This window comes from Phacochoerus africanus, chromosome X, assembly GCF_016906955.1.
Source record: "Phacochoerus africanus isolate WHEZ1 chromosome X, ROS_Pafr_v1, whole genome shotgun sequence".
Taxonomy (NCBI): Eukaryota; Metazoa; Chordata; class Mammalia; order Artiodactyla; family Suidae; genus Phacochoerus; species Phacochoerus africanus.
The window spans coordinates 35881378-35953466 of record NC_062560.1 but is presented as its reverse complement, the minus strand read 5'-3'; the positions used below and the strand labels follow the sequence as shown (position 1 = coordinate 35953466).

General features: G+C 45.1%; 1 protein-coding gene across 1 annotated transcript; it reads right to left on the bottom strand.

Moving 5' to 3' along the window:
• Positions 1–15219: 15219 nt before the first annotated feature.
• LOC125118364 (cytochrome b-245 heavy chain) lies at positions 15220–53595 on the bottom strand. The gene is made up of 13 exons (XM_047764747.1): positions 53452–53595; positions 50658–50753; positions 49067–49177; positions 40581–40665; positions 37607–37752; positions 34429–34619; positions 30591–30720; positions 28105–28197; positions 24340–24593; positions 22870–23032; positions 21572–21718; positions 19021–19145; positions 15220–17621 (listed from the first exon to the last, which is right to left on the bottom strand). The coding sequence occupies exons 1-13, from the start codon at positions 53494–53496 to the stop codon at positions 17495–17497; spliced, it is 1713 nt and encodes a 570-aa protein (XP_047620703.1). The 5' UTR covers positions 53497–53595; the 3' UTR covers positions 15220–17494.
• Positions 53596–72089: the final 18494 nt, after the last annotated feature.

Below are 72089 nucleotides of genomic sequence, written 5' to 3'. Positions count from 1 at the left end.
TCCAATTTCTCCCTGTCCCTATTATCACCAAATGGTTTTCACTTTAGCTGTATTGATCCACATGAGGTGGCATTGCCTTGTGGTCCTAATTTGCATTTTCCTGATGGCTGATAATATGGAGAATTTTTTCATGCTTATTGGTTATTTATGTGTATTTTGTTGAGAAGTGAGTGTCCAAGTGTTTTGTCCATTTAGGATTTTTTTTTTGTCTCTGCTGTAGGTCTGTAGGAGTTCCTTATATATTTGGAATATGAGTCCTTTATGGAGATATATATATATATATATATATATATATATATATATATATAGTAAATATCTTCACAAGTCTGTAACTTGTCTTTTCACTTCCTTAACACTTTGGATGAACAGAAGTTCCTCATTTTATAAAGGCTGATTTTTAATTTTTTTCTTTTACGGTTAGTGCTCATTGCATACTGTTTATAAAATCTGTGTCTACCCCCAAGATCATAATATAGTCTCTCTCTCTTTTTTTAGGGCCACACCTGTGGCATGTGGAAGTTCCCGGGGTTGAATCAGAGTTGCAGCTGCCGGCCTACGCCACAGCCACAGCTCTGGGAGATCTGCCTCGCATCTGCGACTCGCCTCACGCTGACAGCAACGCTGGATCCTTAACCCACTGAGGGAGGTCAGGGATTGAACTGGCATCCTCACAGACACTATGCCACAATGGGAACTCCTCTTATGTTTTATTTATTTATTTATTTTTGGCTCTTTAGGGCCGTACCCGTGGCATATGGAGGTTCCCAGGCAAGGGGCTGAATCGGAGCTACATCTACCGGCCTATGCCACAGCCACATCTGCGACCTATACCACAGCTCATGGCAACACCAGAGCCTAAACCCACGGAGCAAGGCCAGGGATCGAACCCGCAACCTCATGGTTCCTAGTTGGATTCGTTTCCACCGCTCCATGACAGGAACTCCTTACGTTTAATTCTAAAGTTTTGTTTGTTACTTTTTCCATTTAGGTTACTTAAGTCTATGCTAATCTCTAATTTGAGGTAGAGCTCAAGGTTTATACTATTCCATGTGGATATATAATTGCTCCAGTACCATTTATAGAAAAGACAATCCTTTATTAACTTAAAATGTGAAAAAAATATAGCCTAGTTTACGTTTTGAGCCATATGGGAAGTCTGAGCCTATTTTATATCCTCGCCTTTATACCACACTCTTTTTTTTTTTTTTTCAGAGCTGCACCCTCAGCATATGGAGATTCCTAGGCTAGGGGTCGAATCAGAGTTACAGATGCCAGCCACAGCCACAGCCATGCCAGATCTGAGCCATGTCTGCAACCTATACCACAGCTCATGGCAACGCCAGATCCTTAACCCATTGAGTGAGGCCAGGGATCGAACCCACAACCTCATGGTTCCTAGTTGGATTCATTTCCACTGCACCACGACGGGAACTCCCTTTTAAAAAACAAAACAAAACAAGCCCAACCAAACAACAACAACAAAAAGACTGTCTTAATTGCTATACCTTCATAGTGTGCTAGAAGGAATATCAGCTGGGACAATGACTTTGGAAAAGTCTGACAGTAGCTATCAAAGCTAAACACACACTATCTTATGATCTAGGAATCTGACTCCTTATATATATGCCCAAGAGAAATGAATGCATTTCTATCAAAAGGTGTACAAGAATGTTTAGAGCAGCTTTCTTCTGATAACCAAAAATTGAAAACAAACCAAATGTTTATTAATGGATAAATGCATTTCAGTGGCATCATATAATTGAAGATTATACCACCATAAAAGCAAACTCTTGCTGCACACAACATGAATCATGAGAAGATTTCTGAGCAAAAGACACACAAAACTGCATGTAGTACAGGATTCTATTTATATGAAATTCAAGAGCTTGCACAATAAGCATACGATATTAGCAGTCAGAATAGTGATTACTGCTAAGGGGCAGGATATTGACTGTCAAGGGGCATGAGGGAAATAGGGTCTAGAATGTTCTATATCTTGATCTGCATGGGTGTTACATGGTGCCCACATATGTTAACAACTTATTGAGTTGTATACTTAAGATTAGTGTTCATTATACTCTTTGCTTTACATAGATTACATATCAATACGTTATTCAATAAAGAAAAAAAAAGGAAACAGAAGTCAGAAAACATCCTTGTTCTGCCTCATATTGAGTGTTTAGCTGGGTTATAGGACATCAACTACATGCTTCCTCTCTGATCCCTCCGATGCCTCTTTTCATTCCCTCTTGCTCAGAGCCCCCTCTGTGTGGGATGGCTCCTTGTTTCCCGGACCTCAGTGAATGAAATGTCCCAATGCATGATGGCTAGTCCTGGACCTGTCACCGAGGCGGGAAGCAGCCCAAAAGTGTGGGGGTGGGGCGAGAAGGAAAAGCTCTGTCTCTCCTCTCAACACTATTTCACTTCGTCATCAACTGTGTGCAGTTTTCTCAACCCTGACCAATTCTTCAACCCCAGCTGGGTGTCCTCCAATTCATTTCAGTGCTGACACAATCTACTTGGAGTTAGCAACAGAATCCGCAAGTTAAAGGCTCCGTCCCCCAAGACTGCTCCCATTTCAGACGCACATCAAGTCCCACGGTGTCATCCGTACTTCTGATCCATGGGCTGCAAATCAGGGTTCCCATGACCCCTTCCTCAGATTGGCTCATTTGTTAGAGCAGCTCAAAGAATTCAGGAGAACATTGTCCTCACTAGATTACCAGTTCATGTTCAAAGGACCCATCTCGGGAACAGCCAGATGGAAGAGACGCAGAGGGTGAGGTGTGGGGGAGGAGTGGCAGAGATTTCACGCCCTCCCAGGCTGTGCCACCCTCTGGGAACCTCGATGTGTTCAGCATCGTGGAGGTTCTCCCAATGCAGCAGTTCAGAGCTTTTTATGCAAGCTCCATCTCATAGGCAGGATCCATTATTAACTCAACCTCCATCCCTCTTCCCACTCTGGGGGGTGGGGGAGCAGGGCTGACACGTCCCTGCTTCTCATTATGGCTTGCTCTTTCAGGTGGCCAGCCCCTAGCCTAAAGCGCTCCAGAAGCCCAGCAAGAGCCACTGCATTAGAACCAAAGATGCTCCCATGACTTGGGAAATTCTAAGAGATGAGTCAGAGACCAAGTCTTAGAACAAAAGACGTTCCTGGCACCTTTAGTGCTTAGGAAATTACAAAGGTTCTAGGAGATCTGGCCAAGAGCCGTGTGTGTGTGTGTGTGTGTGTGTGTGTTCAATATCTTATTATATCCAATATCACAGGAAAGTGATCAATACCACCTGCAGCAGAACTTTACCTAGTAGGTCAAAACTTCCTCATTTCTGAAAATAACTGATTCTGTTTTTAAATACCAGAGAGAAGTTAAAAAAAAAAAAGAAAATGTTAGTGTATTCGATATTTTTTACTTTCAGCAGAAGATTTAAGGAGTTATTTTTAGAAGAAGAAAACAATTTTTCTTCTTTTAATGCCTCAAATATCATGTAATTTGGTCTTCCCCTCCCCATTTTTAAAGCAACCTAATTATTTTTCTCTTGAAATTAGTTATAAACAAATTTTGCCTCTTTAAGGAAAAGCTACACGAGTTTGCCTTTCCTTTTTCCAACAAATGTGGACATTTCTATACTGGAACCGGACATGCTAATTCCACAAAACTTGCATTAGGCAAACTGACTTACTTATTGTATATTAATAATGCAAAACTTAAGCCATGTAGGAGCACCCTGGAATGAGTCATTCTCAGTGTCTGTACTTTGCAGACAACTTAAAATTTACCATTTATTTATTTATTGTCTTTTTAGGGCTGCATCTGAGGCATATGGAGGTTCCCAGGCTAGGAGCAAATCAGAGCTGTAGCCGCTGGCCTACCCCACAGCCACAGCCACGCCAGATCCGAGCCGCATCTGTGACCTACACCACAGCTCATGCCAACACTGGATCCTTAACCCACTGAGAGAGTCCAGGGATCGAACCTCATGGTTACTAATCAGATTTGTTTCTGCTTAGCTGTGACGGAACCTCCAAATTTACCCTTTAGACATAGGCAAAAGGCAAAGCTCTTCCTCTTTTTTCGGGCCACACTCATGGCATATGGAGGTTCCCAGGCTAGGGATTGAATCGGAGCTGTAGCTGCCAAGCCTACACTACAGCCACAGCGACGCCAGATCAGAGCCACGTCTGCAACCTGCACCACAGCTCACGGCAACATGGGATTTTTAATCCACTGAGCGAGGCCAGGGATTGAACCCATGTACTCATACATACTATGTCAGGTTTGTTACTGCTGAGCCTTGACGGGAACACCGACATAGGCAAAAATCTTAACCAACCTGCATGAATATTTTAGCTGACTTAACATGATTTAACTCTTTTGTGAATGGAGTATTAAAAACATCACTGTTGCTACAAATGTTACTGTGTCAAACAATTAATATTCCCAGCCCTTTAGGTTCTGGCCAGTGTACTGACAAAAAAAAAAAAAAAGCTGAGTGTATATAGCCTTTGTTGCATGTGAATGAGTGAATGAATGAATGAATGAATGAAGAAATAGAGTACAAAGATGCCTTTGTTTGTGGGATACGACCTATTTTCCCTTACACTGAATGACCCCAGGTTGCTAGGCTTCTGAGTCTTTGTATCTGCTTGTAGCATTTCTTTCATTTCCTTTTCTTTAGGTCCTCAGATGTCACTTGTTACCAATGTGTATAGACCTCTAGTAATTCTTTTCTCTTCTTCTAACTTGCCACTTCTCATCAACTACGGATTTGGGACTAAGACCACTAAGCTTGTTACGCTAAGTATCAAAAAAGCTCTGAGTAAATTTCAGATTGGCTTCAGCAGAGATGAATGTACTGCTGGTGGATTTTAGCTCTATTTTGGCGGCTCAGCCAATTTCTCCTGCCCTCATCCCCAGTTTCTACTTCGATTTCAGAGAATGAGATTGCCAGATAGCTTGTTTCTTTTCTTTTCTTCCTTTCTTTCTTGTTTTTATTTTTTGGTCTTTTTAGGGCCACATCTCCAGCATATGGAAGTTCCCAGGCTAGGGGTCCAATTGGAGCTGCAGCTGCCGGCCTCCACCACAGTCCCAACAATGCCGGATCCAAGCCACATCTGCAACCTACACCATAGTTCACAGCAATGCCAGATCCTTAACCCACTGAGCGAGGCCAGGGATTGAACCCACGTCCTCATGGATCCTAGTTGGCTTCGTTACCACTGAGCCACAAGGGGAACTCCCCAGATAGCTTTTTTTCTACATAGGTGGAACAACGTGCTAGTTATTGGGTTAGAATGGTCTAAAAGAAAGGACCTGTATTTTCTACATGGCAACCCCTGTGCTATCCATGATCCCAGGGATTTTCAAAGCAAGTATAACTCATGGTAAAACCAGCATGTTCGTTATGTTATGCTAATCGCCCGAAAACTTTCCCATACAATGTAAGCGTGAGTACCATCACCTTCAATGCTCATTCTGGGCCCCTTCAGGATTTTTTTCCTGACTTTTTCATACAGCTTATATTTGCCATGTAACAAATTACGCTAAAATTGGAGGCTTAAAACAAGAACGCTTTACGACTTGCCGTGGACCTAGAGGTTCTGTGAGTGATTCTGTTGATGGGAGCTGGGCTCACCTACACATCCTCGGGCAGCCGCGGGTTGCCCAGGAAGTTCTGTTCCTCTTGGGCTCTCTCTCCTATGTCTGGGGTCTTAGCTGGCACTGCCAGGCTGAATCTGCTCTGGCCTACATGGTTCACCTTGGAGCAAGCGAGCCTGGGCAGGTCATGGAAGAGGTAGGGGTGTGAAAGACGGAGGAGGCGCATGCCTACTTTCTTGAGGCCTAGACTCTGGAACCCACATCGATTCCACTGCTTTCTATTGGTCCAGGCAAGTCACAAGTCTCGCCCAGATTCAAGGGGTGAGCCAACAGCCTCCTCCCCTCAACCGAAGAAACTGTGAGCTCACACTGCAGATGAGATGGATAAAGAAAGAAGTGGAAAATCGGGGCCAAACTGCAATCCATTGGAACACTATTTACTTTTTTTTTTTTTAAAGCAAGGAGAAAGAATCACTCTATTTTATCTTAATATTCCCTATTTTGTTTCACTCCCTCTAATTAACACTAGTATCATTTAGTAATGGTTCATTTTTCCCCGTTTCCATCTCCACACCCTTTGACATACACTGTCTTACAGAGGAAGAAGTTTTCTCAAAATGCATTTTTTTCCTTTTTAATTTTTTTTACGGCTCTACCTGTGGCATATGGAAGTTCCCAGGCTAGGGGTCAAATCTGAGCTGCAAATGCAGGCCTACGCCACAGCCACAGCAATGCTGAATCCAAGCTGCATCTGTGACCTACGCCATAGCTTGCGGCAACGCCAGATCCTCAAGCCAATGAGTGAGGCCAGGGATCGAACCCGCCTCCTCAAGGATACTAGTCCAATTCATTTCCACTGCACCACAATGGGAGCTCCACAGGCTCATGAACTATTCCTAGGAGGTGTTTGGAGAGCCTGATTCTTTTTTCTTATCACCCAATACAAAATCTGAAATTTGCTCTGAAATCTCAGGAAAGACGAAAGTGATACCTTCCATACGTCCTGAATTTTCCTCCCCTCTGACCGCAAAGAGTGATGTTTAAACTTTTTTCTATGTGAGTGGGAGGGCTAGTGATTTTATGGTTACTTAATTGGGAATTGCGTGACTGAAAAGAGGAAGCAATGTTTAGCAATCAAGTGATGGAACATAAGGGTAAACTTGGTGATTACTTAATATTCTAATGTAATTCTAAAACTTAGGAAGATCTTTTGAGCCTATTTTTTTTTCAGCCACACCTGCAGCATATGGAAGTTCTCAGGCCAGGGATGGAATCTGAGTACAGCTGCGACCTATGCCACAGGCGTGGCAACTGCGGATTCTTAACCTACTTCGCTGCAGCAGGATCTCCAAGCCTGGTTTTTTATCTGTCAGATTTACTATATTTGGCGTAGTTATTTCTGAAGGACAAAGTTTCAGAATATAATATTTTGGGCTGTTTCCAAAAGTTAGGTATATTTCTCAGAGTAAGATCAATAAAGTAAACTCAGAGTGGCCACTTTCATGTACCACTTTTTTTTTTTTTTTTTTAGGGCCACACCTGCAGCATGTGGAGGTTCCGAGGCTGGGGTCAAATCAGAGCTGTAGCTGCCACCCACACCACAGTCACAGCAACACCAGATCTGAGCCACATCTGCAACCTACATTACAGCTCATGGCAACGCTGGATCCTTAACCCCTGAGCAAGGCCAGGGATCAAACCTGCGTCCTCATGGATACTAGTCAGATTCGTTTCCACTGAGCCACAACCGGAACGCCCATATACAATCTTTCTTAGTGCTTCCTTTTGTCCACAAAAAAGTATCTATCAGAACTGAGTTTCTTCTTACACTTTACAGTATCCAAATTCCTTGAAAATTGCTAATCTGTTAGTATTATTAACAGGAGTATCCAATGGCTGAGATGATTCCATTGCCCAACCACCACCACAAGATAATAAAGACAACAGTTTGAAAAGAATCTCAGGCCACCTGGTTGATCTTCTGTTGAATTTTTAGAAATCGCTAGGGGTCAGATTTTTAGCCTCCATCAGCAATTTGCTTTTTACCCAACAACACTGAGAGTTGAGAAATTCTGTCCTTTTATAACTTAGCTTCTTCCTCATGCAATTTTATTTCATAACACACACACATGATATGGACAAGAACTGGCCTTTTCTGTCTGGTAGAAAACCTTTATGAGTCAAATAAACAGAAAAATGTAGCTTTCAAAAATATTATTGAGTCACTCTGAAGCCTTCTCTCTAAGCAAAATAATGCCATTTCTTAATAGGGTCATTCTTTTTTTTTTTTTTTTCTTTGTCTTTCTTTTTCTAGGGCCACACCTGCAGCATATGGAGGTTCCGAGGCTCGGGTCAAATCAGAGCTGTAGCTGCCACCCACACCACAGCCACAGCAACGCCAGATCCAAGCCACGTCTACAACCTACACCACAGCTCACCACACTGGATCCTGAACCCACAGAGCGAGGCCAGGGACCAAACCTGCAACCTCATGATTCCTAGTCAGATTTGTTAACCACTGCGCCGCGACGGGAACTCCCAATAGGGTCATTCTTTTTTTTTTTTTTTTTTTTGTCTTTTTGCTATTTCTTGGGCCGTTCCTGTGGCATATGGAGGTTCCCAGGCTAGGGGTCTAATCGGAGCTGTAGCCACTGGCCTACACCAGAGCCACAGCAACACGGGATCCGAGCCGCGTCTGCAACCTACACCATAGCTCACGGCAACGCCGGATCGTTAACCCACTGAGCAAGGCCAGGGATCGAACCCGCACCCTCGTGGTGCCTAGTCGGATTCATTAACCACTGCGCCAGGACGGGAACTCCCGCAATAGGGTCATTCTTAAGTGAGAATTAGGTTATAGTCTAAATCGTGACATAGAAGCCAGTTTCCCGGTCTCCTGCAAAGATCAATGATTGGACACTATCCCTGAACAAACAGCTCTGGGAGACCTCTAGAGTCCACTCAGGGACTTTTAGCAACACCATGGAACAAAAAAACCTGAGAATAATTGCACAAAAGGAGAAGAAAAACCAATTCCTTTTGCCCACGGCATCCCATCCCGCAGCAGCAATGTTCAGGGCCGGCAAGGAACTTTCCAGCTCACAAGAGTTCTCCTCCCCGGGCACTTACCTCTTCCTTAAGAGGGGGGTGAGGGACAGCTTCCTCCGTTTCTGGGACACTGCACGCAAGTTCCCCTTCCTGCTCATCCCACCCCACCACCAGAGCTGAGATGTTAAATACAGCTGGGGAGGAACGTGGAAGAAAGGCAGGGGCTGTTAATAGCAGACACGCGGTGGGAGAGATGGTAGTTCCCAGAGACCCGCCCTGCAGAAAAACGCAACAGATTTCCCCACTGATGAAGCCCATGGCCAGCCCAGGTGCTGCCATCGCCCTGATGGTCTTGCCAGCTTTTGCCCCTGTAGGTACTCTGTTGGCCACCAGAATCCCCACCTGCCCTGCTCCCTCTCCTACCCACTTCAAACCCCACTGGAAGTGGGATCGCACCTGCAGCCATTGAGGTCTCTGTGGCTGGGCAAGTGTAAGATGCCAGCTGTCTGAGTCCCTCCCCACCTCCGCTAGTGCCCTGGACCCATGCTTGCAGACAGCTGGAGCTTCTGCGGCTGCCTGAGTGCAAAACCACAGCCTAGCCGCTCCCCACGCCCAGCCCCAGCTGACCCCAGTGCCCTGCACATTCTGGAGCCAAACCCCTGCAGCTGTGCACCTGCATGCCACTGGCCCAATGCCAGTCACTGGCTTTCACCGAAGCCTGCAAGCATGGGGGAGAGCGTGCAGCCATAGGTGAGTTCACGGACAACCAGGGCCTCCACAGTTGCTTGTGGGCCCAGATCGGGGCATGTTCTGTCGCTGGTCAGCACCATCCCGCCCACCTGTACCTACCCCTCCAGCTTTGCACCTGCACACCCCCAGCCTGAGCCCATCACCAGACTTCACTGCAGTGGCACACCCAGCAGGAGGGAGTATGCAGCTGCAGGAGAGCATGTCAACAGCCAGGTCCCCTGCAATCACTAGAGAGCACAGAGTTATCCTGGCCCTGGCTACCTATCCTGGTTCCCATCACTACGAGTGTGTCTGCAACTAGCCTCAGCCATGGCATGGACAGCTACAGCTGGCCCCCACAACCAAGTGTGTATACACCACCAGCTCTGGCCACCCCCACTGCCTACACTGGCTACTGGAACTGGAGGTACCATTTAGGACCCTAATAGCCCTTGTAGCCACTGCAGACTTCCCTCCAGCCCACAGTACCCACCAAGGACCATATAGTCTGCTGACCCCAGTGGCCTGAGCTGAAGAGACATCACACTTCCCCAGACCAGGTGCTGCCACATGCCCCCACAGTTAGCACCCTGCACCAGTAGACCTAGGGTCACGACATGATCCAGTAAGCCCCCTCCTGCAGTCAAAAGTCTTGCTTACTGAATGCAGTCCGTAAGGTCTGGAAGAGTGACTGCTTCTTTGAATATGCTCAGACCAATTCAAGGCTATAGGGATCAGGAAGAATCAGGACAACATGAATTTACCAAATGAATATAGTAAAATTCCAGTAACTGGCCCCAGAGAAATGGAGATACAGGAGCTTCCCAACAAAGAATTCAAAATAACTGTTCTACAAGTGGATAAGCAATGACATCCTGCTGTGTAGCACTGGGAACTATATCTAGTCACTTATGATGGAGCATAATCATGTGAGAAAAAAGAATCTATACATGTATGTGTAACTGGGTCACCATGCCGTACAGTAGAAAATTGACAGAGCACTCAAAACCGGCTATAATGAAAAACATAAAAATCATAAAAAACCAAAATAACTGTTCTACAGATGCTCAGAGAGCTACAAGAGAACACAGATAAACGATTTAATAACATTAGGAAATAGTAAAAGAACAGAATGAAAAATTCAACAAAAAGATGAAATGGAAACAAACAGAAATTTTGGAGATGAAGAAAACAATAACTGAACGAGGAATTCAATAGAGAGCTTCAACAGCAGACTTCAGCAAACAGAAGAATCATTGAGTGAAAAGAGAGATCAATTGAAATCAAGGAGCAAAAAGATAAAATAATGGAAAAGGAAGAAAGCCTAGGGGAATTATGGGACACCATAAAATAAATAATATATACATCATTGGAGTTCCAGAAGGAGAAGAGAGGGGGAAAGGAGAAGAAAACTTATTTAAAGAAATAATGGCTGAGAACTTCCCAAATCTGGGAACAGATTTAACATTCACGTTCATGAATCTAATAGGCCAGCTAAAAATTTCAGTCCAAAACAATCCTCTCCAAGACATGTCATAATGAAATGACCTAAAACCAAAGACAAAGTGAATTTTAAAAGCAGGAAAAGAAAAAAAAAATCTTCCATAGAAGGCAACTCCCATAAGTCTGTCAGTGGATTTCTCAGCAGAGACCTTGCAGGCCAGGACAGAATGGGATGATATATTCAAGATCCTGAAAGAAAGAAACTGCCAGTCAAGAATACTTTACCCAGCAAAGCTGCCTTTCAGAATTGAAGACAAAACAAAAAACTTTTCCTACTACACAAAAGCTAAGGGAGCTCCTCACCCCTAAATCTGTCTCGTGATACATGCTGAAAAGTGTTCTTTAAGCTAAAACAAAAGGATGCTAATTAGTAACATGAAAACACACAATGCTCCGATAAAAGTAAGCATAGAGTTAGATTCAGAATACCCTAACACGCATATGGTGATATGTGACTACTTAACTCTAGTATAAATGTTAAAGAACAAAAGTATTAAAATAGCTATAGCTTCAGTTATTTGTTAATGGTTACACACTGTAAAAGGATGTGAGTGGTGACATAAAAATTTAAGGGAGGTAGCAAAATGATAGAGTTGTATGCGATCAAAATGAAATTATCAGTGTAAGAGTGTTATATATATGAGATGCTTTATGTAAGCCTTATGGGAACCGTAAAGCAAAACTGTACAATACATACACAAAAGATAAAGAGAAGGGAATCAAAGTATACCACGGAGGAAAATCATCACTTTACAGAGGAAGGCAGCCAGGAAGGAAGATAAAAAATGGAACTACAAAATGGCCGGAAAATCATTTGAAAGATGTCATTAGTAGGTCCTTACCAATGGATAATTACTCTAAATGTTAATGGATTGAATTCTCCAATCAAAAGGCATAGAGTAGCTGGATGGGTAAATACCAGATACAATTATATGCTACCTACATGAAATTCACTTCAGCTTTAAGGACACACATAGGCTCAAAATGAAGGGATGGTAAAAGATATTCCATGCAAGTCGAAGCAAAAGAGAGCAGGAGTAGCTACACTTATATCAGACAAAGATGGTCATTACATAATGATAAGGGGGTCGATTAGTCAAGAAGATATAATAATCATAAATATGTATGCACCCAACATTGGAGCAAATACTAACAGACCTGAAGGGGAAAATAGATAAAAATCCAATAATAGTAGGAGAATTCTATACCCCACTCTCAACAATGGATAGATTATGCAGACAAAAAGTCATCAGGGAAATGCTGGACTTTAAACATACTTTAAACCAGTGGAACTAACATACACATACAGAATATTCCATCTAACAGCAACAGAATACACACACAGAACATTCTTTAGGATAGATTAAATAATAGGTCATAAACAAGTCTTAGTAAATTTAAGATTGAGATCATAAGTGTCTTTGCCAGCCACATTGGTACGAAAATAGAAATCAATAACGGGAGGAAACTGGAAAATTGACAAATAAACGGAGACTAAACAACATGCTCTTGAACAACCAATAGGTCAAAGAAGAAATCAAAGGTAAATCTAGATACACCTCAAAGCAAAACAAAATGGAAACACAACATGTCAAAACTTATGGGATACTGCAAAAAGTAAATCTTTTTAAAAATTCTATATTGATTTTTATTTTTTCCATCATAGCTGGTTTACAGTGTTCTGTCAATTTTCTACTGTACAGCAAGGTACTCCATCACACGTACATATACACATTCTTTTTTCTCACATTATCATGCCTCATCATAAGTGACTAGACATAGTTCCCAGTGCTATACAACAGGAATCTCATTGCTTACCCACTCCAAAGGCAATAGTTTGCATCTATTAACCCCAAATTCCCCAACCATCCCACTCCCTCCCCCTCCCCCTTGACAACCACAATTCTATTCTCCAAGTCCATGATTTTCTTCTCTGGGGAAAGGTTCATTTGTGCCATGTGTTAGATTCCAGATATAAGTAATATCATACGGTATTTGTCTTTCTCTTTCTGACTTACTTCACTTAGTATGAGAGTTTCTAGTTCCATCAGGTGGCATTATTTTGTTCTTTGTTATGGCTGAGTAGTATTCCACTGTGTATATATACCACATCTTAATCCACTCATCTGTCCATGGACATTTAGGTTGTTTCCATGTCTTGGCAAAAAGTAAATCTTAAATGTTCTCACAACAAAAAAGTAATGGTAATTATGCTACAGGATGGAGGTGTTAGCTAATGCTATGGCGGTAATCATTTTGCAACATAGTAACATACAAATGTAAAGAATCAAACTTTGTTCATCTTAAACTTACACAATGTTACATGTCAAGTGTATCTCAATAAATCTGGGAGGGAAAAGAAATTGGCAGATTATTGAGGTTTAAGAGTCCAGGTATTTTATGGAGTTCCCATGGTGGCTCAGTGGAAACAGTTAGTATCCATGAAGACGCAGTTTCGATCCCTGGCCTCGCTCAGTGGGTTAAGGATCTGGCGTTGCTGTGAGCTGTGGTGTAGGCCACAGATGTGACTCAGATCCTGCATTACTGTGGCTGTGGTGTAGTCCAGTGGCTATAGCTCCGATTGGACCCCTAGCCTGGGAACCTCCATATGCTATGGGTGGGGCCCTAAAAAGACCAAAAAAAAAAAAAAAGAATCCAGATATTTTGCAGCCATCATTGTAAAAATCAACTGAGTGTAATTTCATCAATGTGTGCTAAAACAACTGGATGAAAGACTAATAGAGAAAATGATCTTTATAGAATCTTAGAACATATTCCCCAAATGTTAATTAATAGTTACAAAAAGAAAATACCTTTATATTTCTAACAGAAAAATCTGGTGATCAAATCTACTACCACCAATAACACAACAGACAATACCTACTTCCTAATGCAATGCACTAAGGATACATCGACTATAAAGTAAATGATAGTTTTGCACTGGTGTTAAATTTCTTATGGTTCACTGCATTGTGGTTATATAGGTGAAAGTAGTTCTTTGGAAAGACATTATTTGGTGAATCACTGTGTTTTATGCTTTAAATATCTTATACTTTAATTTTTCAACTATACCTCAATAAAGCTGAAAAACCATCAAAATAAATAAAAGTAAATATTAGCAGGAATCCAGTTAACCAATGTTTCTAAATGAAGATACCAGGATACTTAGATGGCATAAACCAGAGGGTGACACCATTACTGTTACCCAGCTCTTCTTAGTGCATTATCTGTACCTGGCATGATAGCTTTAAAAACATCCTTGGTTACTTGTATCTTGCCTAATCTGCTAGCATGGCAAAAAGAAAATGGATTTTTTAGCTAGAAAAATGTGGATTTAATTTTGACACAGTCACCCAGTAGTTGTAGGGTAGCTTGAGCCTATCATTCACCTTCTCTCAGCTTCATTTATTTATTTGTTTGTTTGTTTGTTTATTTTTTGTCTTTTTCTAGGGCCACTCCCACGGCACATGGAGGTTCCCAGGCTAGGGGTCTAATCAGAGTTGTAGCCACTGGCCTACGCCAGAGCCATAGCAACGTGGGATCTGAGCCGCATCTGCGACCTACACCACAGCTCACGGCAACGCCGGATCCTTAACCCACTGAGCGAGGCCAGGGATCGAACCTGCAACCTCATGGTTCCTAGTCGGATTCGTTAACCACTAAGCCATGATGGGAACTCCAGCTTCATTTTTTTAATTAACGAAATTGTGATAAAATGGCTACCTTGCAGGTTCCTGAAGGGTTAGCCCAAGTGTATATAAAGTGTTTGGCATAGTAAAAGGTGTTTATTCAACACTAGTTAGATCTATTCTTGACCTTTGTTTCAGTTAATGACTTTCCCTCCATGGCAGCACTTGCTGGCCCCCACAGGAACATAACCCACACCTCCACCCTTTTCCAGATTGGGGGAGATCGTAATTGGTTGACTCATTCAGAACAATGACCAACACAGAACCAGGAGTGTGTATACATATATATATATATATTCAAAGCCTGATTTGATGGCACCTAATTGCAAAGTTAGAACCTAAAAGATGTGAGGAAATGGAAAAAAAAAAAAAAAAGAGGTCTGCTATTAGGGCTTCTTTGCCTTTGAAATTCTGTCTGCAAGGTCAGGTGACAGTCCCTTTGCCCATTCCTTTACACCGGTGCTGCGAGGGTCACCAAGACATTGGCACAGACCTCTACTCAGTTTCCCCTTCTCAATCCAGAAATCGTGCGGTATTTGGTAGGTCATCTACCAAACCACAGAGAACGTCAGTCCCACGGGGGCAGAGAGAATCTTTGCCATCTGAATCCACCCTTGAAGACGAAGATCAATAACAGACACCGAGAGAACTCATGCATTTTAATAACTGAGCGCAATTTTAATAGTTCTTCCCAGGAATTATCTCCCAGGGTCCCCCCAAACTATTCACATACAACATCTTCAAGTATTCAAATTTCATAAATGCAATCTTGCAAAAGCAAAAGAACGAAGAAAAGCCTTCCCAGCCTTGAGATTAAAAACCATGCTTCATCATTCTCTCACTACCTGTTAACTAAATACTAAATACTAAAAAAGCTGCGTGGGTGGCTGGTGGCTGGGGAGAGAGTGGAGAAGAAGCTTGCATAATGCCAAGTGCTTTTATACTCATTTTTCATCTCATAACCAGGATAACCCAGGGCAGATCTCTCTACGTTGGTAATTCTGCTGGGGTCAAAAATAGAAAACCCTCGAGAAACACTGTCAGAGCAACAGAGGGAGTTGGTTAGCAGGGGTCCAGATGTTCCGACTCCTTGTAACTCTGGTTCCCCCTCTGGCTCACACGTTGCTGTAAAGAACTGAAACTGGGAACACTGAGCCTGAGTCATAGTAACAGCACAATAAAACTTTGTTGAATGAATGAATTGATACCAGGGGTGCAGTGTGAACAGGTTGGACCTAAGTTTCTCTATGCAGAAACAGTCCTGGGACATTGTGGGGAGGCAACAGCCCCAAAGGAAGCCCGGGTCATCAGGATCCACCCTCAGTGCCCTGAGCATCCTGGGAACCCAAAGGAACAACTGAGTTCTTACTAGTTCGCCCCCGGTCTCCTTCACATGCCCACTCTGCCTTAAATTGGCGGCCAGAATTTCAGATTCAGTACCATAATAACCAAAATAAAATGAGTATGTACATAGCTCTTGGAATTACATTCCATGCATACAAGACTTGAAGAAATCTGGGGTAGAAAGTGACCAATGCGAGACCCCCCCCCCCCACCTATCGTTTCTTTTTGCCTTTTTTTTTTGCTTTCTCTCACTTTCCATCTATTCTCTTTTCCCCTTCCCTCCCCTTTCCTCCCAACACCATCTTCTGCCTCTCCCCCGCCCCCTTCTCTTTCTTCCTCGTATCAAAGCGAATGTTCTAAATATTTGTGGCCCCCAGAGGATGTAACAAATAAAGCTGATTTTAGTTCCCAGAAATAGGAGCAGTTCTGAGGGGAAAAAAAAGAACTCTGGCCACACTAACAATGATTTAGTGACTCTCAAACTCACAGATGTCCAGAACCTTCTATTAGGTACGAATTTAATATCTACACAGCCAGCTAGGGATTTTAGTTTCTGGAATGTAAATTTCATCATGATCATGATGATGCTAGAACAATAAAACTTTGGTTATACCAACAATATCTTTTGGTGGTGTTGTCCCAGTCCGGGGATTGAGCCCACACCACAGAGTGATGATGCCTGAACCTGAACCTTAATCCACCAGGGAACTCCAGTAAGATCCATTTTGCATGTGTATTGAAGTAAAACAAAGGGTGAATGCTATTTAAAGCAGATGGGCATAACAGACATATTTGTCACAGTTCTTAATTTCCATTTCCCAAGTGCTGGCTGGAGGAGATCCTTTCAGACAATAAATCAGTTTGCTAGAGGAGTCAGCCAGAGTTACAACCGGAGTTCAGTTCTCTGCCTCCATCTCCCTTTCCTGCCTGCTTCAAATAAGAATATGAGGGTCCCTCCCCAACAACCTACTGGTCACCAGCCTTAGCCTTTTCTTTACCCTCAAAAGAATCAGGGTCCTTTGGTCTAAAGAATATCAGAAGCGATTTCCTTCAGGTAATTCTGCTGAAGGCTTTCAGTGAATGCCCCACGGGCTTGGCGTGGTTCTAAATGTCTTTTCATTCATTCATTCAGCAAACTTTCATTGATCATGCACTCTGCAAAGCACCAGTGCAAAAGCTGGAACATACATTCCTGCCAGTCAGTCGAATATTCTTTCTAGGAGTCTCTGACCCAGTTAGGCTGCTGTATGGGGAATCTTAGGGAAATTACATCATCAATTTGAGCCCCCACTTTTTTTCTTATCCTAAAAACTGAGTCTGAGAATCCCTGCCCTGCCTTTCTCTGGCATTATAGTGAGGAAAAAAAAAATGTTTATAAAACTGCTCTGAAAACCATAAAGCCCCATACGAATGCAAAGGACCACTATCGAACAATCTGACATTCATTTCAGGAAAAACAGGAAAGTTTCTCTCTCTCTCTCTCTTTTTTTTTTTTTTTTTAAGGAAGGAACTTCTATTATCAACTGGCATTATCTGGGCATTTGGCAGTACGACCCACATTTATTTCCTCGTGGATGAGACCTGTTAGAAGTTTTCCTTATTGAAAATGAAATGCACTCCCCTCGGGCTGGAGTCGGAGTTGGAGATGCACTGCTTATTGAGGGTTTCAGCCAAGGCTTCCGGTCCGCAGAGGAAAACTCCTATTCTGGTACTTTGGGAAAGAAAAAGAAAAAAGACAACTTTCAGACATTGGGATGGGATCAATTACAAAGCACATAGGGAGGATTTCCTATCGATTTTAGGTCTCAGGACAGCATCTCCTCTGCTCCTTGGCCTTCCCACAAATGACAGAGTTCAGATCACCCAGCAGGAGGGTGGCTAGGTCCTGTTTATGGGGGCAGTCGGATGCTTGAAAAGGCAGCTGACCTCTCTGAGAAAATGACATTTGGGCAGGGCGTGTGGGAACTTCTACCACAGAGAAAATGGTGGTGAGTTTGTGAGCCCGGGGCTACTTCCCTTCAGGGCTCTGTGTCCCCAAACACGCCAGCATCTTAAAATCAGGCACAAGGGAGTTCCCATCGTGGCTCAGTGGTAACAAACCCGACTAGGCTCCCTGAGGACATGGGCTCGATCCTTAGCCTCGCTCAGTGGATCAAGGATCCAGCATTGCCGTGAGCTGGGGTGTAGGTCGCAGGTGTGGCTCGGATCTGGCATTGCTGTGGCTGTGATGCAGGCAGGTAGCTGCAGCTCCGATTTGACCCCTAGCCTGGGAAAAGAAAAAAAAAAGAAAAAAAAAAATCAGGCACAAGCCTGCGTTAGGTACACCAACTCAGCCAACACCCTACTGTGGCTTCATCCCTCAGTGTTTGAGACTCGAAAGCCTTGGTCCTCTAGCTGCGGTACCAGACCGTAGCCTCGGCGTGAGCTTTTAAAGAAGGCAGATGCTTGGTCCCAACCCTCATGTACTAAAACAGCATCTGCATTTATTGAGTTAGTTGTTTAAATTTAGTTTTTATTTTATTTTTTCTTGGCCGTGCCCATGGCATGCAGAAGCCCCTGGGCCAGAGATCAAACCCATGCCACAGCAGAGACCTGAGCCACAGCAGCAACAACACCAGATCCTTAACCCGCTGAGCCACCAGGGAACTCCCAGCATCTGCATTTTTAAGAGAGTCCCTGAAGTGATTCATATGTTCATTAAAGTGTAAGAAGCAATGGCCTAAAGAATATATTTACAGTGTTTTCTTGGGTTTATCATGTGTTCTAGGAAGACAGCAGATCCCCTCAAAAAGCATATTGAATTCATAGAAGCAGATACATGAGTGAAATTTAGGAGAGGAAGGAAAAGAACTGAATTACGGGTCCGCTTGAGAGAAGCAGGGTTCAGAAAGTGTGAGGCGGCGCCTGGGAGTCTTTGGAATGCTCTAGTCAATTTTAGGTAATTTAAAGACTCCCTCTTAAAGTCAGAGATATCTAGAACTTTCTACGGGCGCGAGTATAGTAGTCTAGGTATTTTAGTTTCCGGAATATACAAATCCAGCCATGTTTGGGAGGTGCTGCTTTCTGTAGACCATGAGCCTCAAGAACTCCTTGGTGGAGGAGGCCCTTACGTGGGGTGTTGACTCGCAATGGTCTTGAACTCGTTATCCCAGTTGGGCCGTCCGTACAAGGTCTTTTGCTTCAGGCCTGTGATCACATCTTTCTCCTCATCATGGTGCACGGCAAAGTGACTGGCCTGCAGGCAAAGACGTGAATTCAGAAAAAAAAAGACCTGCTATATAAACACACAGAGACATCCTTACGTATCTCACAAGCCAAGAGCCGACTACCCATTCTAACTGTATACATTTGGAAGCCAGAAGGTCCACAACGCTGAATAAACTGGTTCTCAAGCAATTTACAGTCCAGAAGGGGAGACCTCAAAGCAGAAATGTGGGCAATTCTATTTGTAGAACAGGATGCCATCGGTGCCAGGGAGGAGGTGCAAACATCTCCCTGAGAACAAAGGAGGGGGCGGGGGAGGAGGACACGGGAGGGTTTCAGGGTGGCAGCATCTGAAGTATGGGTAGGATTTAAATTCTCCACCTCACTGTTTTTGTCTCTGTGGTACATCTGACATTCTGTCCTCACACTAATACACTCCTGCTCCTCTGGGAGAATGGCTAAGAATTAAAACAATCATGGACTAAAATGCATTCATATTTTGCTAATGGAACGAACCCCTAGAATGGTAACAGAAAACAACATGTGACTCTGTATATACACGCAGACACACACACACACACGCATATATATATTCATTCTTTCTGAGATTCCTTTCCCACACAGGTTATTACAGAACATTGGGTAGAGTTCCCTGTGCTGTATAGTAGGTCCTTGCTGTTTATCTTTTTTTTTTTTTTCCGCTTTTTAGGGCCACACCCGTGGCATAAGGAGGTTCCCAGGCTAGGGATCGAATCGGAGCTGTAGCCACCTGTCTACACGACAGCTCACAGAAACGCCAGATCCTTAACTCCCTGAGTGAGGCCAGGGATTGAACCCACACCCTCATGGTCACTAGGCGGATTCGTTTCCGCTGCACCACAAAGGGAACTCCAGTTTATCTATTTTATATATAGTAGTGTGTATATGTTAATTCCAAAGTCCTTATGTATCCCTCCCTGCTAGCTTTCCGCTTTCTTAAGTTCCCCTTCCCGCAGTTTGATTTTGAAATCTGTGAGTCTGTGGGTATGATAATCTCTAGGTCCATCCATGTTGCTGCAAATGGCATAATTTAATTCCTTTCTATGGTGAGTAATATTCCAGTATATATGTATAGCATCTTCTTTATCCACTCCTCTGTCGATGGACATTTAGGTGGCTTCCATGTCTTAGCTATTGCAGTCTTTTGTTTTTAAATAGCAGAAGTGGCATTGTTTTGTTTTTAAATAGCAGAAGTGGCATCTTCAAACCACTTTTTCTAGAGCAGCAATTTTCATGGTCATGGGTTCCTGGATCTACGTTTGCAACAAGACTTTCCTAAGACTTGGAGAATCTATGATAAACAATATGCCAAAACGCAAATGAGAAGAAGTCACTTTGCATAGGTCCAAGGTACATGTGAACAATGTCTCAGGTGAGGAGCCAGTGTCTGGATGGCCAGCCGGAGACAATGGCCGTAAGAAGGCAGAGATGCCTGCCTCAGCTCCTCACTCAGGGGGGCAGCTTATGCTGTTTCCAGGCCAAGTCATTAATGTTTGCTTATTTAGAAAGATGTTACCCCCTAGGAATCGCTAGCTTGTTTCCGAGTTCCTCAGTCTCATCACTTTTGACATTTGGGGCCAGAGAAGTCTTTGTTGTGGGGGGCTGTCTTGTGAGTGGTAGGATATTTTCATTGGTAAATGTCTCAGGAGGGAGAGAGTATATGAACATATACGTGTACCCATATATACACACATACATATATATGCCATACACATAGACACGCATACATAGCTACACGCCTGTATCACTCTATTAGATATCCATTGATGTGTTTACAAATGGTAATCGCGAACTACTGGGAGTGGCTAAGAGGGCAGGTGCTGGATTATTTACAACTCGGAGGTCTTTGGACAAATGATGCAACCTGTTCTGGGCCTTGGCTTCCCCATCTGTAAAATGTGGATAATAATAATAATAATAGCTACTTGATCAGGTGGTTGTGAGGATTTAACTAGATAATAGGTATAAACACTAAGAATACAACTTGGCACAAACGTGTGCTTAATAACTATGACTCCTTAAATGTATTATGTATATTATAAACATGCATGAACATATAAAGGAATATATATATACATATATATAGAGAGAGTGAGAGAGCGAGAGAAAGCTGATGTTATATTTATTTTCTTCCCATAACCCTGCGGATCATCTTGTCCACCAGATTTGAGACCCCCGGTGGGGGCATTGCTCTAACAAGGTCAAAGTCATGACTTTTATGTCCTTGTAGGCTCCTTAGCTTTGATTGGTCCTATAGATCCCAACTCTGAATCTGGTCTCAAGAATCTGAACACATGGGGATACCGAGTGAGAGCGAATGGGCTGTATCACCCGAATCCATCAACTCCACAACCAAGGGGAAGGTGGTCCGCCCTGGGCACCATGGGAGGGACCTGGGGTTTGGGATCGTGTCCTCACCTGTGACTCATCCCAGCCAGTGAGGTAGATGTTGTAGCTGAGGAAGCCGGCGTTGTTCCTCTCCTGCATCTGGGTCTCCAGCAGCTGCAGCAGGTCGGCAAACCACTCGAAGGCATGTGTGTCCCGGCACAGCCAGTAGAAGTAGATCTGAGAGATGGATAGACCATGCAGCCCATTATGTTTATTTTTTAAATGTATATGTGTGTGTGTGTGTGTATTTATATATTTAGTCTTCTTAGGGCTGTACCTGTGGCATATGGAGGTTCCCAGGCTAGGGGTCCAATCAGAGCTGGAGCTGCCAGCCTACACCACAGCCACAGCAACTCGAGATCCAAGCCGCATCTGTGACCCACACCACAGCTCACGGCATTGCTGGATCTCTAACCCACTGAGCGAGGCCAGGGATTGAACCCGCAACCTCATGATACTAGCCGGATTCTTATCCTACTGAGCCATGAGGGGAACCCCAATTTTTATTTTTAAGTAAAGTATAGTCGGTGTATGATATGTTATAGGTGTATAATATAGGGATTCGGAATTTTAAAAGTTATATTCCATGTAACGTTATTATAAAATATTGCCTATATTCCCCATGTGATACATTATATCCCTGTAGCTGATCTATTTGATACACGGTCGTTTGTGTCTCTGAAGGCCCTACCCCTGTCCTGCCTCTCCCCCTTCCCTCTCCCCGCTGGGAGCTGCGTGTTCGTGCTCTAGATCTACACGTCAGGCAGATTATATTTAAATAAAGACCCATCAGTGCTGACATACGGATTTCTATCCCCTCTGCCGCCCACGTCTCCCTCCTTTGGAGAATGCCTAGAAACACAGGTTTCCTGAAAGCTCTGGACATGGGCCAAACGAGCTCTCAGGGACCTGCTCTGGCCTTGGCACAGCAGAGCAGTAAATGACCACCTTGCTCTCCGAAGCCAGAGCTGAAGGAGGAGACATGAGCCCGCCCCGTTCCCTCTGGGTCTGTCCTGTTCTTCCAGAATCCCTGGCTGCTGCTGGCCCTCCTTCCAGCAAGACCCAGGGGATCTAGAAGGGCCACGGCTGCCACAGGGCGACTTCTGCCCGCTGCTGCTGGACCTTCCTGAGCTCCGAGGGGGAAAACGTCCTTCTCCCCACACCTTCTCCACATCGAAAGGAGCAGAAGGGGAGAATGAGAAGTCAGGGGAAGCTCGAGGTGCCGACGCGAGGTTGCCTCTGGAGTTATTAGAATGGCTTGAGCTTTATTAAAGACGTCCTTTATAGGAAACCAAACTCACAGGTGACAAAAAAATGAAAGAACCTACCTTTTTGAGCCTCAGATTGGTGGCATTATCGCAATACTTGTACCAAACCGACTTGAGAATGGAGGCGAAGGGCGTGACCCCGATCCCTGCTCCCACTAACATGACCACCTCGTAACTGAACACGTCTTCACTGGCGGTGCCGAAGGGCCCGTCCACAGCGATCCTGGAGGGAAGCGGGGAGGAGATGGTTACAGGGGTCTCTGGCTCCTCAGGGTAGGATGGGGCACACCGGATCCCCGGGGGCGTGCCATGTGTCACTTCAAATTGGGACAATGTATGAGGTACTGTCTGCTGTGAAACAGCTTTCCAGTAACCAAGTCAGTGTGACTCTCAGGGTTGGAAGAAAGAATGGGAATTTGCAGCTAATTGAAAACACTTGGTGAAGCTCAGGGTTTTGTTTTGTTTTTTTTTCTTCACATCCCCACCCCAGTTCATGCACCACACACACACAGACACACACACACACACACACACACACACACACATACACACACCCCCCACCCCCCGTCTGTGTCTCTTGCCAGGGCAGCTCACACTTGAAATGCCTGCTTACATTGCACCTTAAAGGGAGAATTTTCTACATCCCAATATCTTATACATTGATTATCTCCACTTTGCATTTGTCTACGCAGTGAGTTTTTCCACAAGCTTTTCTTCTGCACCTACTAAAGTGCCTGATACCATGTTAGGTATGTGGGAAAAAGCCAAGTGCGTAATACATGGCAATTCACCCTCAAATAACATACACCAATTACATTTTTTTTTGTCTTTTTTGCCATTTCTTGGGCCGCTCCCGCGGCATATGGAGATTCCCAGGCTAGGGGTTGAATCGGAGCTGCAGCCACCGGCCTACGCCAGAGCCACAGCAACGCGGGATCCGAGCTGCGTCTGCGACCTACACCGCAGCTCATGGCAACGCCGGACCCTTAACCCACTGAGCAAGGGCAGGGACCGAACCTGCAACCTCATGGTTCCTAGTCGGATTCGTTAACCACTGCGCCACGACGGGAACTCCACCAATTACATTTTAAGTATACTTTTGACTGAAAGAGAATATACCCTTGGCTTGGCCCCTTACAGCTTTAAAGGAATTGGGGAACATCCATTATTAATATTTGATTCAAATATTTTATATATCACCTAAGATTTAGAAAATGGGGAACACCAAGATAGCCACCTATATTTGTCAACCGTATGTTGGCTTGATTTTGATTTTGATTTTGATTTTTGGCTGCGCCCAAGGCATACAAAAGCTCCTGGGCCAGGGATCAAACCTGTGTCCCAGCAGCGACCCAAGCAGCTGTAGTGACAAGGCCAGATCCCCAACCTGCTGAGCCACCAGGGACCTCCCAACCCTGTGGGTCTTGTCAGACTCAGGAGATGATACAGAGTGAGAGATGTGAGAAGCGAAGCTACTTAGTGACACTCTTCCTGAACGCATGCCCTTTGTAACGGGTGCTCCGTACTCACTGAGGTAGTTTCCAGGCATCTTGAAACTCCTGCTTATCACAGCCACAGGCTTTGAACAGTCCCTCTGTCCAGTCGCCAACAATGCGGATATGGATGCTAAAGAAGTCTTCCTCAGGGGCAGAGGTCAGGGTGAAAGGGTGCCACTCCAGCTTGGACACTGCGGGACACTTGACGAAAATGTATTGTCCCACCTCCATCTTGAATCCCTTCTTCTTCATCTGTAGCTCGATGGTTTTGAAAGGATGAGTGACCACCTACGGAACAAAACATGTCTCTGGAAACGACATTTCCCCCCAGTACTTGTCTTTTCAGCGTCCATATGGATAAAAGGCTGAGCTAAGATGCGCCAACCCAGGCCCCTTCTTCAGGGCCAACACTGCAGCTCCTGCGGCAAATGTCTCTCACTGGGAATTGCCCTTAGTTGTGGGTGACAATCCCATGGCTGACAATGAATGATGTGGGGATACAAAGGCCCAGCCCGTCTCCTTACCTTGGGACAACTCCCAGGGCCATCCCAGCTCCGGCACTTCCTGTAGGGTCAGCCAAGGCTGCAGGTGCAACCACGTCCCCGGTCAGCCATTCCCTTCCCCCACTCCTGCCTTTCTTTTCTTTTACATGCTCATCTCCTGAGAACACGCCCCGACAAACCCTCTGCAGGCAGGTCTCTGTCTCAGTCTTTGCCAGGGAATCCAACCTATTGTGATTGCTTTCTCTGAGAAGTGAAGGCAGTTGCTAGAAACTGGAAGAGATGGTTTCCTGCTCAGCCTGCCTGTCTCCTCAGAAGATGACCTAGATCCTTAAGAGTTGGACAGAAGCAGGAGTTCCTAGCATCCATGAAGTTGCGGGTTCGATCCCTGGCCCCGCTCAGCAGGTTAAGGATCCGGCATTGCCCTGAGCTGCAGTGTAGGTCGCAGATGCGGCTCAGATCCCGCGTGGCTGGGGCTGTGGTGTAGGCCGGCAGCTGAAGCTCTGATTCAACCCCTAGCCTGGGAACCTCCATATGCTGTGGGTGTGGCCCTGAAAAGACAAAAAAACAAAGCACCAAAAAAAAAAAGAGTTGGGCAGGAGACCCCCAATCTAAGCCTAAAATGCTGGCCTGTCCTTCCCGAGTCATATCTGGAACCTGCCTGATTTCATGCCTTGTTCCTACATTTCTCCCAACCTGGGGAAGACCCCACCCATCTCTCCCAAAGCCAGGCCCCACCCACCCCTTGTCATCCTCATTCTCCACAGACAGGAATGCTCGGAACAGCTTTGCTCACAATAGCAAAAAAAAAAAAAAAAAAAAAAAAAGGACACCGTCTCAATGTCCATTAACTGGTGGTGACCTGATACATCATGTTTTAAAAGACAGAACACAACAAAATGCTTTCATTCTAATACGGAAAGCGATACACCGTCTCTGATGATTCCTGGGATCCTAGGAGGACTTTATAAGCACAACTGAGGACCCATGAAGGGACATCAACGCAAAGAAAGAAAATCCCTAGAAATGAAAGAGCAGCTTCCTAATATTGAGCTCCTGCTGGGCTCTTCCTTTCCTGAGGAGGGGGAGTAAGAGAATGGGGTCTACTTTTAATAAAAATGACCTAACAGTTCCAAAGCTTGTGATGCATTTTTTTAAATTAATGTACTTTTATTGCTTTTAAGGATTTTTATTTTTTCCATGATAGCTGGTTTATAGTGCTGTCAATTTCTACTGCACTGCAAAGTGACCCAGTCACACACACACACACACACACACACACACACACACAGAGACATTCTTTTTCTCACCTTATCCTCCATCCTGTTGCATCACAAGTGACTAGATATAGTTCCCTGGGCTGTCCAGCAGGATCTCATTGCTTCTCCACCCCAAATGCAATAGTTTGCATCGACTCACCCCAAGCTCCCAGTCCCTCTCCCTCCCTCCCCCTTGGCCACCACTAGTCTGTTCTCCAAGTGCATGAGTTTCTTTTCAAAACTTGTGATTTCAATATAACTTATACGACAAGGCTATAAGAAACATCCGTTCATGCCTGAAATGAGGCGTTGCAAAACTTCATTTTGAAAACAGAAAATAAAAGTTTTTGGAAGTGAAAACTATGTCGATCTTGCTGCAGTTTTGTGTGGTGAAAATGGCTTTTTACCATGCCGCGATTTTGTTACCACAGGCAAAAATGGGATAGAAGGGAATAAAATGCTGTAGCGGGCAGTGTTCTGTCCCTGGAACACTCCTGGGTGGTACCTTGGTTCTTATGGGTGTGTACATGAGAAGAAAATGAATACCAATTTTCTTCATAGGAAAACAAGTTTGCCTTAGAAATATGCTTAAGAAATAGACCTGTCTGGTTAGTTAGTGCTGGAAATATACTTGTCTGGTTAGTTAGTTCTGGACTAGTAAGGGAAATTTTGTGGTGGCTCTTTTTGCTGATCTGTGGGCTTTTTCGCACACTACAGTGTAAATATCATAAAAGGAGAACTGTCGTGGTTTCCTAAATTTCAAGATTCCCAACGCCAGCTGGACTAACTTACTATGAGACCAAGAAAGAAGAGCTTGGGGGGTCCATAAGAAGAATTTGTGTGTTTTGCAAAAACAACCCGTGGAAAGTTTTGGTCAATGTTTTTTTGAACTGAATTGAATGGAATTCAATTTTATTTGATTAAAAATAGTCTTGTCAGGTATTTCCTGAAACTACAACAAGGCGATTCCATTTCGATTTATTTAGTTAGATATGTATTTATTTAGTGATAAGAAGCAGCATAGATGTGAGAGGGAAAAATCACTATATATTTTAAATTAGTAGACTCAATTCTTTTTTTTTTTTTTTGGTCTTTTTCTAGGGCCGCACCCGCAGCATATGGAGGTTCTCAGGCCAGAGGTTGAATCGGAGCTGTAGCTGCTGGCCACAGCCACAGCCACAGCGACACCAACGCCAGATCCGAGCCACATCTGTGACCTACACCCCAGCTCACGGCAACACTGGATCCTTAACCCACCAAGCAAGGCCAGGAATCGAACCCCCAACCTCATGGTTCCGTTTCCGCTGAGCCACGATAGGAACTCCAAGTAGACTCAATTCTAAATGCAGTTTAGTTATTAGCTTGCTTGAAACTTTGGGTACATTAGCTCTGACATTCTGTGATTACACACAAAGCACAGCAAAGGCAATAAAGAGAACCTAGGAAACCATCTCCATCAACCCGCCCTTGGTTTCCTGGTTTTTTTTCTTTTTCTTTTTTGCCTGCACCCATAGCATATGGAAGTTCCTGGGCCAGGGATGAAACCCAGGCCACAGCCGTGACCTGGGTCACAGCAGTGACAATGCCAGATCCTTAACCTACTAGGCCACCAGGGCACTCCTTAGTCCCCTGGTTCTTTTGGCATCTAAATATTTTAAAGCTGAATGCATGCCCTTTTGAACTCACTTCTTTTGCCTCTCCACTCTTAAGTAATCACATCATCACGCTATGCCCCTCCCCTCTGCGCGCGCGCACACAAACACACACACACACACAAGCACACACACAGATGCAATTACACAAAACACTTGGGTTCATTTTTCAACAGAAAATGTTAACTTCTAGTTTCCCCAATTAAAAGGCCCAACCATTAGAATATCAAGCTACGTACCTGGAAACAAACCATAGGTCAGCTCTCTGCCCTAAGATTAATCAAAAGAAACCGAGTAAAAGAGAACTCTGACAATGATATGGAGAACTTGCGAAGACTTGTCCATGATATGGTCAGACAGTATTAGCAATTCCTAAACCAGCCAATACCTTGGTGATGACCACCTTCTGTTGAGATCGCCAAAACCGCACCAGCCTCTCACACAGATACAGGAACATGGGACCCACGATCCATTTCCAAGTCTATAATCAGAAGCAAGGATGGGTTAAGGGGTGGTAGTGAGTCAACGATTCATGGGAACAAAACACTTTAGAAGTCAAGTTAACCGTTGTTGGTTGGTTTGAATATGTGAGAGGACATTAGCAAATTTCTTCTATAAAGGAATGCCTGAGAATATCTAAAGTGAAAACAAATTTTGGAGCCAGTAAAAATGAACATTCTCCTTGGCCACATTGGGGAACTGTATCTCCAGTATGAAACTTTCCCAAGAGGAACTGCCCACGAGAATGGGATTTCCTTCTATTGTTGCAACAGGAGTTGCAATAACCCTATAGCAGAGTAAAGTTGGTTTCGGAATTATCATTTCTCTAAAGAAGAGCATTTCAACAACATCATAGTTTTAATGCAATGGTGCCATTACTTTCGCTCAGTCACGTAGTCAAAGCTCAATTTTTTGCAAGCTGAGAAATTTCATGCAAGAATGTAGCTTTTTCTCTAATATCCTGGCAAGTTCGAGGAGCTACGCAATGCACTTGCTGCACAGGGACAGAGCCAGAGATTTTCAGATCTCTCTAGAGTCCCCTCTTGTCAAAATCTGCAGTGTTTCAAAACACTGGAATTACCCTGTGGCATTACCGGCTATGCAATAACACTTGGACCAAATAGTCAGTTGGGTTCCTATTTGAATATGTGAAGGAGCAAAGAATTGTAGAAGGCAATAGCCTCTAAAATATGACATTCCAGAATGGATTCCAAGAAGGGAAAAAAAAATATCACAGAGTACTGCACATAGTCTCACATATGATCTTTCAATTACTTTTTTGTTGGCTGCACCCAAGGCATACAAAAGTTCCATAGCCAGGGATCGAATCCACACTACAGCAGCAACTGCAGCCACAGCAGTGACAATACTGACTCCTTAACCTGCTGCACCACCAGGGAACTCCTCTATTACATTTTTAAGAAACTCGTTGGACGTTGAGAGCACCCAGTATCCCTATCTCAAGCCAAAGTTGAAGAATATCTGCCCAGGAGTACCTTGTGGCTCAGTGGGTTAAGGATCTGGTGTTGTCACTGTAGTGGCTCAGATCGTTGCTGTGGTGTGGGTTCAATCCCTGGCCTGGGAGGTTTTATAGACCCCCCCCCCCCCGCAAAAAAAAAGATATCTGCCCAGAAGTCATAGATGCTTTGCTACTGGCCTTCATTTTCACAGGCCAGGTTTTTAAAAGAGTCTAGCATATCCATCTATTTCCTGGGTGCCACCCATCGAAGGGAGCCAGGTTTCGGACACTGCCTCTGATATGTCCAGAAACCCAGGAGCTCCCCTGAGGTAGGGCCTATGAAGGCAGTAGCACTGTGACTGCAGCTGTCTGCAAGGAACTGTGCCTTCCTCGCTCATAAGAGGACCTGCAATACAGTTCCTTTGACTCCTTCTTCGGGGTGTCTGCAGGTAGCGGGGACAGTTCACGCATGTGTCTGGCTGCTTTCATTAGTGAGCAAGGATGCTTCAAGATGCTAAGTACCCAGACAGCGTGCTGTTTCTAGAGGAAAAGTACTTCTATATTGGGAGGGTAGGAAAAAAAAGGGAAGGAGAAAACGAGCTGGGACATTTGCCTTTATAGTAGACTGTGTTGAAGGGGAAAAGAAGAATCCTGTTCAGAAGCCCCGAACAAATGTTGATTTGTGCTTAGCCTTATACCACTGGCCAGCATGACCACCGACAAAGTCTATCTTTGCCAATGGAAAGGAGATGCTGAGAAGAAACGAAACGGAGCTCTTCAGAGCTCTCGACGAAAGGTAAATATTTCAGTATCGTTTCCCTCGGTCATCCTTGCCACACTCCGGCTCTGCCATGCAGAAGCCAGAGTGTTGGCATGAACTTGGCTCTCCAGCCTCCTTTATGCCTCGTCGACAGGACCGCCTGATACCTAGCGGCAACCTCACATGCCACCTCACAAATGTCCTTCCTGACTCTGAAAGCTGAATAGAAAGTCTGACTTCCTGGTATCTGAAGAGGATCGCTGGCTCCTTGTAAAGCATTACCTGAGCTTTGCAAGCTCTCCAGCTCAGCTCAGGCTGGAGTCCCTCAGAAATTCATTAACTGGCATCCCTGTGGCCCTCGCATCCAGAAGCGAAGAGATGGAACGTCTCGAACCCCAAAGCATTGGAAAAAAACCCCAAAACAATACTTTTCCAAGTTTCCATCAGGATGTTCATAACAGACTAATGTAAAGCTTACTTTTCCAGAAGCAATTCTAGGCAACGAGCAGAGCAGAAAAACACTGGATACCCAGAACATCCTGCGGTTCCGTGGCATTCATAATAGACACCTCTGCAACATCTGTATGTATTTCTTAGACGCAGTTGGAAGATGATTGGTAACGAAACTATAGCAGCAACAATGCATCGTACATACCATAGGAGGGTTCCCTGAGAACTCCGGGATCGGGCAGTCCTTTATTTCTCCCCATTGTGAGATGTTTTGAGCACATGCCTTTGGATCGTGGACCGACAAACTCTTTGGGGTCTGCCTACGTACAATTCGCCTGAGGAAGAAATAGAAGTTCAGACTATTTAGAAACAAGAGATTAAGTTCTTAGGTTTTTGAGCTTCTGGACATATTTTTAGTGTTCTAATATAGGTCCCGTACTTTTCACTTAAAACTAATGTACACCCAAAGTTGAAAGAACATTGTAAATCAGAATACATTTCTTTTTAAAAAAAGAAAAAAAGTAATATATTATTGGAGTTCCTGTTGTGGCTCAGCAGGTTAAGGACCCGACATTGTCTCTATGAGGTTGCAGGTTTGATCCCCGGCCCTGCTCAGTGGGTTGCGGATCCAGTGTTGCCGCGGGCTGCAGCGTAGGTCACAGATGCAACTTGGATCTGGCATGGCTGTGGCTGTGGTGCAGGGCGGCAGCTGCAGCTCGGATTTGACCCCTAGCCTGGGAACCTCCTTATGCCGCGGGTGTGGCTGTAAAAAGGAAAAAAAAAAAAGGACTATCTTATTGACCCCTCCGAATTGATTAGAGCAGGTAAAGAAAATGCATGATCTTCTGCAACAGAAAACAAAAATATACAGTGGCACAAAGGACATTTATGTGTCCCATTACACAGGGTAAGCGTTGGAGCATCAATACATGTCTTCTTTAAAGGGAACGTTTGTGCTTCTGTTTCAAGTATTACTTTCATTTATAAGCAAATAAACAAAAACAGAAAAACTGCAAATCTAATAGACTGCTGGGCCCATACAGTGTCTTCATGCAACTTAGAACAAAATGCCCGCTGTTTGAGGACAGTCCTACAGGCAAAGAGCTTGCCCAGCACAGTGTGGGCCAGTTTCACTCCCCTTGGCCAAGCAACCTTGACTAGTACACAACATACATGGTTGACTAGTATCCAACCATACACAGTACCCTGAGGCTTAGCCCAAATCCTTTATCTGTTCTTCGAAATTGTCTACATTAACCCAAAAGGTTGAGATCCACTTGAGATGACTTTGACTTTGTGGAGATTATGCCATTCTCATAGACACCAACACTCACGGTGTGTCCCTTGCAGTGCTCAGAGCCCCTTCGCTTCAATTCAATAAAAATTAATTGAGCTGCCACTAAAACATAAGACCGTGCAGATTGAGGGGAAAACAGTGACCCAGGAAAACGCCGTATTGCAGAGAGGTATGTACCTCTGCGGCAGCTGTGCTGCTGACCACAGACCAGGCTCTCTTTTAAAATAGAAATTCCTGCATCTAGAAAAAAAAAAAGAAAGAAAGAAAAGAAAAAAAAAAAAAAAAAGACCCATGCAGATTGAGTGGGAACAGAAGGATGGAGGCACAGAGATGAGAGAGTCATGTCCCTATTCTCAAGGAACTTAACTGGCAAAGTCTTTAGAATATATAAGAAGAGACACAGAAGGCCCTTTGTAGAAGTTTGTTTGGGGGAACCTAAAATTCATTGTGCCCATTGGTATGTTCCGAGACTGCTTAATTCAAGGCCATTAATCATCACTTTCTCCCCCTAGGTCGTGGGGAAGAGAATTTTCATGGATCGAGTTGCCTGTGGGGAAAGGCACTGTGCATGAATCAGCTCAGTGAATTCTCATAACGAGCCTGCAGTGTGAGTATTCGTGCTCTCAATTTACATATGAGGACACTGAGGCTTAGAGAGACTAGGTAACTAGAAGCAGAATGATTTGGCAAAAACGATTCTGGACACAAAAGCCAGACAGCCTTGCTTTCACATCCCAAGTCGACCTCTTGCCAGTTTGGTGGCCTTGGGCAAGTTATTTAACTTTTTTGGAGCCTTACTTTCTTCAGCTATAGACGAGGTCTAAGTACCTCCTTAAAAGTTTATTTTAGCAATCAATTGGCATGATGTATATAAACCGCCAGATTCAAAGTAATGGTTCAACAAATGATAACTATTAAAGTTCTTTCCCCCACCCCCCCACCCCCGGCTTAGGGCTGCACTTGCAGCAACTATTTAAGTTCTCACTGCTCAGGTTGAAATGGGGAATAAGTGATTTTTTTAAAAAAATCAGATTTTCTCCTTCTCTTCTCAATGCCAGGACCAGAAGTCAAAAAGACTTGGGTTTTAATCCCAGTTCAGCTGCTCCCTAGCCATCAGGCTGGGAGCGGTCAGCCAACCAATGTAAGCAGCAGGTTCTCCTCAGATGGAAAACAGGGTACATCCATCTCCACTGCCTGCTCCAGAGGAAAATACACTCATCTAGGAAACTATACAAATGTAAATAGGTGGAATTACTAAGCTAGAGAGGGGAAGAGATTCCGTTTTTTTATGAAAATTAAAGTCAAGTTGTAAAGTACAATGTTGTGCCAATCCACAATAGTTAAGACAGGGAAACAACCTAAATATCCATCAATAGATGAATGCACTAAGAAGATGTGGTACAGAGACACAGTGGAATACTACTCAGCCATAAAAAAGAATGAAATAATGTCATTTGCAGCAACATGGACGCAACTAGAGATGATCATACTAAGTGAAGTAAGAGAAAGAGAAAGACAAACACCACATATTTTTTTCCCTCTAGGATCCTCCGAAACCGTTGGATGATGACCAAGTGCCATTGAAAGACACTCAAATGCCTTCAGAGAGTTAAGACAGGCTTTGTTGACACAGACTTTTCTGCACTTAGAAAGAGAGGACTGGGGCTCTGGGTCAGCAAGTTGATCAAGAATGCCCAGGGGGACTTGCCACAGGCTGCCTCTCCCCACCCTTCCCCTTTTTGCAGTCAGGTCTTGGCCACCTGCAGGCAGACTTGACTCAGAGCAGAGTCACTGAACCCTGAACACCTACTTCCTCCACCCTTAGTTATTTGGGGCCCCATACCCACCGGGGAACTTCCCAGGCCTGCTTTAGCCTGTATGTGGGAGAATCAGCTTGTGTGAAACAGTAGAAAAAGGAAGCCTGGTATTAAAGGGGAGGCCCAATAAGGTAAACTCCCTCAACCACACATCCAGGCACCGTGCGTCTCTATGACAGCATGTATCAGAGCTTGCCTTAGCCCCTCTGGGCTCCAATCCCAGCCAAGTCACCGATACGTGGGTGGTTTGGCTACGTACTCGACCTTTTTTCAGTCTGTTTCCTTGTCAAGAATTTCCCCTAAGAGATGGGGGTCATAGGAGCATCTCTATCTTTTGGAGCTTAAAAGAAACTTTTCAGGTCTGTAACAAATGCTCAGCAGAAGCTAGCTCTTCCTTTTAGGATATTAGGATGCTGAAAGGCAATAAACCTGCATCTCTCTTTCTAGCATTCCCCACAGTGCCCGAGCTCGGCCCTCATACACAGGAGGCAATCAATGAATGGGTGGCTTGAATCAAAACTCACTGAACGACAGTTAACCCTTCCCCCCAGCTGATCATTAACTCTCTGGTTTGGGAGTTTGTCTCATTTACTAGGGATTAAGCCACAGGAAACATCGCTGCAGACAACAGAGGCCCTACCAGCACGCTCCGCATGTTTTATATATTCTTGCAAAGCTATTCAATACTTCGCTGTATTTTTTAAGCTGGCTACAAACGACGGCACTATGAATAGCAGCTATTAGTCGGGTACCAGAAAATAAAGTGGTGCTGAGTGGTTTCTAGCAAAGTACCTTCTCTTTTCCCCTCCTATGCCCTCAGCAGACAGGCCGAGCATGCCAAGACAAGGAGGTCCCTGGGCCTCGAACAGAGCATCAGCCCTGGAAACTGAGGGACACAAAGCACTTGGCCTTGGAGTTTAAATACTCACTCGGCTCCATGGATGGCGAGGCCAATGAAGAAGATCACAAAGAGATGGTGTGTGTACCAGAACACCTCGAAGTAAGACCTCCGGATGGTTTTGGTGGAGGAGGTGATAATTAATATGAGACACAGCGTGATGATGACGCCTGTGATGCCTGCCAGCCGAGTCACAGCCACGTACAGGCCTCCTTCAGGATTCTGTGAAATACACACGCACACACACACACATTATTTGTAGGCTCTTAAATGCAGGACCACCTATTTATAAAGTTGCCGGTGTACAGGGCAATAGGCATGTTCCCTCCCCCTTTAGATCATCCCAACCATCCCGCGACAGAGTGACACAGACGTGGGATAGATATTTCTAAATTTAAAAAAGTCCTACGTGACTGAGGCATCCTAGGAAATGTCAGCTGATGCACAGAGATAGCGCCAAGCGAGGATCAAATAAAGGAAATGTGTCAACTCTAGATCCTAAAAGGGCCTGAGGCTCTTTCTTCCGTGGATTTGGAAAATGCCACAGTGCTTAGTTTGTAAATGTACTCGGGGCATGCTAACATCTTTTTAAAAATTTGTTTTCATTAAAGTCGGGTTGGTTGATTTATAATGCGCCACTTTCTGCTGTATAGCAAAGGGACCCAGGTTTATACAGGTATATATATTTAATTTTTCTCATATTATCTTCCATCATGTTCCATCACAAGAGACTGAATACAGTTCCCTGTGCTATACAGCAGGGCCTTGCTGTCTACCCATCCTAAATGTAATAGTTTGCACCTACTAACCCCAAACTCCCAGTCCATCCCACTCCCTCCCCTTCCCCAAGGGCAAGCTAACATTTTAAGCTGAGTTCTTCCAGAGAAGAAGCTGCCATGAGGCGTCATGGGTAAGTGATTTAGAAAGAATGCACTCCAGAAGCAACTGGTAAGGGAGTGGTTAATAGGACAGGAAAGAGGAAGAAGTCAAGTCCCAGGATGATCTCAGGCCAAATCTTCAGCCTGATGCTTCAGGGGAACTGTGGAGAGTACATTACATCCCAAGAGTGGATCCTTGCCGTTTGCAGCAACATGGATGGAACCAGAGACTCTCACACTAAGTGAAGTAAGTCAGAGAGAGAAAGACAAACACCCTCTGATATCACTTATATGTGGAATCTAATATACGGCGCAAATGAACCTCTCTACAGAAAAGAAACAAACTCATGGACATAGAGAACAGACTTGTGCTTGCCGAGGTGGAGAGGGAGGGAGTGGGATGGTCTGGGGGTTTGGGGTTCGTAGATGCAAACGATTGCCTTTGGAGTGGATAAGCACTGAGACCCTGCTGCAGAGCACAGGGAACTATGTCTAATCACTTGTGATGGAACGTGATGGAGGATAAGGTGAGACAAAGAAGGTATGTGTATGTGTGACTGGGTCACTCTGCTGTACAAGAGAAATTGACAGAACACTGTAAATCAACTATAATAAAAAAATTAAAAAAAAAAAAAGAGCTGATCTTGACTCAAGGCGAGGAAGCTGGGCTTTTGCGGCCAGCACCCATCAGTTATTGGTTAAGAGCTGCTGGGGAGGAGTTCCCGTCGTGGTGCAGTGGTTAACGAATCCGACTAGGAACCATGAGGTTGCGGGTTCGGTCCCTGGCCTTGCTCAGTGGGTTAACGATCCGGCGTTGCCGTGAGCTGTGGTGTAGGTTGCAGACGCGGCTTGGATCCCGCGTTGCTGTGGCTGCGGCGTAGGCCGGCGGCTACAGCTCCGATTCAACCCCTAGCCTGGGAACCTCCACATGCCGCGGGAGCGGCCCTAGAAAAGGCAAAAAGACAAAAAACAAACAAACAAAAAACAGCAAAAGAATTTCTATTTTGTTTGATGCTGCCTAATTCTGTCCCTAAATAGACCAGGCAAAAAAGAAAAAATTTTTTTTTATGACCTCCCCATGGCCTATGCAGTTCCTGGGCCAGGGATCAGATTCAAGCTGCAGTTGTAACTTAGGCCATAGCTGCAGCAACACCAGATCCTTTAACCCATTGCGCCGGGTCAGGGATCGAACACTTGTCCTGACATTGCAGGGACTCCACCCATCCCATTATGCCACAGTGGGAACTCACAGGCAAATATTTTATATCTGCCTGAGAATAATTATTTCTGCAAAATTAAAAGACTTTTCTTATAATCTCTTCTAAACAGACACGGAAATGTGTTTGGAATTTGGGGTATAGTGATGTGATTCGGCGATCCTTCCAAGCCCTTGGGCACATGAAGATAATTTAGAGCTCCTCCCTCTGAGTGTGGAAAGCTTCAGCAACTGCTGGAAGGGAAGAAGCTCTTCCCTGGGGAAACGCCACATGGTTGCTCCTGGAGCAATGAGCAGACCTAGGCCACCTCTCGTGTCACAGGCAAGAAAGAGGAAAAGCAGCACTGACAGGTGTTGGCTGGAGATAGGTCTGCACTAACAACTCAGTTGCGGGGGCTGGCGGGGGGGGGGATGTCCCTATTTCACTTAAATAATTTCATGGAACACCAACCTCAGACAAGGTCATTCTGTGACTGGGATGGAGTGAAACACAATCAGGACCACTCCGAAATCTCGTCTGAGTCAAAACAAAAACATGTGTGCCCGCCGCTTCCTGACCGATGACAGATTGAGCCATTCTTCCGCCTCGTAGAAGAAACTCATTCAGATACACAAGGCTGGAACGATCTCCAATTCCGGACCATACCTGATCCAGAGCAAATGCTTGCTTCCTGAAACCCCTCCCAAATCCTCGAACACAAGTCTCACAACAAGCCTTTCTCGGCGCCCTCCTGGAATGCCCCAGATTTCCGCTGGGCGTGAGGTCTCTTTGCTGTACTAAGTAATAAACCCAACTTGGTTTGATCAGACTCTGTTCCTGGCTTTCTCTGACTGTTGGCCATCGTCAGCGTAAGGCCCGAGGTCCTCCAGGCCCAACGTATACACAGTTTACAGGAGTTTAAAAAACTAGAAAGCATTTCGTGACCCTCCACGTATGGGATTCGGAGTGTGGGAGATTTATGCTCTGTGCCCACAGAACCTACAGACCCGTCCCTCTGAGAGTCAACTTTTGTCATGGTTATTGCTCTGACCGAGGAGAATTCTTCAGTCATTGAACTCGAATCCTCAGTTTTAAGGGCCTAGAAAACATCCACATCAGGAAAGGAGAGGCTTACCTTGATTCTCTGTCGAACGAAATTGAGGTACGTTTCATTAGGCTTATCTCCTATGTCAGAGAGTGCTATTGAGTACGGGTCGGAATTGTTGACTCGGGCGTTCACACACCATTCCACATTAAACAGATGGGCAATGGTGTGAATCGCTAAAGAGGGCAGAGAAGAGAAACAAAGAGGGTGAAAGGTGCGCACAATTTAATGTTTTAATTTCCTGGCTACAGCCCCTGACTCTGTGATGAGTTACACGGAGACATAAGAATGGCCCAGGACTCGGATAAATAGGAACTGAATCTTCAGGATCCTAGAGGCAAGGCAGTTCTCCTGCGTGAGCTACTGTCTAGTGGTGTGATCCTAGGTGAATCACTTAACCTCTTTGGTCTTGATTTCCTCATTGGTAAAATGAAGTTGTGGAACTACAGGATTCCAAAGACCTGGAGGTCCTGTCGTGGTGCAGTGGTTGGCGAATCCAACCAGGAACCGTGAGGTGCAGGTTCGATCCCTGCCCTCGCTCAGTGGGTTAAGGATCCGGCCTGGCCGTGAGCCGTGGTGTAGGTTGCAGACGAGGCTCGGATCCCGCGCGGCTGTGGCTGTGGCGTAGGCCGGTGGCTACAGCTCCGATTCGACCCCTAGCCTGGGAACCTCCCTATGCTGTGGGAGCCGCCCTAGAAAAGGCAAAAAGACAAATAAATAAATAAATAAAGTGAAGACCTAACCAAGTTCTAAAGATTCTACAAAATAACCTTGGTCCCTGAGGATATTTAGATATGCTCGTTTCTCTGTCTCCCACTGATATATCTGTGCTCAAACAAGGAGATTCTCAAATAATGTATTCCTTTGGCTGGCCTACTCACCTGGCTCTGACATTATTGCAGAGAGACATGGCAAAAAAATTATTTTTTGCCTGTACCCATGGCATGTGGAAGTTCCAAGGTCAGGGATGGAACCCATACCACAGTAGCAAACTGACAACACCAGCTCCTTAACCCACTGAGCCACAAGGGAACTCCAGAGATGACAAGATTTTATTGAACAGGTGCAAATCATGGGCTTAAAAGAATGAAGCTCTTCTTAAAAATTGTGTTCTTTGTTTAACAAGAAGCCATGTAGGACTTAATAGACGCCAAGCACTGTTAAAAGTGTTTTATAATTACTTAATCCTTACATTGATCCAATGATATAAGTACTATTATTATGATCTCATCTTACAGACGAGGAACCTGGGGCATCTTTTGCTTCGAAATCTTATCTAAGGTCGCCAGGCTAGGAAGGAGCAGAGTTCAGAATCAGATCCAAGCAGTTGGGCACACAAATCTGTGCTCTATGCTTGTACACTACATTGCTTTCTAACAAGAGTTTATCATACATTTCCCTTTTTTTTTTTTTTTGGCTTTTTAGGGCCGCACCTGCAGCATATGGACGTTCCCAGGCTAGGGGTCGATTCAGAGCCACAGCTGCCGGCCTACACCACAGCCGCAGCAACGTGGGATCAGAGCCGCTTCTGCGACCTACACAGCAGCTCATGGCAATGCCGGATCCTTAACCCGCTGAGCGGGACCAGGGATTGAACCCGCAACCTCATGGATACTAGTAGTTGGGTTCGTGTCCACTGAGCCACAACAGGAACTCCCTCATGTGTTTCACTTTTGAAGCATTTCGTTTGCCACAGCTCAGAAAACCTCCATATCTACTAGTAAGAGCTGAGACACCCAGCTGCATGCCTGTCATCTAAGCTAATTTTACTCAGGTTAGGGGCAAACTCCTTTAGGTGTAGTAAAAGTCTTTTCTGTTCATCACTGGGCATGCATGCATGCCTATTGTCTTGACACAGCAATTATGTATTTATTTTTCTTTTTTTGGCCACCCTGCAGCATAGGGAGTTCCTGGGCCAGGGCTCAGATCCTAGCTGCAGTTGTGACCCAAGCTGCAGCTGTGGCAGCGCTGGATCTTCAACCCACCATGCCGGGCTGGGAATTGAACCTGCAACCCAGCGCTCCCAAGATGCCACTGATCCTGTTGTGCCACAGCGGGCACTCCACATCAATTATTTATCAAGAGAATTAGTGGAATTTGGGTAAGGGTCCCATCTTACACCAACGCCACCGCCTTAATAATTATAATAATAACACAAAATATATAATACCTATAAATACATGAACATATAATAATAACAAAATATATAACACCTATAAATACATGAATACTATTATATGCATATAATTGTGTGTGTATATATAAATACATATATATTTATGTATATATGACCTATAATAAGAAAGCAAGTGTTACGGTGATAAGGCTGTCTTAAGAGATTCTCAGCTTGTAGGCTATGTCCCTTGTAGGGCTACTGCAAGAAATCCATGAATGTACATGTTCAATCAAATATTTTTTTAAAAATGAATGAATAAAAGCTATTATATGTGGACTAACAAACAATTTTGATATTAAAAAGGGTGGAAAAGGGTGAACACACTGGAGTTTTATCAGAAGCGCCCAAGGAAGAAAGGTTTAAGACTTGAAAGAATACTTCCTGACATGGGGCTGGCATATTTTTTAACAGAAGTCATTCAAAAAATACAACGTATCCAATTACCCCCTAATAAATCTACCTGTTAAAGGCTCATCTCTTATTTAATTTAATTTATGGTTGTTAGTTTTAACGGCCACACCGGCAGCATAGGTAAGTGCCCAGGCTAGGGGTCGAGTCAAAGCGGCAGCCGCCGGCCTACACCAGAGCCACAGCAACACCAGATCCGAGCTGTGTCTGTGACCTACACCACAGCTCAGGGCAACGCCAGGTCCTTAGCCCACTGAGGGAGGCCAGGGATCGAACCCACGTTCTCATGGACATTAGTTGGTTTCTGCTGAGCCACAGCGGGAACCCCTGATCTCTTCTTTTGCAAAGTATCTAATAATGTAGAGGGAACACTCTGGTTCCAAGTTTTCTTTGCAATCTCAAATATCTTAATGAACTTACTGGTGTGAAGTGCAATCATCCACGCCACCATTTTATGAAAGGTGAGGTTCCTGTCCAGCTGTCTTCGAATTCTTGTTGAGCAGCACTTCGATTAGAGGGAAAAGAAGGAAAGCATAATTGTCAACAAAAAGGTTTTCTCTGCGCTGGGCATTAGACATATACTGTCTCATTTAATTCTTACAACCACCCTAAAAATGCGTCATTCTACCCATTCGATAGATGAGAAAACTGAGACTCAAGTAGATGTAATCATCTTCCCAAGGTGGAACAGCTAATAAGTGGCATGGCTGGCTTAACCAATGTTTGCTTGTTTGTTTGTTTACGGATGTATGTATGTATTTATTTATCATTTTAGGGCCGCAACCGCAGCATATGGCGGTTCCCAGGCTAGGGGTCGAATCGGAGCTACAGCTGCCGGCCTACACCACAGCCACAGCAACGCTAGATCCGAGCCGCATCTGCGACCTACACCATGGCTCAGGGCAACTCCGGATCCTTAACCCACTGAGTGAGGCCAGGGATTGAACCTGAGTCCTCATGGATCCTGGTCAGATTTCGTTTCCGCTGAGCCACGACGGGAACTCCTTAACCAAAGTTTTAGGTTCTCATATCAGTGACACGAAAAGCTTCTCATGGAATCCTAGTCATCTTCTTCTATACATCTTCAGTTTAAAGGTAGAGGTGTTAAATATTTGGCTTCCAAAAAATGTTCTGGTTTTACAGAAAAATAGAATCGCACGGAAAATTGTGCTTTCTCCACTACGTCTGGGTTAGTTCCACTTAGGGAGGGCAGACTGTTTGGATCAGGAAAGCAGATTCCTGGAACTGCAGAAATACTAGTAACGGAGACACTGAGGATTCCAGAAAGAGGAAAAAACAATTAGGTTTTATGGAGTGTCTTCTGGAAGCCAGGCAGTTTACGCATAATCATTACCTCGTTTAATTAACAAGGTAAGTATCACCGTCCTCGACACCAAGACTAAAGCTAACTGTCGCATTGGCTGGGATTCAAGTCTATTTGTCTTTAGTCATGCCCTTTTCCATCAAACCTAGCGGAAAGATAGGGTCACTTTGTTCAACATGTCTAAAAATCAAGACAAGAATTTTTGGGGTCTTTTTTTGCTAGGGCCACACCCATGGCATATGGAGGTTCCCTGGCTAGGGCTCGAACCAGAGCTGCAGCTGCCGGCCTACGCCACAGCCACAGTCAAAGCCATGCGGGATCCAAGCTTCGTCTGCGACCTACACCACAGCTCACGGCAACGCCAGAATCTTAACCCACTGAGCGAGGCCAGGGATCGAACCCACATCCTCATGGATCCTAGTTGGGTTCGTTAACCCCTGAGCCATGACGGGAACTCCCAAGACAAGCATTTAAGTGAGGTTAGGGCAGGTAAGGGAAAGGGAAAGGAAAGGGAAGGCAACCAGTACAGGGTGTATTCTCACATCAGCTACCGCTTGCATATCTTATCAGCGGGATCTCCCATCAGGAGACCCTGGGGGACAGCGTAGGACATGCCCCCAGAGGCTGGCTGGTCTGCTACCTGGGGGGTTAGGAAGCTGGGTAGTCATCCACCAACTCCTATCCATCACTGGCCGAGGGCTCTTCCCAGGGCATCAACTCCCTGGCAGTTCAAGCTTGTCCCAGGAAAGGGATGAATGAAAATCCTCAGGCAGAGAATGACTTGGGCTGGCAGGAGGTAGCTGCCCCATGTATTCGAACTGTCAGTGCAGAGGGAATACGGGCGCACCACCAACAGCAGCGGCTACAACTAAGTGTCCATTGATGGCTCGAAGCAGTGACTCAGGCTCTCATAGTAAGGGCTTCCTGGGTGAAATCACTTATTTTACATTTTTGTTGCTGAAAAATGGTCCTTGTTTTCTTACATAGCCTCATTGTCTTTTCTGTTGATTTCAAGTGCTGTACATTGTTCTACCACTTTGCATTTTTTTAAATTACAATTTTAAGGAAATCTTTTTGTCCTGTTTCCCAATTGCTAGGTTCCTCCACGGCTGTGCAGAGTTCTTGCAGCAGGCAGGATTCTAAGCTGATCCCCAATGACCTTACGTAATCTCCTCCCCTTGAATGTGGATGGGGCCTGACCTCTGAAGATGATGGGATGACACCCCTGTGATTTGGTTGCATTATATGGTAAAAGGGACTCTGAGAGGCAATGAAAGTCCCAAATCGACCTTAAGAGAGAGATTAACTGGGTGGACCTGACCCAGTCACGGGAGTGCTTTAAATCCGGGTCTCAAAGTCAGAGATGCGAGGCATGAGACGTATTTGATATGCTGTGGCTGGCTTGAAAATGGAAGGGGCCACCTAGCAAGGAATACAAGGAAATCACAGATCTGAGAGTGGCCTCAGAATAACTGTCAGCAAGGAGACAGAGACCTCATTCCTGCAGCTGCCAGGGACTGAATTTTACCAGCAAGAATGAGCTCGGAAGATGATTTTACCCAGAGTGTCCAGATGAGAAGTCTATCCAGTTGACACCTGGATGTCAGCATTGTGACACCCTGAGCCTAGCACTCAACCACAGGATGCTGGACTTCTGACCCCCACAGCGGCCAGCTAGGAAATGGGGGTTGTTTTAAGCCTCTGCGTTTGGGGAACTTGATTACACAGAAATGGATCATTCATAGGGTCTTCATTGGAATGACAGATGCGATTGGAGTCCCAAGAATGAGAGAATGGGAATCCACAGAGCCAGAAAGCCATGTGCCATCAGATCTATCTGTGCTGGATCCCAGCCCTCCCACCTAGCTATGCGACATTGCTCACGTCCCAGCTTTCTCACCTATATATCTATCATAGTTCGTCCCTCATAGGTCTGTTTCATAGATTCATTGAGAGCTGTTTAAGAGACCCTCGGTTGTTTAAGTCTTTGGCTGGCGTGGCATGGCTCCCCAGCTAGAGGAGCCATGTATGCTTCTTGTATGCAGAGCAATATCAACATGGACTTTTAACAATCCTTTCATAATAATCTGGGTAAGTGACATTTTCACTGATTTAGAACCTGAGATCATTATTCTAAGCCTACTGGGAGTTCCCATCATGGCTCAACGGAAATGAATCTGACTGGTATCCATGAGGACCCAGGTTCCAGCCCTGGCCTCGCTCAGTGGGTTAAGGACCCGGCGTTGCTGTGAGCTATGCTGTGGGTCGCAGACGAGGCTTGGATCCCACGTTGCTGTGGCTGTGGCTTCCAGCTGCAGCTCCGATTCGACCCCTAGCCTGGGAACCTCCAATATGCCGCAGGTGCAGCCCTAGAAAGCAAATAAATAAATAATAAAAGAATAAACCTATAGAGATGTATTTACCCACAGAGCTATACTTGCCACGCTGTTTCCTTTCCTACTTCCGGACAAATCATTCTGAAAGTTTGGGGGGAAAAATGTACTGCCTCCTGGATGCTGAATTTGAAGAAAAGGAATGCGGTTTTGTCCTGGTCTCTACACTGTCTCCATAGCTCTACCCTTATCACTATCAACACGGATCATCAAAAATATGAAATAATAGATTTCAATGCCCCTTATCAGCTTGAGGAGCAAACTGTTAGAGAAAAATTAACCGGGTGCCAGAAAAATGGACAGAGATGCTTATGAAATACAAGGTCCACCCAGCAGTACTCTACTCTTACTGGGGAGTTTTTTTTAAAAAATGCTATTTAATATGAAACACATACATTTTATTGAAGGGCAAAGCAGAGGCTCTTGGTCACTAATGAGCTAGTAGAATGAGTCCTACTAGGGCCCCAATCCCTAATTTTTCCTAGCCATTCTCCATAGGGTGGTCAGGAATGGCAAATACATCCAAAGAGAAGCCATAAACCATGCTTACATGGGGCTTCCAGCTACAAATTCTTCATCATTTCCTGACAAGGGGGGCGAGATGGTGGGTTGCTAGAGTGAAGGCAGGGCTTTGCTGCCTGTGACTGCTCAGATCTTTTTTCTTCGTCCCGACCAGGCAGATAGATACTGTTTTTACGCTTTTGAATCATTTCTGAAAATTATCACCAGCCACTTACTAATGACCCCAGCTGCCATCCTGCCCCATAGCTTCCTCAATGAACCACTCCTCTCCGTTCTGCCAATGACTCTTTCTTTCAAATGTATTTTCTTTATTGATTTTTTTGGCTGCACCCGAAACATGTGGAAGTTTCCAGGTCAGGGATGGAACCTGCACCGCAGCAGTGACCTGAGCCGCTGCAGTGGCAACACTGGACCCTTAACCCACTGAGCCACAAGGAAACTCCTGCCATTGCCCTCTAAAGGGAAGTTCCTCTGTTACTGTCACCTAGAACCTTGCCCAATCTCAAGAAGCTATCATTCGGGTGCCAGGGCGAGTCCTGAGTCATCTCAGCAGATTTCTATGCTTCATTCAAACTGCGAGAGCACAAAATTCGAAAAATTGAGCAATGGAACAAAAAAGAAGTGCATATTTAATGGAGCATAACATTAGCTTCTGTAACATGAGTGTTAGGGAAACTGCCATTTCTGTTTTATGTACACCTGGTCTCACCACAAGTGCCACAAATGAATCTGATTTAGATACTTATATGCAATTTGGGAGAAATCGTAAAGCCAGCCTTGAATCTACAGCACTCAGGCAAAGAAGGCATCAGTGATGTTGAAACCAGGTGGCAGTGTAGAATCTCAGAAAAATGCCAAGACCACCGTTTGATGTGTATAGCATTGTCTGTAATTTCGAAATTACATGCTTATTTTCGGTCTCTTCCATAAAATTCTCAGCTCCCTGAGCTCGGGGCTCCTTGATGCCTCACGCTCTACTCCCTCTGTCCGCAGTGCTGCATAGAGAGCTGGCCCTCAACAAATGTGTTAAGTGATGACTCACTAGTTGACAGGCGTAGTCAATTAATACACTTTTAGAATGTCATGCATACTCATTCTTGCATTTGCATTATCTCACCTGCTTTTTAGCTAAAAACAACACTATGAGACAGGAAGTCCAAGAGCCTTGGACCACATGCTTTGATATAGAGCATCGCTGAGGGCTTCTGACTTTCAGACTATATAAGGTTATGGAAAAGAGTGCACTCCCTCACCTTCCCCTCTCTCTCTCTCTCTCTCTCTCTCTTTCTTCCACTTTTTAGGGCTGCACCATTGGCATATAGAAAGTCCCAGGCTAGGGGTCAAATGGGGGCCACAGCTGCCAGCTACATCACAGCCACAGCAACACAGGATCCGAGCCGCATCTGCGACCCACACCACAGCTCACGGCAATGCCGGATCCTAAACCCACTGAGTGAGGCCAGGGATCAAACCCACGACCTCATGGATGCTCGTCGGGTTTGTTACCGCTGAGCCACTGCAGGAACTCCTGCCCCCTTTTCTTTCTGATCTTCAGGCCAGAACTTCCATCCAGTTAGAACTGGATTGGATTCTGCATGGCAACTTGAAATTATGAAGGCTTCTTTGGGGACTTCTGCCTGCTGAGCTCCCATTCCCCATCAAGAACAGAGCAGACTCGGAGTCTTTCCCACTATCTTTCCTGAGGTGAGCCAACCCTGGGGTTTTCTTTCTCCAGCTAACCAGAGGGATTAAGACGACTACAAACTGAAGTTCTGTGACTGTTGAATTTGCATAAAGGCCTACTAACAAAGCCTTGAATCACAACACCCTTGCCGGAGTTCCCATTGTGGCTCAGTGGTTAACGAATCCAGGTTGTGGGTTCGATCCCTGGCCTTGCTCAGTGGGTTAAGGATCCGGCGTTGCTGTGAGCTGGGGTGTAGGTTGCTGATGCAGCTCGGGTCCCACGTTTCTGTGGCTGTAGTGTAGGCCGGTGGCTCCAGCTCCGATTCGACCCCTAGCCTGGGAACCTCCAGATGCTGCGGGAGCAGCCCTAGAAATGGCAAAAGACAAAAACAAAAACAAACAGCCTTGCCACTTCTAGCCTTGGTTATTCAGTCTGCCCCAACATTCACATAGATGATGGGCTTTCTAAGACCATAACATCACAACGAGGGAGTTTTGAGTTTAGGTGGCACATAGGAAAGTGAACAGGCTCTGGGGGCACAAGGACCTGCGCTGGAATCCCTGCACTCTCATTTAAATTGCACCCCCACTTCACAGGCCTGACATGAAGATTTCACAAGGTGAGGTCTACGAAGCCTCAGTAAACGGCAGCTATTATCATTTCCAACATGAGTCGCGGCATGTGCACGCATTTTAATCCCAATCAGAAAAGAAGATTCTTTGCTAAGTTTACATTTCAGGTTGGGAAATCTGGAAGGAGGGACACATCCCATCTGTAAAAGAATGTTACTCGCTGCTTTTTTTTTTTTTTTTTTTTTTTTGGCTACACCGGAGGCATATGGAAGTTCCTGGGCCAGGGATTGAATTGGAGCTGCAGCTGTGACCTGTGCCACCAGAGAGACAATGCCAGGGCCTTAACCCACGCAGGAACTCCCAACTTGCCGCTTATTTTTAAAACTATATCCTTACAGATCTCTCTGGTGAGAGAGCCGAGCGTCTCTGCAGTTTGAAGAGCAGCCCATCTCACCCCTGTCTTTAGAGACCCTCATGAGGATCTTCCTTTGAGGCCACAGGAAGCCTCAAAGTGACCATTACAACATTAGCCATTCATGGGGATGGCAACGCAATGGCGGTGCAACGTGGGCTTGTGGGGCAACGAGGATGTCTTAACAGGTTGTGCTGGTGAAAACACGGCCTGTTCCTCAGGGTTTACTTCCTTTACATAGAAAGTCTTCGAATGGGGGGGGGGGAGCGGGGTGGATAAAAAGTCTACAGTCCACGAACTTCATTTTGCAAATGTTCATTAGGCACTTGCGTTAGAGTTTATAGGTGGCTTGTCAAGAAAACTTTTGACAAGGTCAAATGGACTTTTACCTCTCTGGTTTCTTAGGTGGAGAAGAGCATTTGGAAATCCTTGTCATCAACGTCTACCGTTGGTTGTAGCCTACGAAGCCTATATTAGCAAAGTGAATGCTGTAGAGTTCTTAAAGAAAAAAACCTCTTAGGGTCAGTATGAATTCAGTGAGACTAGGGAACACAAAGCAGAGATCAAGGCAAGGTCTAAGGGTCATTGACAGGTTAGATCACTTTCCTTCCCCCATGAAGTCTTTGCTTGCCAGTCAAAGTATTGGCAATCAAGTATTAACACCTCAGCTATTATACACTTAAGGTCTTAGTTCACCAGCCAAGCTCCAGCTCTCCTTGCCAGCCTGACCTCAGACACCTGCCCTTTACAGTCCCGACACTACCAGCAAAGTAGATGGCTCACGGCTCTCCACTGTAAATGACCTCTAATTAATAGGTCATTTTTTTTAAAAGCTAGTTACTATAAAACATACATTTTATTAAGAGGAAAAACAAAACACACACAGACGACAGGAAAAACAGGGGCTACTAGTCACTAAGGAGTAGCGGAAAGGGTCCCACCAGGTCATCCATCCCTAACTTTGGGATGGGGTCAGGAATGGCAAACACATCCAAAGAGAATCTGTAGGTCGTGCTCACATGGGGCTTTAAAGGATATGATTTCCTCGCCATTTCCTGTGCTTTTGTCCACACTGTCTTCTCCATGCAGAATGTCTTTCTCTTTCATTTATACCTCTTAGAGGCTTATTTATCGTTCTAGGCCCATATCTGATGCCACCTTCTCTAAGAAGCCTTTCTTCCTCCCCTAAGGCACCTGATATAATTTCCCCATCCTTGTTCTGATTCCCTGTGGCTCCTAATTTGTAATGTTTTGTGGGACCCATCATATTTTGGTTTGGTTTGTATCATTAACTTGAGTACCTGTATAGATTTTAAGTTCCCCATTTCGCAGCATTCTATAATAATATCAATAAAAATTCGTATACCATTTTATAGATTACAAAAGCTCTTCCTACATAATCTTTTTTTTTTTTTTTGCTTCTAGCAATGGGTTAGGGGCTCACTAAATTGTTGAAGTGAGGGTGAAAGAGCCCGGGGCATTTAGAAAGCTCTCAACTCCTCCATCCCATGGGCCTAACACCTGTCACATTCATTATACAGTAACTCAGAGCTCATTGATTCCATTTTCTTGGGATGTTATCAACAAAAGAGATTTGCTCTGCCTTAAAAATTCTGAAAAAACATGGCGCTGTAAGATGCATTCCCAAATTTCATGTCAGTTTCATAAATCCCTGTTAATATACATGTCATATTATGTACATCTGGGTGTGTGTGTGTGTGTGCACATGTGCTTTATGGCTATTGGTGAGATACAGGTTGATTGGTTGTTGTTTTTGTCTTGCTTTGTTTTTAATGCCTGTTTTCCAGGTTAGATGTTTGTCCCAGCAATAAATAATATAAAAAGAAAACCAGAGAATACAGCCTGGCTTGGGTCATGAATATTGTACCGAGGTTGGAATCCTCCCAAACCATTGGTTTGCTTTTCCTAAAAAAGGGCATTTCTCTTGATGGCCTTTGCAACTTTGAGGAACTCAAATTTTGTAAGCGTCGGCTCTTACCGCACTGGAACCCCTAAGGAAGGAGAGCAGGTTTCGACAGACTGGCAGCAGAATCAGCATGCAGTTGAAATTCAGGCAGGCGGCAGGGGCCCTGGCCAGTGCCAGCGCAGACTGGAAGAGGCAGGATAAGAAGCTGGATGACTCCTGTGAGCCCAGAACACCCCCCTCTCCACTCCCCAGGGTTCTCAGCATGAGGCCCACACTCCAGACACATCGAGTTATCTGAGAAGGAAGGTCCTTCAGAAACAAGGGTTTATTTTTAGGGCCTGCTGAGATCCTTTGTACTCTGGCCCTTGCCCCCTGCCCCCACCCAACCTTGTACTGTGAACATTTTTAAACATAAAGAGAATGTGAAATAATTTCACTGTGAATACCTGTTTACTCATCTCTACCTTTGACATTTTACTCTGTTGCTTTATCGCCTGTCTGTTCATTCATTCATCCATCCATCTATCCATCCACCAACACACAGTATTTTTCATGCATTTCAAAGTTAGTTGCAGACATCAGTTTGCTTCCTCCTCCACACTTAAGCAAGCACATGATTAACTAGAGTTCGGTATAGAAACTGGGGCTTTGTAAAGATTTTCTTAGCCCTTAGACTAACCTCAACATTAACTTAGGCTGCTATGGTGTAATGCTTTGGCATTGTTCTTTATAATGCCTGAGGAAGTTGCATATTTTAAAAGAGGGAAATGTGTGGTGGGGGGGCAGGGAATCATCCTTTTCAGCATCTACCTGAATAAGTTAACAATTATAATAATGTGGTATATATACATTCTTTTTTTTTTTTTACTTTGCTGTAATGTAGAAAATTGACAGAACACTGTAAACTAGCTCTAATGGAAAAAATTAAAATCATTAAATGAAAATAAGAAATTACAAATAATACTAATAATGTGGTATAATCACGTGATAATTATTTATGCATATGATGTATGACACATAATGAATACTATGAAGTAACGGTTTCTGCATGAGGTCATAAATGCTATCCTCTGGGGGCAGCCGTAAGTATAATTATTTTCCTTTATGATGAAGAAGAGCTCTGGCAGTTCAAGGAAACTGAGAATGTTAATGGAGCCAGGAAAAGTTGGTGGCGGGTCGGGGTGGGGGTGGGGGGCTTCGCTCTGCTGGCCCAGCCAACAAATGTGACCTTTGGGCAAGTTCCTCAAAAGCTCCCTCTGTAGGGAGAGGCTTATTTCCTGAAGATTATTTCAAAACTGGTCACTAGGAGTAGAGCTGTCCATGCACAAAAGTAGTCAGATGATTTAGAGAATATAGAAAGGCCCATTTGGTCCACTTGTGTCACCCCTAGATCAGGCTCGCCAACCTGGCCATCCCTTCCAGAGTCCTTTGAGCTAAACACAGTAGTTCTCGGGAGGGGAGGGAAGCTGCTTGGGATGCTCAGCCACATTTTTTTTTTTCCCCACCCTGGAAGCCCTAAAGACTCTCGCTCGGGTGGGTGGGTTGCAGTGGAGGGGGTGAGGATGCTGGGGCTGTCTGGGTTGGTCAGAATTACTTATTTACAATGTTAAAAGGAAAAGGAACAAGAACCACTGATTAGACATGTGAGCTGGCCAGTACTTACCCCAAGAAGTTTTCGAGTGTAAATGTACTCTTTTGATGTATCATATAGCAGGTAATAGTGGACAAAGAGGAAGACGTTCAACCCCAGCCATACCAGCTGCACAAACAGAAATGGTTGTGTCAAGTTTGCAGGTTTCAACAGATAGATTTCACACTAGTTTGGAGTCAGCCCAGGGTCAAGACTTCCCCAAGCATGGCCTTTGACAAAGACAGGTTACAACGCTGGGTGGAACCGGCTTCGAGCCAGATCTTTCCTGCAACAAATCACTACGCGACTCCACAGTGTCCCCTTTCACCCTGTGGGGTCCCCCATGATTGTTTTACTATTTGGCCAGTGTGCCAAGTTATTATCAGTCCCTCTCCCCTCCTGTCTTTCTCCTCCTCTTGGAAAGGCAGATGATAACAGGTGATGCTTCTCAAAAAGAGAAGGGAAAGGAATCTGTCCCCATGCTGTCCCTGCCCCAGCAGGACTTTGGGTTGGCTTCTCATAGGTGTGATCACCTCCTCCGCCACACGGCTCCAGAGTAGTCATCTTTTCTTAGCTGTACTTTGAAGCTATTTAATGCCCTTTGACGCTTGGGAAGAGTCTCTCTTTTAAAGAAGGTACCCGAATGACTTCTCTATTCCCTAACCTTGTCATTTTCGCTCTTGTTTTTCCAGCTGTGTCTTCACTTTCAAGGGTATGAGTGTATGATTGAGATGAAGGTCACAGGACACCTGCGATGGGAGCTCAAAGTATAATTTGAACTTCTTTTCTTTTTTTTTTTTTTTTGTCTTTTTGCCATTTCTAGGGCCGCTCCCGTGGCATATGGAAGTTCCCAGCCTAGGGGTCTAATTGGAGCTGAAGCCGCTGACCTACACCAGGGCCACAGCAATGCGGGATCCGAGCCGCGTCTGCAACCTACACCACAGCTCATGGCAAAACGCCGGATCGTTAACCCACTGAGCAAGGGCAGCGACCGAACCCACAACCTCATGGTTCCTAGTCGGATTTGTTAACCACCGCGCCATGATGGGAACTCCTGAACTTATTTTCTATGGGAGTCCTCTGTTTTTAAAATGGGGATAAGAAATCAGGTTAACAGCTCTGAGTCCTCAGAACAAGTCTATATTGCATTAGAATGTTGATTTGGCTTAATTTTTTAATGACACAATATTTGTCATTACATGTTTTTATTATTTGTGCCACTAGTTTCTCTCTATCTCTAAGCTCAAAGATTCATATTTACTTTGTGAAAAATTCCTTCAAAAATTTCATTCATAAGTGTTCTTTATTTATTCTTTTTCTTTTAAAGGCTGCACCCACGGCATATGGAAGTTCCCAGGTTAGGGGCCAAATCAGAGCTACAGCTGCCGGCCCACAGCCACAGCCACAGCAACACAGGATCCAAGCCATGCCTACCACCTACACCACAGCTCGCAGCATCCCTGGATCCTAAACCCACTGAGTGAGGCCAGGGATCAAACCTGCAACCTCATGGTTCCTAGTCAGATTCGTTTTCACTTCACCACAATGGGAACTCCCACAAGTGTTCTTTCTAACATCCGTATGCTACTTTAATTGGCTGTTTGGAAAATCTCTTCATAAATCACATTTATACCTTCCCAATCATCCATCACTGCTTTGCTGAGACCACTATCTTAAAATAATAGTTGATCTTTGCCATGTTAAAAACTAAAGAAATCAACATGTCTATTTGAAAATCAGCCATATATTTACTTACAAAAATTGTTTCTCAAGCTAGATTATATTGATTTATATCTGTATATATATCATATCTATACATATGTGTCTAGATAGCTTATTTCAATTTCCTTCCCTTGAATTTTTTTTTTTGTCTTTTGTCTTTTTTGTCTTTTGTTGTTGTTGCTATTTCTTGGGCCGCTCCTGTGGCATGTGGAGGTTCCCAGGCTAGTGGTTGAATCGGAGCTGTAGCCACCGGCCTACGCCAGAGCCACAGCAACGCGGGATCCGAGCCACGTCTGCGACCTACACCACAGCTCACGGCAACGCCGGATCGTTAACCCACTGAGCAAGGGCAGGGACCGAACCCGCAACCTCATGGTTCCTAGTCGGATTCGTTAACCACTGCGCCACGACGGGAACTCCCTTTCCCTCGAATTTTTAAAAACCTCACTAATAACTAAAGTTTACCTCAGAAGAAAGAGGATCTTTTTTTAAAAAAAAAAGGAAGTAAAGAACTTCAACTATTTTTGGTGTAATGAATGAAATAAAGGCCAATTTCCCATAAATGAGCCAGTCTTGTATTCGTTATTCGGAAAATGGTATAAAATTTCAATTGCCCAGTTTTTAGATGGTATAGATACAGAGAAAGCAGAGAAATCTGCCTCCGAGTAAACATTAAAAAGCAACCGAGACTCGGGGATCATTACCATGAAATGTCTTCTACTCCCTCAGTGAAATGCTGGCTAATTTTTTTTTAATTGTTATTTCCCCAACACATTTTTTTTCCCCACTGTGCAGCATGGTGACCCAGGTGCACATACATGTATACATTCTTTTCTCTCCCATTATCATGCTCCGTCATAAGTAACTAGCTAATTCAGCACAATCTCCAGAAATCAACTCGGTGACGCGAGTCCCCAGATGCGTTCTTTCCACGAATAAGTTTGGAAGGGTGGACTCAGTCAGCTTACAGATGGATGCAGGCTCCCACAGTAAATCAGTTTCAACACAATTTCTCAAACAAACAAAAAAGCTTGGCTCTCCTCTTGTTTCCCAGAGAACCCAGACAAGTCAGAGAATTTGTCATGTCTTTCTCCCTGGTACTTACGATGACAAAGATGGAGAGGCCCTCATTCACAGCCCAGTTCCCCATGGTGGCAGAGGTTGAATGCCTTGAGTCTGCCTTTCTTCTCTGCTATGCTTCTTCTTTCCACGAGGAAATGAAAACAGCAGCCTTGGGGCAATCAGTTTCCTTTTCTATTATCAGAAATTAGCAAATCATTGGTCAACTGCAAAGCTTGTTTCCATAACAAATTTAAATCTTTAAACCACACACACACAAAAAATGACAGAAAAAAAAAAGTCTACAGTGATCCAATCACAACTAAACACAGGGGGAAATGAAACTACTTTCTACAACTGAGAGACAAATAACAGTGCAATTCATGGTATTTTACCCAGTGAATTAACTTTTTGACCGATTGGTTATCAAGTGGCAATTTTTATTTTATTTTATTATTTTATTTATTTATTTTAGGGCCGCACCCCAGGCATATGGAGGTTCCCAGGCTAGAGGTCAAATCGGAGCTGTAGCTGCTGGCCTACACCACAGCTCACAGCAACGTCAGATCCTTAACCCACTGATTGAGGCCAGGGATTGAACCCGCAGCCTCATGGTTCCTAGTCGGATTCGTTTCTGCTGCGCCACAACAGGAACTCCAAGTGGCAGTTTTTAAAAAGCCACTCAACTAGCCATGACTTCGTGCTGGGCAAAAAACATTAAATAGATGTGATATCTTTTGACAGGCTGGGGTGGCATTTACGGTCTTGTTGAGAAAAATAATAACAAGAGTGATGGTTGATATTTAGAAGGCTTACATTATGTCAATTTTCTCATATGTACATGCGTATACATGTGTTTGTACAGATACACACAGATGTATGTATGTATGGCTTAAATATATGTATGACTTGATGCATATGTTTGCGTGTACACACAGAGATACACATACACAAACATTTAAATGCAGCATCTAAATAAATTTCATTCTAACAATTCGACCCTCTGAAGTTGTTCCTATTATTATGATTATATTTACAGATGAAGAAACTGAGACCCAGAGAAGTTAAGTTACAAGGTCATGGTCAGGCAATTAGGAAACTGGGGAGCTGCGATTTGAAATCCAAGCAGCTTGGCTGTACTCTTAACCATGAGACCAGAAAAACAGCCTGACAGTGCCAGCGCCATCCAAAATCACACCCAACACAACCACGGGAAATGAAAACGCAACCAATATACCAACATGTTTGCCTGACTAGTATTCCCAGGCAGACATGACATCTTTCTAGAAAAGGCAGGCGAACAGGGTCAGAATGAAGGTTTGTCAGAGGGGGTAGGTGCCAAAAGCCAGGTTTAGTATTTTTCCCTGCCTCCCGCCCAGTCTTCAGGATCTTGAAAGAGACAGCAGGGTAGGATGGTAGCCCTGCTCTGAGATCAAAGTAGACAAATTGCATCAGGATGGTCATACAACAGCTGAAGTGAATCGAGAGGTAAGAGAAAAAACTGAAGGAGCACATGGGACCAAGAGAAGGAAAAAAGACAGAAAGACCCGCAGGCTTTGGGTTGTTGTCTATGAACCACTTGAGACAACCAGCAGAATGCTGACCATGAGTAAAGTAATGTAATTTTTCATTTTTTACATACTAAAGGAAAGGTACTCAGCTGTGACTTTCTGCATGGCTCTTGAACCCTGTGTAACCCCCATAAAGGAGAGTCAGCTTCATGGTTCAGTTACACATGGAGATGAACTCAAAGAAACACAGACAATCGAGTTACATGTCAGCTATTTGCCTCTCTGCTCTGGGATCTATTCCCCACGCTCTCCTTGCTCTGCTCTGTTTCAGAGAGAATTGTATTCTCCAGGCTCCTTGGCCCTCTGGCTTCTGGGACGTTCAGCCAACACGAAGGATGAGGAGCAGGAGAGAAGCCAGAGTGTCTCTTCCCCCCGCTTTCTGCTCCAAGGGGCACCCCGGAAGTGGCTGCATTTCCAACGGAGGCTCCAGCTCCCATCAGCCAGCCTTGCCCTCTGGGGCCCGAGCTGCTGCCCACCATCACCCCTGCGGTTCCAGCTCCCGCCAGAGGACCCTCGCTTCTGGGGTTGAGTTACGCCATCTCCTCTCGGGTTCTCTCCAACCCCCGAGGGTGCCCATCGCTTCCCGTAGTTGCTCATCTTTATGTCGTCTCTGCACCCACGCTGGGATGCTCCACTCTCTCATCATCCGTGTAACACATTCCTGGTGTGCAATTCCCTCTGTTGACACAGAGGGGTTTCTGTTTTTCCGACTGGACTTGGCCTGATACAGAAAGGAATTCAAACCAGTACTCATTTTCTCATGGAATTAAAGAAGAGACACATACATGGCTCATGAGGAATAAAACACCTTAAAATCTGCTCTCCCTCTTCTGCCACTCTCAAATTCGTCCACGGGGGTGGCTCTTTGAAATTTCCCCAAATCTTCCCCTTACTATCTCTCTCCTCTTTCCTCTTTCCCAGCTTAATGGTTGATTCTCCATTACCCTATGTGTGTGTGTGTGTGTGTGTGTGTGTGTGTGTGTTTGCTGTGCCTGTGGCATTCACAAGTTCCCAAGCCAGGGATCAAATCTGTGCCACAGCAGCGACACCACCAGATCCTTAACCCTCGGAACCATCAGGGAACTCCCTCCCTTACCCTATCTTAATCTTCAAGTCCCTTCCTTATTTTTTCATCTGCCTCCTGACGCCCATGCCCTGCTGGGGAAGCAATGGGGAGGGGACCTCGAACGCTCACATACTAGGAAATAATGTTCCTTGAACATTCCCCAACTCCTTTCCCCTCCCCTCCCTCTACGGTCTGAGAAGAGAAGGCAAAAAAGAAAGAGTATTTTCCTGAGTAATCAACCATTCCTTCCTGGGGCTAGTTTTCTCCTTTATAAAAGTAATCACAGGGCTGTGAGCAGAGATGTCTTGAGAGCCTTAAGAACCTCAATCAGTTTCACAGCTGGAATGAAGAGTAAAATCTTTCTTTTATGGAAAGTAACTTCCCTTTGGAGAATTTCAATGTGCTCCGCTCTTGAGAAGACGGGTGGAGAGTTTGATAAAAGAGCAACAGGTATTGGTTGACTGGTATTGACTGGACTTTGAACCTCTATGCATTAGCTAGCAGTTTATCGTCTCCCAGTTACTTCGCCTTCTAGTGACTCCTAAGCTGTTAGTCTCACGTTAGGGATGAATATAAGGAAGCCCTCACCGCTTCCAGTGGGCAGTGATCACCACTACCAACAGGCTGGTGATTGGAGCCCTAGACACCTCTTGCTGAAGCAAAGAGGAGAGAAGCAGACGCCCAGTCTCTAGAAATACCCTGATTTTGCATCCCGAGTATAATTCCTTCTTGATTTGTCAAATTAAAAAATGAGACTCTTACTTTATTCCAAGAAGGATGTATGAAATGCTGAAGAAAGGGAGGTATGTTGCCACACCAAGATTCCTAAAGGATTTTGTTCCCGGTGATGATGAAAAAACGGATTTCTGTTCCTGTTATCTCGACTGGGTGTGCTCTTCTTTTCAGAATCGCCATGCTTCCACTCTGCAGGTGTCCATGCGTCATGTGGCCCCACTTTCCTTGCTTAAGAATGACCAATGAGAAGATTACGTTTCCCCACATATAGTGGTGGTCCAAGGAGTGGGCACTTGACCCAAACGATGTCCCTGAGAGTTATTTGCACCAGGAAGGCGTTGCTAGGGGCTATGAAGGAGGGCGAGGCCGATTTCTCTTTGTGAATGATGGATGCCTGCCACCAGCATAGACCGTCCCTACGACCCCGTGCTAAGAAGCTGCATAAGAACCATGCCAACACAAAATCAAATCAGTAGCTGGGGAAGGATGGAGAGAGACAGATATGATGCCGATGTTTGCATTCGTTGGGTCTGATCTACCTGAGACCCTGCCATGGAGATTGGCATTCAGGGTTTCATCTGAGCGCGCCCTTGGAGGTCCCCACCCATGGAGAGGAAAGAAACATAAGGAAACAGGAGTGGGCGGAAGGAGAAGTTGAGTTGTCATATGGTCACAAGAAGGCGTCAGCCATCCTGTGAGGCGATCTGAGGCTGGGATGACTGGATGATCCAGGGCAAGGCGGCTCTCTTCACCGAGACAATCCCGGTCGGTGCTGACAGCGGGGGAGTTAAGTCCTTACTTACAGGGAGTTAAGTAGGAGTCCTGTGGCGACTCTTGAAGTTGCCACATTAGAGCATCCAGCTCAGTCATACCAGCCCTACGTTCCCACCACTACCACTTCCTGCTTTTTGAAAAACCAGTTTGAGTCGGCTTTCTCCCACTTATACCTAAAAGGGTTCCTACTAAAGCGTGGTGTAACGAAACCCACTTTTAGCGCATAACCATGGTCTCAAAGGTTAGTGAAAGTTAAATAAAGTGGCTGGAATGGGATCCAGACGTTCTAGTTCCTGTTTGAAGGATAAAAATAACAAAGCCAAAGAAGAAATGTTTGGGGAGGAAGGGCCATTTACCGATGGAGGTGAGTAACGTCTTTCAGGACATGGTCTTAGCTGGTATTTTATTTACTAGAAAGTGAAAATGGTGATGAGGATTTAAAATTTAGCTCTTTAGGGGAAACGTGATTTGCACACATCTATTCAGCTGAATAAAGAAGAACACAAGGAAGGCTTACATGTTTTCTCTCTCTGATCACTGACTTGAATTTAAAACCTTGCAGCATGCTTCTAGTGTAAATTATTTTCTTTTGTGAAAAAAATTTGATTTTTAGACGTATCTTGGCCTTAACAACAGCTAACATTCGGGCAGCATTTTTACACATGCCAAGTGCCTTAGATGCTTTATCTCATTTACTTTTCACCATCACCCTATAAGGTATGCAAAATTATCATACCCATTCGTAGTAGGATGGCCATGCCCTCCCCCCGCCCCACCCCCAGATGTTTAGGTGCGTATTCCCAGAACCGGAAAATGTGTGACTTTACATGATTAAAAAAGCTCTCTGCAGACATGATTAAGTCAAAGATTTCGAGGTGGGGAGATTACCATGGATTATTCCCGATGGGCCAATGTAATCGCCAGGGTCCTTATTAGAGGGAGGCGGGAAGCTCAGAGCCATCGAGAGAGGAAGTGAGGCATGAAGCGGAGTTCAGAAAGGAGAGAAGACGCTATGCTGCTGACTTGGAAGATGGGGGAAGGGGCCGCGAGCCAAGGAATGCAAGGAAGGAAGCCCTAGAATCTGTAAGAAGTACAGAAATGGATTCTCTTCTGCAGCCTCTAGAAGGAACGCAGACCTGCCAACATCTTGATGTTAGCCCGGTCAAAGGCATTCCAGACCTCCGACCTCCAGAACTGTGAGAAAGTCTGTGCTGTGTTAAGCCAGTCGATCGTGGTGATTTGTCACAGCAGCAAAAGAAAGCTCATACACCATTTATAGACAAGAGATACGAGCCCAAGGAGATAAAGTAGCTTGCCCAGGATCACATGGCTGCTTGATGCCAGAGCTGAGATTTGGATCTGGGCAATCTGATGTATCACTGCTTATTTGAGCCACCAGAATCATCGTGCATGGCTAGGGCTTCACTGTAAATAATACAATCCTTTTACAAGCCTCAGCTGCTGTCCCAAGACCCCTGGATTGAACTCGGCTATCCTGTTGTCAGTTTGCAACACATACTATAAATCTTCCCTGCAGGACTGATCAGACTAGCCCTTGATTTCCAATCTCCCTCTGACAGCCCGGATGTCACTGACAGTTTCCTGCAATAACCACATGCGTGCAGAAGCCACAGGTGTTAAGTTCCTACCCCCAGTTTCTGCATATTTCACCTTGACCCGAGGGAGGAAAGCTGTGTCTTCACTATCATTTTTCCTTGCCCCGGGAGGTGTCTGAGTTCTCACGGCCCCACCTTGGGCCCTTACAAGGGCTCACTCTGGTCAAGCTCTTAACCTGTGACTGAAGGGTCAGCCAGATGAGAGAGACAAGGGTTGGCTCTTATGGCATTGCCGGCATTGTCATGGGATTCTGTCCAAGAGGAACGGCAAATCCATTTCACATGACCCTGTGGTCTAGCCCCCTTGATATTTTCAGCAAATAATGTCTGTTCTAACTAACAGGGTCTGACTGCTTGCTAAGGAGAACTTGAACATATTTCACGTGCAGTCACACGCAAAAATCTGGTAACGTGTATAACCACAGTACGATACTCAAGATTAGGAGTTATAACATGAATACAATATTATTGTTTAATCTACAGTTCATATTCAGAGTTTACCAACAATCCTAATAATGCTCTTTTGGTGATTTGGGGGCTTGTTTCTTGTGCCCTAGATTCCCATCGAAGGTCATGTATGGAATCCAGTGGCCATGTATCTGGGGTTCCTTTAACCTGGATCAGTTCCTCAGCCCTTATTTTCTTTCCTGATTGTGGCATGTCTGAAGAATAGAGACTGGTTATTTTATAGGGTGCCCCTCATTTGAAGTGTGTGTTGTCTTTGTTGTTGTTGTTGTTGTTATTTCCCCGACACAATTTTTGTTTTCCCACTGTACAGCCTGGGGACCCAGTTACGCATACATGTCTACATACTTTTTTCTCCCATTGTCATGCTCCGTTGTAAGTATCTAGACATAATTCTCAGGGCTACACAGCAGGATCTCATTGTTAATCCATTCCGAAGGCGACAGTTTGCATCCGTTAACTCCAAGCTCAAAGCCACAGTCATCAAGACAGTGCAGTACTGGTACCAAAACAGACATACAGACCAATGGAACAGAATAGAGAACCCAGAAATAAACCCTGACACCTATGGTCAATTCATCTTTGACAAATGACGCAAGTACATAAAACGGGAAAAAGACAGTCTATTCAGCAAGCATTGCTGGGAAACCTGGGCAGCCGCGTGTGTTGTCTTTGTTCATGACTAGATTCGGGTTGTGCCTTTTGGATGGGAACATGCTAGAAGTGGTGTGTGTCCTCAGGACATCACATTAGGAAGCACATGATGTCAGCTGGTCACATGGCTGGCGGTGACCTTGCTCTTAGGAAATACACACAGAAATGTTTGAGAGTAAATGCAGGCAGCTTGTTCTGAAGGGGTTCAAAAAATAATACGGAGAGAGAATGATCCGATAGATCTGACAACGTGGAAACGGTTGATAGATCTGGGTCTAGAGCACACTGGATGTCTTTGTTCTATCCTGATAACTCTCGTGCATGCTTCACATTGTTTTTAAACAAATCTCACATATTAGAAGCTGTCTTCAGTGTGTACAGATTGCTTTGGCAGCTGGGGACAGAGTTAGCTTTTGGGTGATGCTCCTCTTTGGTTAGGGAAAGCATTGTGATGGGATGTGGGCTGTTTTCTTTTTGGTGGTTCAAAGGCACTGCCTGGTCTAGGGGTTAGAGGTCAAGTCAGTGAAAAGCTAACCTGCCCAGAACAATAAAATCAAAGGGCGATGGCCTTGGCTGGAGAAACGGACGGTTTTATCTGAGAGGAGGCTCGTGCTGGAGGCTGGGAAAGAAAGTGTCATGATAGATAGAAATGGTTCTGCCAGTGATGAGAAACAGGCCCCAGAAGGGGACAGAATGTCTGGCCCAAGAGAGGACATGGCTAGCAGGGGATCTTGCTGTTCATGGGGATGAGCTGAGAGAACAGGGGCAGACAGTCCTGACTGGTGGTGTGCTCTTTCCTCTAATTCCTTTGTGTTTCCATGTCTTCACTAAAAGTGAGTAGCCGGCCCAGCACAGCATAAGCTTTGACTTCATGGTCATCTTGGGGGACAAGGTGGAAGCTGGTCATGGGGTAAAACAGACTAGAGGGGCTGAAGCAGCAAGGAGGGAAAATGATGAGATGATCAGAGCTGACCCAGGGGAACAGGCAGAGACAATCAGGAGGAATTTTTTCTTTCTTTCTTTCTTTCCTTTTTTTTTTTTTTTTTTGCTTTTTAGGGCCACATCCACAGCATATGGAGACTCCCAGGCTGGGAGTCAAATCGGAGCTGTAGCTGCTGGCCTGCATCACAGCCACAGCAAGGCAGGATCTGAGTTGCATCTTCGATCTATAGCACAGCTCACAGCAACGCCGGATCCTTAACCCATGGAGCAAGGCCAGGGATCAAACCTGCATCCTCATGGATGCCAGTTAGATTCGTTAACTGCTGAGCCACAACAGGAACTCCCTTTTTTCTTTTTTCTTTTTCTTCTTTCTTTCTTTCTTTCTTTTTTTCCCCCAGGAGGATATTAACAGTCTGAAAGTCCCTGGAAATATTTGGGAAAATACTTTAGACGTGGGCGTTTCAGGTGTTTGAATTACAGTGATTTGGATATTAAAGGAATGAAGACTGTAGAACTCTAGAGAACTTGATCATATCTAGGAAACCAGAGTTCATTTGCTATATAAGGGTCACATACAATAAATGGTTTAAAAATATGTTTCAATGGTTTATTCCAGTGCAGAGGAGAAGGCTGGTGTGCCTACTTTCCACTGCAGCTATCATCAGGAGAATGATTTTGTTAGGCAAAGTCATCCATTGCAGACGAGGTGGATCAAGAATGAGAATTTTCTGGAGGTCCCGGTGTGGCTCAGTGGGTTAAGAACCTGTCATAGTATCCATGAAGATGTGGGTTCACTTCCTGGCCTCACTCAGTGCGTTAAGGATCTGGCGTTGCCATGAGCTGTGGCATAGGTAGCAGGTGCGGCTTGGATCTGGTGTGGCTGTGGCGTAGGCCGGCAGCTGCAGCTCTGATTTAACCCCTATCCTGGAAACTTCCATACGCTGCAGGTGCGGCCCTAAAAAGAAAAAAAGAAAAAAAAAAAAAGGAAACTTTTCCTATGTGTGAACCATGTGCCAAAAAAAAGGAGGCAGATAATAAATATTTATTTTATGTTAATGCAGTGAGATGATTAATTTGTGGCCACTTGTGAGATTTACTGAACTGCTTTCTCGAGACTGAGATCTCAGGCATTTAAAAAGGCTAAGAATCTCAACCAAGAAGAGTTCAAGTGCATCAGAAGGTTTTGTTTTCTCACTAATGTGAGAAGGCATCTGCACACACTGAACTTGAAACTACAGGCTAAGCCTGTGAATACTGCTGTCAGTTTGAGGAAGTGAAAATATTCGGGCTCAAACTGAACTGTTATATAATTCAGAGACCACATATGCGTCCCCTGCTAAACTTTCCTGGACTCAAAGTATTCACGATTGTGAACAAAGGCACACATGTTGGTGGAAATGAAACCACAATTAAAAAAAAAAAAGATTTGATGACTATGCATGACATTGAAAATGTATTCAGTTGCCTTGGAAATTTAAATATCTATTCCCATTTAATGGATAAATATCAGTCCTGTCAGTGTGGTTCAGTTTTAAAAGTACTGATTGGACTTAAAAATAAAACATGCCCAGAGTTCCCATCGTGGCTCAGTGGTTAACGAATCCGACTAGGAACCATGAGGTTGCGGGTTTGATCCCCTGGCCTTGCTCAGTGGGTTAAGGATCTGGCGTTGCCATGAGCTGTGGTGTAGGTTGCAGACGTGGCTCGGATCCCACATTGCTGTGGCTCTGGCGTAGGCTGGCGGCTACAGCTCCGATTGGACCCCTAGCCTGGGAACCTCCATATGCCGTGGGAGTGGCCCTAGAAAAAAGGCAAAAAGACAAAAAAAAACCATCAACACTGATAGTGACCATGGAAACATGTGACTATAAATGCTGAAATTCTCATAAAATATCTAGCAATATGGTTCAATGATGAATAATGCTGGGGTCTTAGGTGACTGTATAAAATTGCTGTGATTACAATGGAATACTACTCAGCCATAAAAAAGAATGACATAATGCCATTTGCAGCAACATGGATGGAGCTAGAGAATCTCATCCTGAGTGAAATGAGCCAGAAAGACAAAGACAAATACCATATGATATCACTTATAACTGGAATCTAATATCCAGCACAAATGAACGTTTCCACAGAAAAGAAAATTGAGGACTTGGAGAAAAGACTTGTGGCTGCCTGATGGGAGGGGGAGGGAGTGGGAGAGATCGGGAGCTTGGGCTTATCAGACACAACTTAGAATAGATTTACAAGGAGATCCTGCTGAGTAGCATTGAGAACTTTGTCTAGATACTCTGTTGCAACAGAAGAAAGGCTGGGGGGAAAATGTAATTGTAATGTATACATGTAAGGATAACTTGATCCCCTTGCTGTATAGTGGGAAAATAAAAAATAAATAAATAAATAAAACCAGGTTTCCCTCTTTGTTAAAAAAATAAATAAATAAAAATAAAATTGTTGTGATTAATGAAACAGCTTGAAATCAGAGGCACCATGAACAATGCAAGCCCAGAGTCAAAATGAGGTGTTCTCTAGCTCTACCCACGCCACACTCCGCAGGATAGTTCAGCCTGATGAATACCAGCAGAGCAGGCACCGTTTTTCCTTACTCCAAAGAGAAAATGAAAAAACAAATACTCGGTCTCCCAAACGTCCCAAACTTCTTTGCAAGTAGCCTTTTCGGAAAATCCTCTAGGAGGATGGAAGAGAAAGCATTACAGGGAAAGCCTTTTCTTTTAGTGAAAAAAAATCATCATAAAAATCAAGTCTGGATGATGTCACCGAAAATGGCCGTGTTATGGACTGGACTGCGTCCCTCTAAAATCCATTTGTTGATGCCCAAATGTGACCTTTATTTGGACACAGAGCTAGGAAGTAGATAAGTTTAATGAGGTTATAAGAAGTGGGCTCCTAATCTGACGGGGCTGGTGTCTTCGTAAGAAGAGGAAGAGACACCAGGGAGCTCTCTCTCCATGTGGGCACAGAGGAGGCCCCATGAGCAGTGAGAAAGCAGGAAGCGGGGCTGCACCAGAAACCAGCGCTGATGGCGCCCTGACCTTAGGCGTCTAGGCTCCCGAACTGCGGAAAAACACTTTTCCCGGTAGGGTGGGGTGGGGTCGGGGTGGGGGGTTGCTGTCCATCCCCAGAATCATTGAAAAACCTGGGGAAAACTGTCAGGAGAATCCTTATCAGAACGCTGGATGATAATGAAAAGTTTACAGCAACCAAGCAAGTGCTTCACTAAGAGAAAGACCACGAGAACCCAGCTGGAGGGCTTTGTGCCATTTTAACCCACCCTAATCCCATCCCCCTCTGCAGGGTGGCAGTGATTTTTTTTTTTTTTTTATGGCCACACTCGTGGCATATGGAAGTTTTCTGAGTGAGATACTTAACCCACTGCCCTGGACCGGGGATCAAACCCGCACCTCCGCAATGACCTGAACCACTCCAGCTGGCTTCTTAACCCACTGTACCACAGTGGGAGCTCCGGGCGTGGCAGTGATTTTGAAGACAGCAGTTTACATTCCCACTGTGAGTACCTGGTTGTAGAAGGACCAGAGCAGACTTGAATCTCAAGGAACCGTGTTTGTTTTGACTAGTCGGGGGGGTTCCCTGAAGAACTGACACAAGGTGCTTGACTTTGTTTCCCCTGAATCAGAGCTCTCTCAGGGCAGAGAAGGGGCCATGCAAAGTTCCTTCCTCAAAAACATGAGAAGGAAAGCCACTACCGCCTGGGGCAAAACGTAACAATTGGGGCAAACAATAGAAACACCTGTCAGCCTGGCAGGACAAGCCGGGGTGGGATGCTTTGGGGGACTTAAAGGTTTTGACAAGCTGCCTTGTAGACCAGGGAAACCAGAAAGCCACACACATGTCCAGGGCAGGAGGCGTCTCAAAAAAGACCAGGGAGGAGTTCCCGTCGTGGCGCAGTGGTTAACGAATCCGACTAGGACCCATGAAGTTGGGGGTTCGATCCCTGGCCTTGCTCAGTGGGTTAAGGATCTGGTGTTGCCATGAGCTGTGGTGTAGGTCAAAGACATGGCTCAGATCCCACGTTGCTGTGGCTCTGGCGTAGGCCAGTAGCTACAGCTCCAATTAGACCCCTAGCCTGGGAACCTCCATATGCCACAGGAGTGGCTCAAGAAATGGCAAAAAGACAAAAAAAAAGAAAAAGAAAAAGAAAAAGAAAAAGAAAGAAAGAAAGAAAGAAAGAAAGAAAGAAAGAAAGAAAGAAAGAAAGAAAGAAAGAAAGGAAAATCACTAAACCAATGACTACAACCCAAGGCAAACACCACCAAATCCTGGAAGTGGGGCAGAGACTCTAAGTTACTACATAATAATATCCAAAATGTCCAGTCTTCAACAAAATAATACAAGGCAGGCAAAGAAATAAGAAAGTACGGCTCAGAGGACTGGATAAAGAAAATGTGAGCTACGTATATGAGATGGTGGGCAAAGGGACAAACTTTCAGCTCTAAGATGACTCAGTTCTGAGGATCTAACGTACAGCATGGGGACTAGAGTCAATAATGCTAGCGCATGCGCTTCAAAGTTGCTAACAGAGTAGATCTTAAATGTTCTCGACACAAAAAAGAAATGTTAATAATGTCTGGTGATGGAGGTGATAACTCATCTTATTGTGGGAATCATTCTGCAATATGTACATATATCAAATCATCGTGTCGTACACCTTAACCGTACCCAACATTATTTGTCAGTTAAATCCCAATAAACCTCAGGTGATAAAAAGATACAGTTATCCTGGGGTAGAATGGGCCCTTAATCCAACATGGCTGGTGTCTTTGTAAGAAAAGGATGTGAGGAGTTCCCTGGCGGCTCAGTGGGTTAAGGATCTGGTGTTGTCACTGCTGTGGCTCGGGTTGCTGCTGTGACGCAGCTTTGATCCCTGACCCCGGGAACTTTCACATGCCTCAGGTGCAGCCAAAAAGAAATAAGAAAAAAAAAGGATGTGAAGACGAAAGGGGAGAAGATCACATGATGATAGAGGCAGAGATGGAAGCGTAGCAGCTGCCAGCCAAGGGAGGCCAAGAATGATTGGCAACTACCCAAAACTAGGAGGAGGCAAGGAAGGAGTCTCCCTTCCTGACCTCAGAGGGAGCCTGAGTCCTGCTGATAACTTAATTTAGGAATTCTGGCCATCAGAACTGTGAGAAAATACATTTTTGTTGTTTTAAGTTGCTCAGTCTGTGTTGCCACTTTGTTAAGGCAGTCCTAGCAAACTAACACATGCCCCCTGTAGTGAAAACAACATGTTCCAAGGCTTGGAGGCAAGAGAGAGAATGACTCTGTCAGGGATCTGCAAATAGTTCAGTGTATTTAAAGTTTGGAGAGAGAGAGGAGGGTAATGCCAAGAAATGAAGCTGGCTGGATAAACAAGCTGGGAACAGATTATGCAGGAGTTTGTCATTTGCCCGAAAGATAAGAAAAGATTCATTGAACGGTTTGAGAAGGGGGATAAGATGATCAGATTTGTGTGTTATAAGAGTACTATGACTTCGCGAGTTCCCTGGTGGTGCAGTGGGTTAAGGATCCAGTATTGTCACTGCTGTGATGTGGCTTCGGTCCCTGGCCCAGGAACATCCGAATGCCACAGGTATGGCCAAAAAGACAAAAAGAGAGAGAGATTATTATGACTTCAGTAGCAAATGGAAGGGAAGGGAACACTGTAGGCAGGAATAAACGTTAGGAGGCTTGGAGTTCCTCTTGTGGCTCAGTGGAAATGAATCTGACTAGCATCCATGAGGATGCAGCATCAATCCCTGGCCTCGCTCAGTGGGTTAAGGATCCGACATTGCCATGAGCTGTGGTGTAGGTCACAGATGCAGCTCAGATCCCACATTGCTGTGGCAGTGGAGTAGGCTGGCAGCTGTAAATCGGATTTGACCCCTAGCCTGGGAACCCCCATAAGCCATGGGTGCAGCCCTAAAAAGACACACACAAAAAAAGTTTGGAGGCTACAGAATTTGTCTAGGTGAGTATATAAATTGGCTACTACTGTGTAAGAAAATACCCCAAACCTAATGGCTTAAAAGAACACCCAATATTGTTTCAGCGAGTCTAAGGATCAGTTGCTAGATGACTGATCTAGGCTGGGCAAGTTAGGAGTCTGCTGATCTAGACTGGGTTTGGCTGGCCATTGGCTCTACAGCCTGTGTTTTTTTTTAAATCCTTCTCCTGGGTATAGTGGGCAAACCTGGGCACATCCTTCTCATCAAGATGGGAGGGTTGCAGAGAGCAAGCCTAAACAGACAGGCTCTCTTTCAAGCCTCTGCCAGCATCATGTCTGCTAATATCTCATTGCCCAGAACACACCACATGGCTGAGCTCAATTTCAAAGGTCAGGAAAACACATGTTGCCCTGGATGGGAAGAGCTGTAAAATTACATAACAAAGGGTGTGCACATAGGGAGGGGTGAAGAATTGAGTCCATGAGTGCAACCCACCTGTCATTTAGTGCAATGGTGGCCCCAAAGGACTGCTACCAGGCCAGCTATGTAAGAGGTCATAGACAAGAAAGACCTGCTGACCATAAGCTTGAATCACAGGGGTTATCAATAAACTTTAGAACACACAGCAAATGGCAAGGGTACAGGGTCCCAACAAGCACAAGCACTACACTTCCTGAATCCCGGAACGTGCAGTGGGCAGATATCTTGTCTCTCTCCGTCTCTGTCACATCAGCCTTCACTGATGACGTGGTCATACACACTAGGGTGGAGATTTGAGCCAGGGGTCTACAGACAGGCGGTGTCTGTGACCAACGGCACATACATCGGCTGCGAAAGGCAGAGACAAGTATACCTGGCCACAGCTGTAGCTGGTCAAAAAGTCTGCTCAACAACTAGGGTTTGTTTGTTTGTTTGTTTTTGGTATTTTTAGGGCCGCACCCTTGGCATGTGGAGGTTCCCAGGCTAGGGGTCGAATCGGAGCTGTAGTCACCAGCCTACACCACAGCCACAGCAACGTGGGATCCGAGCCACGTCTGCAACCTACACCACAGCTCAGGGCAACACCGGATTCTCAACCCACTGAGCAAGGCCAGGGATGGCACCCGCGTCCTTATGGATACTAGTTGGGTTTGTTAACCGCTGAGCCACGATGGGAACGCCAAACAACTCCAAGGGTTTATTTGTATTGCTTAGAAGAGGACTTACGGGATCAGGCTGGGTGTCACCAACGGGTGGCTGAATTAAGACTTCCTAACTTTGTAGCAGTGCATAATCCTGATAGAGGATGACCTCCTGTTTATTTAATCACAGATATCAAGAGTATTATTAGTGCTTCCTTGGTCCTTCCACCCTTTTCCATGCTGACGCATATGTGCTCTTCTGACTTGACTTATTTCACACGTCTTCCAGGTTAATCAATTACTTTTCTAGGCCTAAGACATCCTAAGAGTTCCATGCCTCTTAAGTGTTTTTCCTTGTCTTTTCCGGCAGAATTAAATATTCTTCAACAATACAGCAACTATACCCTATAACCACCCCTGTGAGAGACGGCGGTGACGTGAATTAGACTAGACTAGACTAGACTAAGGGCAGCAAGGGGAGAAACAGGAAGGATTCAGGGGTCACGGCCAGGATGTGTCGACTGAGAAATGAGTTGGATGAGACTGAGAGGCAGGGAGGAGTCAAGGGTGACCTCGGGTTTCGGGCTTGGGCAGCTGGGATGATGGAAAGACCATTTCCTGGAGGACCAGGCACAGGAAGAGCAACCATTGTGTGCAGAAGGTAAGGAATTCAGTTGTGCGCGGGTCCGAGCTTAGGCGGGTCGAAGGGGAGACAGGACGTCCAAGGAGAAGGGGGGACTCGGTCGGGCCGGAGACACTGGCGTGGGTGTCATCGGTGGACGTTAAAGTAGAAAGTCAACAAAAGGTAATGAGGAAAGAAAGGAGGCAGCCCTCCAGCAGATGCCTCTTGGGGAGCCCAGTTCGAAGGACAGCAGGAGAGGAGTCTGAAGTGGGGAAGAGCAAAGGCAGAGAAGAGAGGCTGCACCTGCCACGACGGGACTCGGCAGCCACTGGAGTCTCGGGTACCAGTCATCAGGCCCCGAGAGTTGAAGTACCACACAGACGAACGAGTGAGCCTGGATTCAGCAATAAGGGGGTTATGAGTGGCCTCTGTAAGAGGTCTCGGTGCACAGAGAGGAGGGGAGCTAGATGTTAACGGGTTGGGATGAGGGAGCGGGGTTGCCTCCAAACGCTGCCTGGGATGGGGAAGAGACAACCGCTGGAATTGAGAAGACATGTGGACACCAGGTGGATTTGGCTGCGTGTTGTTTTTAAATGACAGCTTGTAAATATTGTGCAGAAGGAGCGAGGGCAAAGGGAGAAGCTAAGCGTGGAGGCCCGGACAGAGCAAGGCTCTTGAGTGTGTGCAATGAAGGGAATGAATGGAAGGGGTCCCCAGACAGGAGGAGGGGCTCGTCTCTGTTGAAGGGAGGACGGAGAGCAGATGCAGGAGGGCTGCAGGGCTGGGGCCCGGAGGCTGAGGGACTTCCTCTTTGTGGTTTCCACTTTCTTTGTGAAAGAGCAGGAAAGGTCTTATGTTGAAAACCAAGTGATAGGTGGATGTGGGGGGAAAATGAAGAAAGTTTTCAGGTTCTGTGTCTGCTGATCAGTGGCGGGGCTTGATGGCAGATGCCCAAAGTATTTCCAGAGAGTGTCAAGAGCCCAGCTGAAGGACAGTGCGGGAGGGAATTCAGATCAAGAGCAAGAAAATGGTGGACGTGATGGATGGTGGCATCTAAGAGGGGCATGCCACCGTGAAGTGAACACAAGAAGGAAGCAAAGCCAAAGGGTCAAAAGGAAACCAAAGATCTCGATGAGGTTGAAGGGCAATCACCCTGGATGTGAATGAATGGGAGAGAGAGGGGAAGTGGTGCTCCCAGGGGGCACATCTGAGAGGGAGATTTTAAACACAATGCACTTCTGAGAGATGACCAGGTCCAGCATGTGGCTATGGGGGTGGGTGGCTGAAACGGAGGTGGGGTGGGGGGGAAGATTTCTGAAGGGGAAGGCAAAGGAAGAGTGAGGCGAGGTTCTGGATCCACTGATGTTACCCACAATGAAAGCCCTCCTCTCATTGCAAAGGGGTTTCATGAAATTATATAGAATTTGTTTGAATCCTGACCCTCCACGTACCAGATGCATGACCTTAGGCAATCTGCTTGACCTCTCTCAGTCTCAGGGTCCTTATCTGTATAATGGAAGAGAGGTATGAATACCCGTCTCACTGGGTTGGTGGGAAGATGAACGGTACACGACGCACACAGCCCAGCACTTGACTGTGTGGAAAGGTGCATGATGCCTGAGTTCCACCCCCCTTTCAAAATGTGGTACGAAGAAGAGGAAAATGTTCTAGGTGTGGTTGGACTGGTCAGGAGTGAAGGGGGACCCTGGAGTTCCCGTGGTGGCTCAGTGGTAATGAAGCTGACTAGTACCCATGAGAACGCAGGTTTGATCCCTGGCCTCGCTCAGTGGATTAAAGATCCGACATTGCCATGAGCTGTGGTGTAGGCCACTGACATGGCTCGGATCCAATGTTGCTGTGGCTGTGGTGTAGGCCCGGCAGCTGCAGCTTTGATTTGACCCCTATCCTGGGAACTTGCACATGCTGCAGGTGCGGCCCTAAAAAAAAAAAAAGAGTTGGGGGGGGGGACCCTGACTTCCGGTGGTTTGGAGATAGCATGTCTATGGTGAAATCTCAGACTGATTGTGCTACCCCTTCAAAGACTTGCCTCACGTTATTGGCTCACACAGAACTGTGCAATCAACTTTAACCACCAGAACATTTTAATATAAGCTGCAGCAACTGAGTTGGGATAGCTGCTAAAAAAAAATCTGGTGGGAGGTGGGGGGTATATGAATTGAAAAGCCTCATGGCAGGGAAGTTGTATAAATTTGCTCTGGCTCCCATAACAAAATACTACAAATTGGGTGGCTTAAACAACAGGAATTTATCGTCTCACAGTCCTGGAGGCTGTAAGCATTCATTAGTACTTTTGGTTATATCAGGCAAGTGAGTCTAGCCCAGTATGGTCCAATATGGTGGCTACTAGCCATGTGTGGCATCTTAGATTTAAATAATCACTTTTTTGTCTTTTTAGGGCCGCACCTGTGGCATATGGAAGTTCCCAGGCTAGGGGTCAAATTGGGGCTGCAGCTGCTGGCCCACACCACAGCCACAGCCACGCTAGATCCAAGCTGCATCTACGACCTACCCTGTAGCTTGCAGCAATGCTGGATCCTTAATCCACAGAGCAAGGCCAGGGATCAAACCTGCATCTTTACAGAAATTATGTCAGGTTCTTAACCTGATGAGCCACAATGGGAACTCCCTAAATAATTACATTTAAATGAAATTTAAAATTTAATTTCTCGGTTATACTAGCTGTAACTCAAGAGCTCAAGAGCCACATGGAGCTAGTAGATTCCACACTGGAGAGATGTACATTTCCATTTTCACAGAAATTTCTATTGTCCAGTGCGGGGCTAGGACTAACTGGCCCTGATATAATTTAATTTATAATTACTTCTGTGAATGTTTCATTGACAAGATGTTTTACAGCAAGTAATAAAACCAGCAACTCACAAAAATAGAGATTGAAAGGTACACACTTGATCACTGTACCTTCACAATCTTTTTTTTTTTTTTTGGCCTGTGTTAGAGCTTTTTTAATATATATAATGATTTTTATTTTTTCATTATACTTGGTTTACAGTGTCCTGTCAGTTTTCTACTGTACGGCATGGTGACCCAGTTATACATACACGTACACATTCTATTTTCACACATTATCAGGCTCCATCATAAGTGACTAGATAAAGTTCCCAGTGCTACAC

What these genes read in the sequence shown, in the direction of transcription:
- LOC125118364 (XM_047764747.1), bottom strand. Translation starts at nt 53,496, where the DNA reads ATGGGGAACTGGGCTGTGAATGAGGGCCTCTCCATCTTTGTCATC. An exon ending in GATGATTGCACTTCACACCA is followed by an intron (nt 37,753 to 40,580) that starts GTAAGTTCATTA and finishes TGCCCTCTTTAG; the next exon opens with CGATTCACACCATTGCCCAT. An exon ending in ATTGCGAGTCAACACCCCAC is followed by an intron (nt 17,622 to 19,020) that starts GTAAGGGCCTCC and finishes TCTTTCCCAAAG; the next exon opens with TACCAGAATAGGAGTTTTCC.